Source organism: the organism of the source record quoted next, unplaced genomic scaffold, assembly GCF_019419815.1.
Source record: "Pyrus x bretschneideri cultivar Hongxiangsu unplaced genomic scaffold, Pyrus_bretschneideri_v1 Contig16, whole genome shotgun sequence".
NCBI lineage: Eukaryota > Viridiplantae > Streptophyta > Magnoliopsida > Rosales > Rosaceae > Pyrus > Pyrus x bretschneideri.
Genome location: NW_025999457.1, coordinates 4,310,614 through 4,381,423, shown reverse-complemented (window position 1 = coordinate 4,381,423; position 70,810 = coordinate 4,310,614). Strand labels below are relative to the sequence as shown.

Below are 70,810 nucleotides of genomic sequence, written 5' to 3'. Positions count from 1 at the left end.
GCTGTTTAATTATTAGATTTAACCAAACTTAACTGCTCTTATATAACAGAAACGTGCACTGTTGCTGTGCTTTGTGAGAGTTGTACGTACAAAACCGATGCATAAGGGAAGATAGAAAATAAAGATAGTAGGGCAGGAATGAAACTGGATTTGGCCGAGTAGTGAGCCGGCGTCTGGTGCCACAAGGGTCTCTCGCAGGACACGCGTCCATAAAGCTAAGATCAGCGGTGTACCTGCCACGCCCCACCCGACCCCACTGCTTTTAGCGGTGGTGAATTTCGTTGCCGCCCCAGCTTCATAGAAATTTTTCATGCTGTCTGGAATAAAGGTACGGAAAAATCCCTTCTAGCCAGGAAAAATTTTAGTGAAATACACACACACACACACACATATATATATATGATGATGACGTGTAGTGTGGCTTGTAAAACGAAGGTGCTTGCCGCTTTCTACCCCTGAAATTTCTCCCGGTTCTCGTTGTGCTTTTGGTGTGTAGCAGCCAACCGTATTTCTCGCTGCCTATATATTCTTGAGTTGAATATTACGCACTACCATTTTCATGTTTTCATCTACGAAGTTTCATATCTTTGACGCGGACCAACACGATCCACTACTTAATACATATATAATATATAATTACTTGCCAATTGCCATGCATGCATCTGTATCTGATGATGAAGACTGATATATATCTGGTTATTAATGAAAGACAGACATGAAGTCCTCCTCCTCTTCCTGTGCTTAGTAATAGTAAATGAATGCTAGCTAGATATCTCTCCTCTCTCCTCTCTCATCATTATCTGATCATGTTCTCTCTCGTATTCATTCCAGATTTCCAAAGCTTACTTTCTCCTTCCAAATGCACTTTTTCTTTCACAACTTAAAGTAACAGCAATTGCTCTCTCCCTCTCTCTCTCTCTCTCTCTCTCTCTCTCTTGTGTGTGTTCATTCCAAAACCTTTTTTTATAGCTGGCTATCCATTCGTCTATGTCTTACGTACTCAATTGAAAAGAAAACAAAAGAAAAAGGAAAAGATAGAGAAAAAGAGATTTGAAGCGGGGGGAAGGGAGGCATCATATTCATCATATTTTATACTTTTTTCCATGAATCCATACCGAAAAGCAGCCCAGTGTTGCATGGAGCCGCCACGTAGCACAATATGTTGTGGGCATTTCACTTTGACGTGGCAGTGCAGCCCAACCCTCCTCCTTCAGACCTCACCTTCCCCACCTTACCCAACTAAATAAATACCCTCTCTTGTGCTCCCCTGCACTCGATCTTTCTCGCTCTCTGGTATATTTCTCTCTCTCTCTCTCTCTCTCTCTCTATGTTCTAAGTTCTATATTTTCCAATATTATTGCTTTAAATAAATATTTATTAAAAGAAGAAACTATATATACAATGGCAGGGATGGATCGTAACGGTGGAAATCAAACTCCCCACGGTTCAGATCAATCACCGAATCATTTGCCCTCCTTAATCTCATCCATTAATTGCTTTCCTATCGCTCTCAAGGTAACAATCAACCGTATTCGGAACTGCATGTCTCAGTTGACCAAAACTTGAAATTTACTTGACTCTACCTATCTAGCTAGCTAGTTAAAATCAAATTATATCATATTCTATGATATGTATATATATACGTTCTTGATTCACATACAAATACATATGTACGCTGCTCATGATGATGCAGTTCGTGGACGTGTGTTACAAAGTGAAGATAGACAACAAATCAAAGTACAGAGGGTGTTTGTTTGGTCACAAGGACAAACCCGGACTAGAAGAACAAGAACGGACAATCCTGCATGGAATCACAGGGATGGTGTCCCCCGGAGAAATCCTAGCCATTCTCGGCCCATCAGGAAGCGGCAAATCAACGCTCCTCAACGCCCTGGCCGGGAGGCTCACCCACAAACATCAGGGCACCGTCCTCGCCAACGATCGAGCTTTCACCAAAGCCGTCCTCCGTAGAACCGGCTTCGTCCCTCAGGACGACGTTCTCTACCCTCACCTCACCGTCCGTGAAACCCTCGTCTTCTGCTCCCTCCTCCGCCTCCCTCGCACCCTCTCCAAGAAGGATAAAATCTCCGCCGCGGAGTCCGTCATTTCCGAGCTCGGATTGCACAAGTGCGAGAACACCATAATCGGCAACACCTTCGTACGTGGCGTGTCGGGAGGGGAGAGGAAGAGGGTGAGCATAGCGCACGAGATGTTGATGAATCCAAGCTTACTGATTCTGGACGAGCCGACATCGGGTCTAGACTCGACGGCGGCACACCGGCTGCTAAGCACGCTGGGGTCGCTGGCGCACAAGGGGAAGACGATCGTGACTTCGATGCACCAGCCGTCAAGCCGAGTGTATCAGATGTTGGACTCGGTGTTGGTGCTGTGCGACGGAAAGTGCTTGTATTTTGGGAAGGGGTGTGAGGCCATCAGCTACTTTGGATCTATTGGCTTCGCGCCGGCTTTCCCCATGAACCCTGCCGACTTCCTCCTTGATCTCGCCAATGGTATGTCATCTTTTCCTACCTTTATTGATTTATTTTTAATTTAATTACTTTGCTTCATCAGATATCACTAGCTTATACATCTACTTGCTGGTCTTAGTTCTGCCAAAATTAGTTCTTTTGTTCTTGATTCTTTCACTCAACCAAATGTTGGTGCATAAGACTTTAAAATCCTCTAACAAAACCGACACCAAAATATAAATGAGCCAAAGTTAATAAGGGCAACACAAATTGTATAAGTAGAACATGTATGGCCATTATACTTCACACGTAGATCAACCTGGTGTTAATACTATAAAAAAAGTTGAGATATTCCAGCATTAAAACAATTGGTTATACGAAAAATAGTCTTCTTATATGCACATGCAAAATTTAATTAACTTTAAATGTGAGACATTTCAGTTCATATCCTGACTTAATTGTCCAAAGCATACGGTCAAGTAATGGTCCAAAGCATACAGTCAAGTATGTGCGTGTGTGTGTGTGTGTGTGTGTGTGTGTATCCAAAGTCAGTCTCAGTCAGTAGTAGAGAGAGGGAGACCATACATATCTATGTGGGGCAATTATTTCTCCATACATAGGATGTGAGTTACTGCTGTGGATCGATAAACTGATCATATATGGTGATGGACTTGATCATGGTTATATGTTATATGGTATAGGTGATGGGTGACTCCATTCTCATGGTTGTGTCCTACTTATCGAGAGTGTAATGGTGCACTGATCATTATAACTGCCACAAGTCCACAACAATTATTAGGTCGAAAACATTATATAGATACCACTTATCTACCATTACTTCTTATTCTTAACCCTGATCATCAAGTGTCAAAAATTATTGCTCCTATTTATCATATTTATTGACATATTACAGAGGTATCAGTAAATATCCTATAGATATCACTATTGATCTACCATTACTTTTTTTCATAAAATAGATTTTAGCATTATCCTAGATATTAATTAATGGTGGTCAAATTAAAACGGTTTAGTGCTCTCCACGTGTCTCTGATGTTTTGCTAATGCTTTGACCTTGGAGTAGTGCCTGAAAAATACTCCTTGTTTATCCAAGGCCTCGCTGCTCGGATTGGAATTAATAACTGACATGCACAGTAGCAGCTAGTTGTAACTTGTGCTACAGCTTCAGTTTGATATATAATAATAACTTGAGAAGATTGGGTTGAGTTAATAGGCAAATGTCTGTAGCCTTGTAGGAAGTTAAATGTTATTTGGTTAGATAATTTAACATGTTACCGCGAAGTAATTGTATTTAGGTGGTCTAAATAATTGATAATCCACTTTATAAGCTAGGTGATGACAATTCGTGCAAGGAGTGGGAATCCTTTTTAAAAAAAATATTCTGGGAATTATATAAAGACTAGCTAGCTAGATGATTTCAATATTATTAATCATCAGTGTCATTAGTATTACGATTTAGTGGTTATAATAAGAAGTAGTCGGCTCCTCTAAATAAAGTTATTATTAGCAACGGCACGATAATTGTGAATTTGTTTCATGTCCTCCTCCTACTGCTACTAACTATCGTTAAAAAAAAATGAAGCAAAACACAAATGATTAGCAGGTGGGGATAGAAAATGCTTTATGCGGTACAGAACCACCCGAAAATGGTTTTCATTAGTGGATTTTGACTTCCAAGTTCCGATGTATTCCTAATTTAGTAGGAAGTAGATTAATGAGAGAGAGATCTGGTATGAGATAGTGTCATTTCAACAGGGGGTTCAATGCTCTATTTTATGGGCAATTGTATACCTCTTAATTTGGACCGTCCACTGAATCCCAGCCATCGCTTGAATTCCCAATCAAGTTGGAATTTTTTATTTTTTTAATTAATTGACGGATTGTGGATCGTGCATGTTATGTTGCTCCTCAACATGCAAGTTCATTACATGTGAGGAAGACTACCCTAGCTTGCACCAACTTTACAGTTATTTCTTAAGCTGGTCTTTCGGGAACTTGAAAAAATTTCTCTCTTCTCGACAACATTGAAATGGGAAGAGTTTTATTGGCTTCATATCATTTTAAACTTTTGAAATTCAGTAGACTTCATATCATTTTACACTTTTGAAATTCAGTAGTTGTCAAATATGATGTCAAAGTAACAATTACGATATTTGATGATTGTCATCTGAAACCTCTAATTTCAACGTCTTTAGCACTTATTTTAGGATTATCTTCGGTTCATTATTGAAGTTGCTATTATTATTGCTCGAAGAGAATATGGGTGGGGTTTGTCACTCACCTTTACAAAAGCTACAATTAAATAATACACTACAACCAAGTGTAGAACAAGTGCTCTTTGACCAGCTAGCTGGGGAATTTTATCATTTTTTTTCTTTTTTCAATAAACAAAATTATCCACATTAAGGAGGTAGGGAAATGGGTTAAAACCACACTGGCTAACTATAATAATGTGGTTTAAATTCATTTTTAACAAGAATCTAATCTAAAACCTCTCACTTACAAGTGAGATGAACAGACAGAATATGTTAATTAGACCATTGAACAAACTTAGAGGGCTTCATGTCCCTTATTTAACCTTTGCCTTTAATCTATTCATAGACAATATAATGAAATATACATGTTTGAGGTGGAGAAATTGGTGACGGAATTAGTGGCGTGAGAAACCATCATTTAGTTAAGGAAGCATAAACATTTGGAAGTTGGCCAAATTCATCATTGTCTCTTTGATGAGCCCTTCATATATATTAGACTCTTTAAATTTGTATATAAAACATTTTCTCGATTGCCTCCTAATATTAATAGTTAGATTATCCTATAGTTTCCGTCGTCCTAATTACTTTTGAGGTCGTTACATGCTATTAGTATTTAGTAGCACAATACTGGGACATATATATACCTATATGTTTTTTTAGGGTTGTGCTATCCACACACTATTTTTTACTTCTCACACACCTCTTGTTAATTATGTCTTTTGATCTTATTCAATTCATCTGATCTGACAGCCGAAAATTAAAAGGATGTGTGAGAAATAAAAAATGATGTGTGGAGATCGCATCTTTTTTTTATAGGGAGTAATACTTGCGCGCCACTCCCGGTGAAACCTCTTTGTTCTCATTTAATAGTTTTTTCCTATACATATGATGTAAACTGAACTTTTTTATAAGGAGTTTCTTTGGAACGATTTCTGAAATAATCTTATTTGAGGTGCAACTTTTAGGGCTAATTGTGTTTTGTAACGATTTTTTTTTTTTTTTTTGGAAACAGTTTTTTATAACAATTTTGGAGTGTGTCCTTAATGATGCAAAATCACACAAACTGAAAATTATTCGATCATTTGATTAAACAACAGTTTGTTTTACTGTTTTTGTAAATCACCGTGTCGGTCAATATACTATATGTATGTTTGACCAGGATATTTTTAACTTGAAATTATTGAGTTGGAATTTGGATAGTGGACTGGATAAAGAGTGAGGATTTTAGAGATTCTCAAATCAGATTCGTTCATCATACATCATGCGGTCAGAAATTATTATAAATTCTTTTATTTAAAATTGAATATAAACAGTACCTAACGAAAATTGACCGCATGATATACGATGAACGAATGTGATTGGAAAATTTCTTAGATCTTCACAAATTGAATCCGGCGAGAATCCTCACGAGGGTAAATAGTCCAATAGTGTAACATGATTACAACAATTTCACCTCAGCTTCACGTGAGTATTCATTTCGTTTGGCCACTTTGAATAATTTAAGTGGGTTTTCTTGGTCGAATCAAGATCTTCTTCGGATTCTTTTTGTGAGGATCTTGAAGATCCTTAAATTGTGTTCATTTATTGTATATTATGTGATCATAAATTATTTTAAATATTTTTATTTAAAATTAAATATAAATAGTATTTGATAAAAATTAACCACGCAATGTACAATATATGAACATGATATGAGGATTCCAGAATCCTTGCAAAGGGATCCTCATCTTCTTGGTCACCGTCTTTGCCTTTTTCGTCCTTGATTTATCATCAACTTTTTCTCGAATCTTAGGACACAGGATTATGGCCGGCTCAGGATTATACTGAGAATTAACGCGTGTTAATTGGTCCCGAGTCTTACCATTTTTTGTTCGTAAAATTAGTATAAACTTTTCCACGAAATACAATATGAGTAAGTGGTGGCCACACCTTTAGTGGCAGCACCAACATTAGTGGATGCTCTCACTTGTGCTAAATTCGTTCTGCAATTTATTTATTATTTGCTTACACATGATGACGCATACAGGCTATGTTTTTCAACCTTTAGATTATATAGACTATGTTTTCAACCGTTAGATTATACGTACGTAGTATAGTAATCAAATAATATTTCTTTAGTTATTGTGCATTTCCTATTCATGTCTTTTCTTAAAAGAAAAAATCTTTGTTTAGTTATGTATATGAGTACCACCAAAATGTGCTATTCGATTAAACGGACCGATGTGATGACTGATGACCTAAAATAAAATAAATAAATGGACCAATGTGGTCATCCGCATCATACTCGGTAGTGGCATATTCTTTTCAATGTTTTTAAACGAAATATTGAATCTATGCAGATAGTTATATCTTCTTTAATTAGATTATGTAAACAACACTTGGAACCTAACAAGTAAGGAAATTCTCATCCTTACATGAATAAATATCTCACATCGGAAAGTTTAGAATATTCCAAGGACTAATAAGGTGTTGAACTATTTATTTTACTGTCAAATGATTTTAGATCGAAACATCGTCTTCCTTTCATTGATATTATTGGACTATATAGCTAGGACTTGAGCATTGTTCATTGTTTTTACTATTACTATGAGAATATTACGTTCGGGTATCTATCTTTTGATAGATAGACCAATTAATTAATGGTTTCGATGAGGTTAATTTTCTAGATAATGAATGTTTAGATCAATATTGATTGTAAAAGACTAATGTTTTGAGTTAATTAGATAATGGTTGATGAATCATAGTGACCACAAATAAATGTATGATTACGTAGATTCATAAAAATAAAAAAATAAAAAATGTCTTTAGATACAATTTATGCACACTTTATTAAGCTTTGTGATGTTCTGCTATAAATTTGTGCAATTTCTTCAGCTGCAAAACATGGTCTTCAATTCTTGGGAAGATTGAAATTTTACTGTCTAAAATTTATCCATGTTTACTTTGGTGGGAGAACTATAGCTCCCAAAAGAATTGATCCATATTAGATAGTAACTCATTCATTAAATATATGCAGGAGTGTGCCAACTTAATGGTCTAAGCGAAAGGGATAAGCCCAAGATGAAAGAAATCCTTATTTCCTCATACAATACCTTGTTATCTCCCAAGGTCAAAGTTGAATGCTTGAAAACTACCAGTGCAACAACAAAAGAAATGACTTACGTCCAGAGCCATTGCTCGAAAGAGCGGAGAACAAGTATCGGTGATGTTGTTTCCACTTGGTTCAACCAATTCAGCATTTTGCTGCAAAGAAGCCTTAAGGAACGAAGGCATGAGTCTTTCAACTCACTGCGAATTTTCCAGGTAGTGGCCGCTGCATTGTTAGCTGGTTTAATGTGGTGGAAATCAGATTATTTAGATATCCAGGATCATTTGGGCCTTCTCTTCTTCATCTCTATTTTTTGGGGAGTCTTACCTTCTTTCAACTCGGTATTTGCATTTCCCCAAGAACGTGCCATTTTCATCAAGGAGCAGGCCTCGGGTATGTACACTCTCTCTTCATATTTCATGGCTCGAATGGTTGGAGACCTACCGATGGAGCTTATTCTTCCTACAATATTTCTCATCATGGTTTACTGGATGGCTGGATTAAAACCCGACTTGGGCGCTTTTCTAATAACATTGTTGGTACTACTCGGCTACGTGCTAGTGTCTCAAGGGCTTGGCCTTGCTTTAGGCGCGGCAATCATGGATGCCAAACGGGCCTCCACGATAGCAACAGTGACAATGCTAGCTTTTCTGCTGACCGGAGGATATTACGTGCATAAGGTTCCGTCTTGTTTGGCTTGGGTCAAATATATTTCTACTACCTTTTATAGTTATAGGCTGCTAATTAATGTCCAATATGGGGAAGGTAGTAAAATATCATCCCTCTTGGGTTGCTCATCTCATCATCATGATCATGCAGGTGATCACAAAGCAAGCTGCAATTTTGTTGAGCAAGATGTCGAAGGGCAGATTAGCCCTGCGACAAGCATTTGTGTCATGTTGTTTATGTTTTTTGCATATAGGTTACTGGCTTACCTTGCATTGAGGCGCAGCAAAGTTTGACATACTTCTACAATAATTACATGCACTTGGATTCCTTGTTCTTCAAAAGACCTCTTTGGCTGTATTTGTCCGAAGTGGATAAATTTATTTATCTCTGTGTTTGTTTGTACAAGTTGATAGATCGTATGTCGGCAACACTCTGTGTTGTATTGCAGTTCAATTCACACCAACTGTGACTATTGAGGCATCAAGAGCGATTTTGTTGAGTAAATGTAAATAATGCAAACATTAAATCGTTCAATAGTTTTGATGAAATGCAATAATAAAGCAATCTCTATATATTACGTTAATTAAAATGTCATATCCTAATGATGATAATTGGATGCATATATGAATCAATTCATATATGTTACTGTATTAATTTTTTGGTCATTACATATTGCACAAGCACCTAATGGATATTATGACGGAAAATACAAGATCGATCTCTAATTTGCCCATTGGCACTGTGAGAGCTGATGCTTCTTGTTGATTTTCAAGTGTATATTTGTAAATTCATTCATGAGAGATTGCTAAGGAGGGTTGGCAAGTAATCGAGATTGCTAAATATAAGGAGATTGACAACTGATTAGCAGCTACCTAGAAACCAAGCGGTGCACACTAAATATCCAGTGGAAGGATAACCGATAGTTGACCAAGCTCTAAATACCCAGAAACCCTAATTACCCAGTGAGAACTTCCAATACTCCCCCACAGGGTCCAGAAGATTGATGGAACCAAGGTTGGAAAGCAGTCGTTGAAACTGATTTGTGGCTAAGGGTTTTGTTAGGATGTCTGCTAGTTGATCAGTGCTCCTGGTGTAGTGAATATGAATCACTTGAGACTGAACTTGGGCACGAACATAATGGTAGTCCACTTTGATGTGTTTTCTTCTTTTGTGAAAAACTGGGTTTGATGCAATATGCATTGATACTGGTTGTTACACAAAAAAAAATAAAAAATAAAAAATAAAAAAAATAAGGGGATACGTTCATTTGTATGAAACCCTAAAAATTAGCATCACAGTACCCTAATTACCTGAGTGTTTGCAATTTTTCACATAATGAATCCACGCCACCTGACCCCTTGAGGTAGTGCAAAATTCTTTTGATAATATTGGAGTGCTCCGGTGTAGGGAACTGCATGAATTGACTAGCTATGCTAACAGCAAAGGTAATATCAGGTCTTGTGGTGGTAAGATTAACTTACCAACTAATAGTGACCAATATTTGGTAGAGGCTTGCCTTCCAAGCTAAGTTTATGCTTGCTGTCAAGAGGAGTATAGACTGGTTTACCATCACCCATGTTGGATTCCTTGAGAAGAGCCCTGACATTCCCTTGGTTCAAAAATAACCCTTTGTTGGATGTTGCCATTTCTATTCTGATAAAATATTTTAACTCTAAGGGCCCCTTTGTTTGGGTTTTCTAACTCTCCCTAGACTAACACTTAGTGTAGTCCAGTGTTTGTTTGGAGTTGAGACTACTTTTAATGGTACTACAAGGGACTCGCCTCGACTATCAACCTCCTTAGGTGGTCTTAGCGAGAAGCCCCCGAAAACAACAGGACTGCTAAGACCAACTTCATTTGTTTGCTTTGCTTGTCTTTTTCATTCATCTGCTTCGCTCGCCAACTCTTCCAATAGGTCTCAAATCGCTGGGCTCCAACTCGGAGAAGAGTCTTGGTCGGCCAGATCTGGAGCCTCGGAAGAGACAGTGGTTTGCTGTTTGATACAGGATCTGCCAGAACCCAGATCGCAACCCATATGACAAAACCCAGATGACAAAGTCTAAAATGAAAAAACAAACTTTTTGATGGTAATGTTAATTACCAATGAATACGATTTGGATTATAAGAAATTTGGTTGTGGGAAATGGATATGTTTGGATTTTCCGGTAATTATTTAGCAAAAATGGAATGTATACTAGAATTAGAGAGGAGTGGAAGGAGAATCAAACGTGCTTTTGGTCTGCAATTTCAGCATCCAAAATGCTCAAATTGCAAAACCCATATGACAATAAGCTCTGAGAAAACCCAGATGACAAAACGGTAACCAAAAACAATTTTGAATAATTTAGAGTGATCTGAAAGATTCTGGAAAAATGGATGTTGAAGATTGTGAAAAATGCCAAGGCTTTTTCTGAGAATGAGTTAAAAGAGTGGAATTTGCTGGTGAGGGAGAAAATAGATAGAGAAAGAGATTGACACAGAGATGGACGGGCAAGTAAGAGGACAGATTTGGGGAAGCAAACAAGAGAATTCTAGAAAAAGAAAAAGAAAACGAAAACGAAAATAAAAGAAAATGAGAGAATAAAATTTTATTATTTTTTATTCTAATCCTTATCCGACAATGCATCAAATGCTTCACTAAATCAGTCTAACTTAATCTATTCTAAACCAGTCCAATTTAGTCCCTAAAACTAGTTTAGTCTGATACAACAAACGCATCCCAAGATCCTTAATTGCAAATTTGTGTTGGAGTGAATGTTTGAGAGTGGAGATCTTATCAGCATTGTCACCTGCGATGGTGAGATCATCAACATATATAATTACCACAATATTGCCAACTGTCCCACTGCGAACAAACATGGATGAATTAACATTGCTCCTTTTGAATCTAGACTCTTTAAGGTCAGAACTTACCTTAGCATACCAAGCCCTTAGTGATTGCTTTAGTGCATAGATTGATTTGTGTAACTTACAAACCAATATGACTTGATGGCATCTTCATATACACTTTCACTTGGAGATCACCATGCAAAAATGCATTTTTCATATCCATGTGATACATAGACCACTGTTGATAGCCACTAACAATAGCACCCTAACAATATTCATCTTTGCCAGTGCACAAATTTTTTTTTTTTTGTAATCCACTGCATATGTTTGGGTGAATCCTCGAGCAACCAATCTTGTTTTATGCCTCTCAATGGATCCATCAGAGTGAAACTTAACCTTGTAGATCTATTTGCTACCAGCTGCCTTCTTTCATTTGAAGTTTGACTACACTCTATGTTTGGTGTTTGGTTAGAACTTGAAGCTCTTCTCACATGGCTTCTTTCCACACAACATGACAATTAGCCTCTTGAAAGTTTTGAGGCTCACAGTGACTGCTCATGGTGCTCAGGTAGGCAGCGTGAGAAGGTGTGACCTTCTGATATGAGAAGGTGTGATTTTTTTTTCGAAGTGCAACCGGCTCTGTAACTAAAAAAATTTCATATTTCAACTAAAAAATTTCAAATTTCAACAATTTTTAAACAAAAAGGACGCCCAGTCGAACGATTAAAGCGCCTCTTGACCATTTCTAGGCAAGTTTAAGCCTATTCCCGCTGGCAGAGATGTTTTCATTGTCGCCCCACTTTTGAAGCCGCCTAGGCATGTCTTAAAGCTCGTTTTCTAAAACACTACTCGCCATCACCACAAAACCAAAAACCAACGAACCAAGCCATAGCCTCCCAAGGCAAGGCCAGGAAAGCCCAAGCTATCTGAGAGGGAGTCGTAACAGCTTTAGATTTACACATTGAACTGCCGCAGACACTCTAACAACTGCTATTGTGAAACATGACTAACACACTAAATAGTTCAAGACCAACAAAACTAGGGCCACAATCATTAGGATAGATCATGGCCTGATAGGACCAAACTAGATATAGAAGTTGGATATGCTGTTATGGGAAGAGAAAAGGGAAGCAAGATGAGGGATCGGGGCAAGGTCGGTAAGATGTGTGTGATGGGAGGGAAAAAAAAAGTAGTGGATGAGGAATCGTTTAGACCAACCGATCGATGACGGGCGTCATTAGAATCGTCGGATTTCTATCGAAAAACTCAAACCCGAACTAAGCTCGTAGGTTACAGGAAGATGATGTTGATGTTGATGTGAACTTCAACATGTCAAAGGTGAAGGAAAAGAAATTCAATTGGAACGATTTGGAGATGAAATTTGGTGAGGGGAAGTCGAAGGTTTATTATCCGAATATAAGTCGACCAGAAGTGGGAGGAAAGTGATGAGTGTGGGGCACTTTCAAAGATGGTTTTTTTTTTTTTTTTTTTATTTGAACAAAAATGGCAGAGAGGTATTAACACAAACATAGCAGATACAAAATAGGATGAACAGTGTTCCAGTGCATTTTGAGTTTTAGTGTATTTGAAAAGAATTGTTATTAGCACTCTAAAAATCTCATCTGACACTCCAAATTTTCTATAATTAGAAAGAAAAAAAATATACTTATGAAGAATGTAGAATGAGATTTTTAGAATGTTAATAACAGTTCCTATTTAAATATCCGATTATTATTTACTACTATTGGGGTCATTTGTTAAAGTTTTGGATTGCTCCAATAAAATTTGAGGCTAATTTGTCTTTAGGTTTGAATGAAAGCCCAGTAAATTTTTAGGCCCCTCTTTTATTGGCCAACCCAAATAGATGAGAAGTCTGACGCTTTATAAACCTAAGAATCTTGTTCCTCTCCAGTGTTCATATTTATTCAGCCAACTTCTTGTCATTCTTATTTCCTCCAAAGTATCTTCACTATATGTGTTCCGTACGCACTCGAGTGATGACAATGCAAGGTTAGTAAACTTGAGGTGTAAAAGTTCTGAGAAAGAGGTGGTGATGTAGGGGAAGGTGGAGAGTCTATGGTACAGATGGATGATTTTGCTGATGTTGGAAGGATTTGTGAGCAATCTATACTGCTAAGAAATTTAGCAGGGATTGAAAATATTAATTAGTGAGTCATCTTGAATTTAACATGAGGTGGAACTCATAGCTTCAATGTAGCCATGTAGGTATCTAACTAAACTTATGTAAGTTTATTATCATAATAATATATATCAAAATAAAATTTAAACCGAAAAATGTATATAGTTTTCACATATTCTTTATATGTAGATTTCCACAAACATGAAGAAAATGATGAAAATTATTTGGGCACCATCATTGCGGTTGTAACTTGTAACCAAATAGTTGCTTGATTTTGTTATAGGTTTCGTAGTATTAAGTCATTAACAGAGTTAGCTGAAAATAAATGACAATACGTGGAAAGACATAAATTAAGTATATTTAACAGAAGAACGATATGTGGACTATTAGCTCAAAATGACAGATTTATTCTTCATGTATTGAGCATATATCACACTAGACCTTAATGGGCTAAGCATGTGCATGCCCTATAGGTCATGAGCCTTTGGATCATACACATATCAAGGTGTCCTTCGCGCCTATGATATCCCCACTCAAATCATCGAGCCTTCTCTGGCTCAAGGAGGCAAGGGTCAACTCTCTGCTTATGCGGATTAACCTACCAAACACTACTACCACCAGAGATTTCTCCAGTATTTTGTCGAGTGTGGTCTACACCACACTAGCAGAACATAACGGCCTACCTAGCATGGCCTACAAACTTGCTTCCAGGCTACATGTGAGGAGTCTACCCTATACATAACCAAGTCAAACTGGGAAATCAACAATCACAGTTTTACTCTTAAGAATTCTCTTTATGTTCAGTTTATCTCAAACTATTTTTGACTTAGTCATCTAAGGCCCTTTGGTGGACACCCTCCTTTTTTTTAAGTTTTCAAGGATGTTGGTCAATTAGGCTAACGGTGCTATTACATATGTGATTTTCATCAAACTATCATGTGATGAAACTTGTCTCTACAATATATAATTGGTTATTTAATGGAACTAAAATTGAGTGTATTGAATACCTTCGAGTTAACAAGCATATATGTGTTTTCAAAACTTCGTCAATCTTGAAAGAAATGGTAGGTTGCAAAGAGCAAGGCATGTATCAGTCAAAAAAGCAGTCGCAACATTTAAAAACATTCTTGGGCATAATTTAAATTATAGAGTCATCACACTTCAAAGAATATCTCTCCATGTAAACTACTATAGACAGTTTTATAATCTATCGTTCACCATAATTAGCAAAGAGTATTTTGTCGTACACCTACTAACAACTAATTATCAAACTCACTAATACTATCATTTTACCAAAAAATTTACTCTGTTGCGCACCGTAATTAAGAATATTTTGGATATTTTAAATGTGATCTTCAAGGTGCAAACTTAAACAGATGGGGACGTTTGAGGTACTAAAGATCAAAATTCATCTTCTTCTTTTCTTTTTTTTTCTTTTTTTTTTTGTTTGTTTTCTGGTTTATATTTGTAGGTGGGTGTGTTATTGTCAACTAACTAATTTACCTATATTTTAGAATTATCTTGGAGCCTTAGATGGAATTCACATCTCCGTAATTGTTGACTACATGAAGCTCAACATAAAAAAGTACGAAGGTTTAGCCTCTAGAAGAAAGCATCAAGAAAATAACCCATATATAGAGTTAAAAAATTTCACCAGAAGTTGCAAGAGCTGAGTTTCCCTTAGGAAGCACATCCGTATTAACTTCTTGACCCAAGTATATAGGAGCAGGATGCTAAATTACCAAGAGAAATTAAGTGTTTATCCAACTCAACACGGACATGACCAGGAGAGGAGGAGGCAGATTCTCTGCCCTCCCACTTTCCGTGTTCTCTTATTTGTATGGTCACAATTAAACCACGTCAACATTTTATATTAATATTCCTTTTTGTATCATTATCTATATAAAAAAAATAATATAAAATGTTAACATGACTTTACCGTGATCACACAAAACAGAAGGACACGGAAAATGAAAGGGTAGGAAAGGAAGCTCCAACGTGTCTAATCAAAGTCAAATGAAAACAACAAAGCCTTGAAATAAATGAGGTTTTCGAACTTCACTTTTTCACATATCTTTGATATAGTCATTAACTATAAAAACTCAATATAGCCTACCAAACGTTGTGAAGTTGCGGATCTATTAATTATCTTTTACTTTATTCGATCTAAATACCAAAAAGGTACAGAGATCCGCATGAAAAAAAAAAAAAAAAAAAATACTACGTAGAAATCATCTGCAGCATGAAACACACTCCTAAGGTAGTTTAAGATTTTACCGTCATACCCGAAGTAGGGGTGTAACTGAGTTGTCTTGCAAATATACAAAAAAGTAGTATCACACTTCTATTTATATTATGGTTGGTTGCTATATCACACCCATGAAGATGAATATATTGTACTTGTCGCTTATAAGTGTAAAAGGGATCTTGCGTACAGGAACAAGAACAGACAAAGGGTTTAAACCCCACAAGTAATCATCAAGACCTCTACGTCTGAGATACATTTAGGGCAAATATAAAAGGGACAACTTGGGTGTGTGAGGAGACATGTCATGATCACCCTTAGTTATTCTCTCTCTCTCTCTCTCTCTCTCTCTCTCTCTCTCCTGGAACATGTTGAAGTCATTTTCTTCAAGCTTGTTCAACATTTTATCATATAATCTATATAAGGAATTGTTATTAACACTTCAAAATTTTTATTTGGCATTCTAAACTTTCTATAATTAGAAAGACAAATACACTTACGAGGAGTGTAGAATGAGATTTTTGGAATGCTAATAACAATTCCCAATATATATATATATATTCTAGAATGTTTTTTGCAAGTAAGATATATAGATAGTGGATATTACGAGGAGGATTGAAAATGTGGCTAAAATCTATTGTCTATGGTAATTAAATACATTAATGTACGTGGGACGCGGCCACCCAGTCCCACAAACCGCCCAAGCATCCAACTAAATTGCTTCCTTTGCACTATTTCTTGTTTGGGAAAGCAACCCCACCAACCACTCTTGAGTCTAACCATTTACAAATTACAAACATGACGATGATCATCATCCATCAGCTACCCTATTTTTGCTGTGTATCAATCGTTCCAACAATTCCACAATATGTTGCAAGTTCGAGAACCATTTTATTAGTTCGTTTTACAGCTTGTTTTCCAGTCTCCGATCGGATTGTGACCAAAAAAAAATTAGAAATCAAATTATGTAGACCAACAGAAGGACAAGTTACAATCTGATTCTTCCCATATATAAATATGTGTGTGTGCGTGTGTGTATAGCAGTAATTTTTTATTGTTTTACCATAAAATCAGCAAAGAACTGGTTAGTTGTCAATTTTATAAGATGTGAGGTTAATGGCACCGACTTATCCTGTTAGAGGCCTGTCCGAAACCGGCCATGAAACAGACCTCTGCAAATTGATCAACTTTCGACTTAATGCGCGCAGTGTTTATACATACTGTATTAATGTGTTGGCTAATTATGATCTCCCACTAGCTAGCTAGTTCCACTTGTTTGCCATATGTTTCCATGTCCAAAGTATCAGACTATATATTGAAATTTGAGAAGCTACGTGAGGAAGCGTATTGAGAGTATATTTACTCTATGAAATTACAAGCCTTGCATTCACTGATCCCTATTATGTCTCTTATTTTATTACGGATTGTTATACCGTGCAGGCGATTGGGTAGACTTTTAAGACGTTTTCACATTTGTGTGCACAAAAATATTTGTGGCTTAATACACAGATAAAACATATATATAACTTGCTCTTAGCCCTCGTATATGGCTTAAGAATTCACAAAACTAACTAGGGATACTTATAATATTCAAAAGTTCAATTCTGTGATGAAATCCATCAAATGAGATCTGCCACCATGATTGTCATTCTTGTTTTGAAATCCTAAGGAATAATGAATGGTTCCTCCGTCAACCCTTGTTCACACAAAACAGAGGTCATGGAGGTTACATGAGCTATCCACATGCTTCTCTCTTGATTACAGTTTTCATGCATGCGTTTATATGCCAGCATGCATAAAACGAAAAATTATTGTGTGCACCGTAACAATGGATGACATTATTATTTCACATGTTATAATAATGTATATGTGACATTATATATTTTAAAGAATTATGTTTATTATTATTTTTTTCCTTTTATGCATGCTGGCACTAATGATTCACAACCAAAGAAGTACTGCATAGTAGTCCCTAGTCCTTACATTATGACAAATATTGTTTAGCTAAACCTCTATTTTTTAAAATAAAAAAATACATAATTAATTAACTTGAACTTCTTTCATGTTTTATAAAAACTTGATCAGAATGCTAAACAATAGCAAGAGTTTTAACATTAAATTCATTTAAACTATCGAGAGAGGAATTCAAGTTTTAGTGAAGATGATGGAGCACAATATTCTAGTTAGCTTGAGGTCATGTCTGCCAAGGAGAATTTAATTATATAGCAAAAGAGAGAAGAAAACAACTAGTGGTCAAGTACGTACGTAATACCCTAATAAAAAATGAGAAGGCTAAGTGCATGGTTGCCTGCTTAATTAGTGAAAATTAACTAACCTTAAGTTCATGGAGAACTCATGCACCCATATAAGCTCATTGCGCCAACAATCTCGTTTTTGTTTATCTTGGCCCGATTCATTTCAACTTTTTATACAGTAGTCATTAGAAGGGTCACCTTTAAATATTCAGTAATACAGCAGAATCTAGCATAAGATCATATGCACAAAGCTTTTCTTGATTCCACGCCATCCATCATAAACCCTAGCAACATTTATATGTTAACTTTTAGTAATTAATTAAAAAAAAAGGGTACCTGCAGCTAATACTGTACCATATATTAGTCTTAGTCTTTAAACCAAATGATTAAGGTATTAATTTAAGCAATTAATCCTGCTAGCTTGTACTAATCAAGATGAAAGCGATTTCTAATACCATGGTCGTTGAGTAATGTTATGTAAAATACAAAAATAAACACATATAGATTAATAAAGGAAAGTCGGTAGATCGCATCAGAATGTGATGATTTTAATAGATTAGGTTCATGATGATATCATATATCTAGATGATTCAACCTTGAATGGATCAAGGTTGTGGGATAATTAAATTTCAAGAATATGGATTGAAAACGACAGCTAGTAGGTAATAAAAGGGTGTTAGCGTTGGGTTGGGGCAATTGAGAAGTTAAAAGTTTATCAAGCTTTACTTGCTTACATTTTGATGGTTCAAGGTTCTTGCAAGATAGAGTTAAAAGTCTCTTTACTCTTGTGGTATGGGTCTGTAACACTAATTTTGATCCTTTAACTTTTAAGACTTATCAGAAAGAAAACATAATGTTACGAATCATTACATATTTTCCAACTTGAAGGAAACTGAATAAAGTCAATAAATTGGAAAAGTCATATATAGGACTGCACTCAACAATAGAACCAAAGTACTTCTTTCCTTTACCTCTGTGTTATTAGGGATGTTTGACATTGCTTGCATGAAGGGCTAAAACCGTTTCTGACTGCTTTTGCAAATAGATTAGAATAACAATTTCCAAATACTTTTTCAAGAAAGTATGTAATGTTTATCTCATTTTTCCTTGATTTCAAGTTGAAAGTCCTGACAAGATTTTTCAGAAGTTATTAACTTCTATAATTTGTAACCTATACTCTTGTACAACCTCTTTTTTTTTTTTTTTTTTTTTTTAATGTTTGATGAATATCATACATTTCACTCAAAAATAACTTGTTTATAATCAAAACAATTCGTGCATAAGCACTTATAAGCAAACAAGCCTAAACTTGTCTATAATTTTCCATTCATTCACGAAAAGGAAAGAACCTTTTTTTTTTTTTTTTTTTTTACTATGTTGCTCATTTTCGTAATTTTCTTCAACGATCCCAACTTTTTACTTTTTAGTATATTCATTCATAAATTATCTTTGCAAAAAAATTAGACAGATTCAAACCCATTAAGACAATCAATTGTAGTAAAGAAAATATACAAATACAGTTTTCAAAGAAACATAATATGATACCATTTAATTTAATAGTAAAATGGTTTTGAATTTGGGTGATTTTTTGTAAAGATGATCCTTGAGGGTACACCTAAAAGATGGATGGGTTAGTATGTTGAAATATGATGTGGAGTGAGCTCTACAAAGATGCTTATTTAAGGGATTACTCAACGATGGAATTGGTGACACACCCTGACCGAGATAGGAGCGTGCTGGCCGTCACACAAAGGCGACGTAGCCATGTGCACGTGCGGAAGCTAATAGAGTAGTAATATAAAAGTACGAATAATTAAAAACTAGCATTCTAGTACTAGAATAAGTGCTAGTTAGTGCGATACAAATTCAGAGCAGGTCTATAGCAGTCCAAATAAAACAACAACAGTAGTACGCCCGAAGGCGACCCTACAATGTGGAGTGTCTGTCAGAACGCCGAAAAGCTCGCAAGGGAAACCACCGCAACGGCTAAGCAACTAGAACCTGGAGGGGCGCAAAACAAAAGCGTGAGTGGGCAAAAACAAAGCTCTTTGAAAACCATTTAGCAAAACACAATCTAACCCCTCGCCGTAAAACCTGTATACTTCCCAGAAAAATAACATATGTACGTATGTATAGATATGCCCAAACATGCTCAAGGGTATGCCAATCATGCTCAATATATGCTATGTCAAAATCTCCTAATGGTATGCAAGTGCTCAGGTGTGAGTCGTATCAATCACACAATCCTCTGGCAGCCGGAGTCACCTAACGTGACCTGTACGGCTGTATATAGAGCTCAAATATCAATCTCACAAATAAACCTACCCACAAGTCGGAACCACCTAAAGGGGTCTGTACGACAGGCCTGGGTGTAACATGTATATACGCTCTAGTGCTACGATCACGTGAAGGCTGTGCGAATAATCACGGGTCACCTACGAGTCGGAACCACCTACTGTGGTCTGTACGACAGGCCTATGCACCTAACTTGGATCCAAGCTGAGCGTATGGTGCGGGAGGTGAACAACACGTGAAGGACTGTGCCCTACTCTGGGCGGGAGCACTAACACCGGGGGTGCAGGTTATGAGCTCTCTAAGCATCTCTAAACACTATGTAATGCAATCGTTAATTAACGCTTACCTGGCACTTACCTATGCCTCCACAGCACCCACACATAAATATATATGACATATGCATATGTATATGTATGCCACAAATAATGCATGCAACGATGCATAAACGATAAATAATAAAGTACATGGCATAAGGCAAATAACCCTTTTTAAATCAATTTCTGGGAATATAAATGTATATAGGTATATACGGAAAACAAAAGCCCACTCACTGGTATGTAGAAGGGTCGTAGCCCCCCTGTCTCGCATGTGCACGCTCGTCCTCTGGGTACGTGTCACCTAGATGCGAAACAACTATAAAAACGTTAACTTTAAAGCACATAACCCGTTTCTCGTAATAACTTCTCATACATTGCTCAAAATGGACAAATGAATATACCAACGTGCTCTACACAACCTCAGGATCACAACCATATTTTTAAAATAATTTTTGGACCCCGCACGCGCCCCCACGCGCCAGAACAGGCACGGACCCACGCGCCCCCACGCGCGGTCACGTGCCAAGCACACTGACGGTGTCAACAGACGCCGTCAGGAATATTCCGTTAACCTGACGGAATATTCCGTTAAACTTAACCCCTGCCGTTAGGAATATTCCGTTAAACTTAACGGAATATTCTCCTTTCTTCTCCGGCCGACCTTCGCCGGACTCCGGTCACCGGAAAACTGGCCGGAAAACTGGAAAACTTCAAACTCACTAATCTCCTTCGTTTCTCAACCATTTTCTATGATTCTTGGACCAAAAGAAAGCCCTAAACTAGTAGAATCACGTTGGACCACTTTTAAAGGCTAAAAGTTACGCAATCATACCTGTCCCCAAACTCAAAAACCGGCCAACTTCGAACCAGGCCTTCCCGACGTCCAACTTCGTCCAACGAGCTACTCCGATGCTCCTTAGGACTTCACCAACCCACCTACAAGCTTCAAATGTCCAAAAACTAAGTAAATTAATGTTGCATGAACAGTGTTCAAAACGGACATCGCGATATCGACGTGAAAACGTCGAAGTTCTTACCTGCAAGTGGTATATTCGTGCTCCCCTCGACCTCACGATCACAACTGCACTCTTGGTTTCCTCGATCTGCTACGGTTTAAAGGTCCTTGGTTTATGTCCGTACGTTTACAGGGGTAGTGGGAGCTCGGGGGAGAGAAAGAGAGACACGGGAGGGAGAGAGACAGAGGGAAAGGGAAGGGCAGAGAGTGTGCAGGTGTGTGTGTGGCCCAACACATGCCACAACACACAAAACAACCCCACTAAGTGACGAAAACACACTAGGGGCAAAATTGTAATTCCACACGTACGTGTTAATAATCCCGGGACGGGATGTCACAATTGGACTCTCTATACATATAGACGTCGAAATGTTCAAAGCAATGATCGAATGGCAAAATGATTTGGATTTGTGAAAATTTACAGGGATAATCTTTAAATGAAGTAGTTTTTTTTTCCCCCTCTTCGGAAAAATAATTTCTGCAGAATTGTAAAGCCAGGGGATTAGTGACTTTTTGTCACATTGCAAGGCGCAGAATAGCTTCCTATAGGCAACTTTTGGGGAAGCAATGTGTCTAATTCAATGGGTGTAACTGAAGAGTTACACATTATTTGAAGAGATACATTACTTATATATAGGGGCAAATCTCTGCAGATTTTAACATGAGTAAGATGTATGAAAACACACATATACATGCTTCTAGGATCTAACAAAGTGCGCATGTTCTCTCCTAGGAATCTTGAGTCACCTTGTAAACATTCTTTGAATATTAGGGTTAAGAGAATTAGGAGTGTGCAAAACTTTGACAAACACATAATTTTGTTACTACGTGCCTTAAAATAGTCTTTCATCCCTTACAATAACCATAATCTGTTTGAAGTATACCTTGAAAGCCACTCATTTATGTAACAGTTTTAGGAATGATTTTAGCATATATATAATATTAAAAAATAAAAAACAAAAAACAGAAATCTTTGTTCTCACTCCCACTCCCACATTCTCACTCTCCCTCTCCCTCTCTTCTTCCTATTTTAAAAACAAAAATAAAAAAATATTCACACATACAAAGTGTGTAGGCAATGCTAGTTTAGTTTAATGGAGGGGCAATGTTTGTTATAGTGTTCTTACATATTATGAATATAATCAATAATAGAGTCTAAGGAATGTAATTAACCTAAGGGACAAGTGATCTAAGATAGTTAAATCAATGAGACCTTTCTCTTATATTCATTCCTAAAATATTTCTAGCCATAAGATTGTCAATTGGGCATTAATAATATGCAAAGGTTAGTATGTGATATGTTAATCAAGAGTATGACTTGTCCCAAGTCATTAGTGTGAGACACTATGACAAACATATAGGTGCTCAAAAGGTTATGGAGTTCACTGAACTATGATCGACAAAGAGTCCTCATGTGGCAATAATGTAAAGTAGTCCTTTTTCTAAGACACCACGGTTGCCTTATGAATACGTCTTTGATCATATAACAATGTAACAAAGACCATGCTCAATCTTGGGTACGCTCCTAGCATTGTTGGGATCATTGATTTATTTACAGAGACATGTGAGTGTACAACAAAGGATCTCTAACCTTCAGTCCTAGAAGGAGAACACTTTGTAGTATGATTCGGGAGTCTTTTGGCAAAGCACGTGAATACGATTTAAGAAGAATGTTCCAAATCAATTCACATGAATCATATGGACTCATGGATAATAATCACATTGGACAATGGACATGGATAACTTCTTGTCTACAAGGAGCAAAGATCTTTGGTGTGGAGAGTTAGAGGTTCCATCCTTTTGGAACTCGGAGTTTCCATTCAACACATCTACAAGGAGCAAACATAGGGTCAAGGGTAGAAATTGAAGGCCTTTCACTCGGGTAATAACCTTGTGTAAACAAGGATGTGCTTTAAGGGCTTGAAGCTCAATCCTTTCTCTTTCCAATTTGTGGTGAGTCACTAGGCTTTTGAATTTTTCATGGGTTCAAGATTGAATTTTGAGGTCATGTTTTCCTTAGTTCCGCCTTTAATGTTAATTTTATTGTATGTGTTGCTCAAATAATCTTAATTGAACAAAGTTTCCCTTCATAACCCACATGTATTATAAAATTTCTCCGACATAGTCACCCAACTATAATCGAAGAAAGAGACAAACACAACATTTCATATAAATAAACAAAATTTTGATGATAACAATTGAATGGTATAAAACAATTTTTAAAATGGCTAATTTTATGCAATGATGATCTTTGAATGATTACTTAACAAAATAAACATTTCGGATTATGGGAGATATACGTGGAGTGGCCTCAAATAAATAGTTAACACCGTATTAACTAACGATCATGTTAGCACATGAGTGTTTTTGTTTTAAAAATTGTATGTTTTCAAATCTTTATATATAGATCATCCTTGCAAAAAAAAAAATATAGATGAATCTGAAATGGCTAAGCTAAGCTTAAGCAAAAAAGTAAATAAATACGATATAAACAATATTTTGAGAAAAGCTTGAAATGAGAACAATGGAAATAGGTGTTTTTTTTTTTTTTTTGGTAGTAATAATCTTTTAAAGATGAACTAAAATACATGGTTCAGATATTGAAATATATTCAATACAGTGTAGGATGAAAAACATTTAACTCAACTGAAGCTCTCCTGCTTTTAACTATGATCTTTCCGCAATGTGATCGTGATCTGCACCAAGAGCACAAGAAAGTGTAGCTCCCCACATACTGCCTGACAACCTTTCCACGTTGGAGGTATATAGGTTTACTGGCCCTTATATAAATCCGGGAAATTTAGTAGTGAAATCCAAGGAAACCTTTTCCAACAGAACTAAAACAATGTTAGTTTATAACCAAACATTAACAAGATAAAAAATAGATGTAAAGGGGACGACAGGGTTTTATCTAAATCAGAGAAAAATATTTTTTCTAGTTGTATTTATATATATTTAACCCACTGATAAGGACTGAATGGAATGAATAAGAAAGGTTGTTCTTGTTCCCGAGTGTATTAATTAACCAATAAGAAAGCTTAGCCCATTATATTATCCCAACCTTAATTTAGTGATCGAAGAGTGATGGATGACTTTGGCGAGACTCATCTGGCAGATACAAATTAAATAAAAATGAATACGATAAAACTCACTAGAAAATGAGCTATTTGACATGGGCAGGTTGGGAGTCTGCCACGGCTGTATATGTGGCAGCAGATGAATGGTACCAAATGGCAAAGGCCGGCACACCAAACAGAATCGACAGGGAGGAGTAGATGGATAGTGAAAGGAGAGAATGTGATGATGTGATATATATATATATATATATGTATGTATATTGGTATGTTAGTGATGTATTTTGAAAACTGATAACTCTTTTTCTCGAGGGGGATTTGAAAAACTATTTATATAAACAACAAAAAATGAGATGATAAATTCAAGGGATAGTATGGGAGTGAATGTTGTTAAATCTTAAAGCTTAAAACGTAGTTTAGTTAAAGGAATAGTATATGTATATACATATATAGATATATATATATATATATATATATATATGTGTGTGTGTGTGTGTGTGTGTGTGTGTGTGTGTGTGTGTGTGTTTGTGGGAAAATCTTAGAACACAAAATAGCGGTGGGCGGGGGTGGCGTGTAAACATGGTGTCACACTCACGCCGTCCAAACACAAGCTTTGCATCTCATTGTCTCAGCTGCCACCCCACGCGCGATGCCAATGCGCAATCAATACCATTACCATTCTTATCTACCCTCTCTTCTCCTCTCTCTTAATTCCATACCATACCTCTTGTTTTTAAACTAATTACAACTAGCCATTTTCTTCATCTAAATCTTCGTCATGATCACCATCGAGCAGCTGGCCCATGTATATAAATACATTTATTAGCCTCTCTTTCTCTTCACCAACAAATTAATATTCACTTCACAGAAACTGCAGAAGCTCTCTCTCTCTCTCTTACACACACAGAAGCTAGGGTTCCCCGGATCCAACTAATACATGCACCTTCAATATTTCCTTCTTTTTTTTACGTCTGCATATATCATCCTTGAGTATTTCCTTTCCTGATCTCTTACAAGTTCTCTTCCTAGAGCAAAGAAGGCAGCTGGAGCAACACATTTTATAGATTTCCTGTGAGTATTTTCCTGTGTGCATGATATATTATTCCGATCATGTATATGTACTCAATCACAATGCAGCATGCAGAACTATATACTATACAACATATATATTGCAATTTTTTTTTTTAATTTCTTAGTGCCTTTTTACTGATGAGCTTACTAACGCTTGTGTCATCCATCTACATTTACAGTTAATTAAAATTAACATTTTGTGTTATGGATGATCCATCGATCGATCAATGATTTGTTTGTACTATATAGATCAAATTGACAATCTCACGGTAATTAATGAAAATCTTAGATTGGTCTTAATTGATTAGTTTTGATTGTGTAGCTATGCCGTGGGTATGAAATGAAATGTTTAAAGGAATTTAATTCGCACCACCGTTTCTACCAGTAGAGATCGATCGAGCAGGAGGTAGGAAGCAGGGAGTGCACTGCACTCAAAGAAATATAACATGCTTGCGCCAGCAAAGTCAAGCTTTTCGGCCAACTTTTGTGTTCAATATACTTTTGCCTAATTACTCCATGCAACTAATGAAAAAAAATTACTTGAGCTTAATTATAAGATAATCCTATGTTTTAATGTTAGTGTCTGGTGGGTTCCAATCCACTGCTAGTCTGTCATGATTTCTTTTTCCGCAGTGTCATTTAGCTAAAAACACATGCAGGACCACTCACAGCTTCCACAAAGTGAAATCGCCATCATTACTACCTAGCAATTTAGCTCCTATAGTATAGGTTCTATAAAACTTATAGAATTCTTCTTCAGTATATCTCCAAATTAAGAGTAAATTGTTTGGTTGTCTTCTCTTTGATGTTAGCCAACGCCAATTACAAGAAGCTGGCGGCTATAAGTTTGAGTAAGGAATTTATAAGTCCTAAGAAATTGAAACTAAGTTATAAAGAAAGGGACTACAAAATGTTAGATATAGAAGATTAGGAATGACAACCATGACTGTTACATAGGCAATACGTTTGTGAGAAAAAAATGGCTCACATGACTCTTTTTATTTCACATGATGGATGAATATACATAGGAAAATTCTATGGTACCCTTTAATAAGAAGAGGGTTGTACCATTTTAAATGTTAGTAGTGTAATACAATCACGTTCAAATATAATATCTCATATATACTGTATAATATATGATAAGATTTTAGTTAATAACACATAATTACGTTGTTATTACTACAACAAGATTGGTAGTACTCTCTCTATAAACACTCATGCACATATATAGCTGGTCAAAAGTATAATAATTACTCTTCCTCATACTTCCTTGCCTGATATGCAGGTGCGTCTACATACTGAACATTAGTAATGGAGATGGAATCTTGTGTTCCACCAGGCTTCAGATTTCACCCGACAGAAGAAGAACTTGTGGGTTACTACCTGAAAAGAAAGATCAACTCACTACATATTGACTTAGATGTCATCGTTGACATTGACCTATACAAAATCGAACCATGGGACATACAAGGTACTTAAAACCAACTTAATTTTAACATTTGCAGCTTGACATCGAAATGGCATAAATAGATATGGTCCTAAGGGCGTTTTTGTGTTCATACTATATTTATATTTAAAATTTTTGGATATGGCAACGTGTAGAAAGAAAACAACATTGGAAAAATGCGCGGATGCTTGTTGGTAGCAAAATCAAAACAAAACAGATACAAACAACATAAACACAAATGCTACTCTCTGTCATCACTCATCAATGGCTAAACAAAAGAGTTTTTATTGACATCTCATAAGATTATGAGCATATTCAGGCATTCTGAGAACTATGTATATGTATTGTGTGGTACAGCGAGATGCAGGTTAGGTTACAGTGAACAGAACGAGTGGTACTTCTTCAGTCACAAAGATAAGAAGTACCCGACTGGAACTCGGACAAATAGAGCCACAGCTGCTGGATTCTGGAAGGCAACAGGAAGAGACAAGGCAGTGCTTTCAAAGGACAACATTATAGGAATGAGGAAGACCCTGGTGTTCTACAAGGGACGGGCACCTAACGGCAACAAAACCGACTGGATCATGCATGAATATCGACTCCAAACTTCTGAACATGCACCCCCTCAGGCAAGTTCTTCAACATCGTCTATCCATTAACTAGTTATTTAATTTTCCTCAATTGATCCCAGCATTTGACAATATTAATACTCATTAATAATTCTCTGAAAACTTTATTGTTAAAGAGAAATGCCGTCATTAAACCCTAAACCAGTAAATAACATGCATTTGTACGTAGTTGGAATTTTAATATTAAGTTTTCTACGCACACATACAATTGATAATTCTGTAAACAAGCCATTAATTCGGCCTGGGGGTGATCATGCAGGAAGAAGGATGGGTTGTATGCCGGGCATTCAAGAAGCCAAGTCCCAGTCACAGGCAAGGTTTTGAAGCATGGAAGCATGCCTATGTCAGAGATCATCCTTCATCTTCAAACTTCTCGAGCGAAATTCCTATGGTGATCAACCCGAATCAAGGTTTTCATCAATCTTTTGGTTCAGAGGAAGATCATTTCGTTTCGAACAACATTTTCTTGGGTAACCAACTCATGGAACTTCCTCAACTAGAAAGCCCAACCATTTCAACAAGCTTTGTCACAAAAGAAAATGTATTGCGTAGCAATAATATAAGCACGGACGACTATGAGGCGGAAAGGAGCAACAATAATAGCAGCAATCAACACATAGATTGGAGAAATTTGGACAACTTACTCGAAGTGCAATTGACTGATCGGGCATCCTTTTCTCATCCAAGTTTGTCGTCGGCATCTCAAAATTATGAGCAAGAAACTCAGAACAATCATCTTCTTGGATGCTTCCAAGACTTGTGACAGCAGCAGATCCATATATATGGTCTCAATGATTTATTCTTGTTATGCTTGTGGCTCTTAAAAAAAGAAAAGAAAAAGAAATAATAGTCCAGTCCATGTCTAATTGTGTGGTCGGGACAAGGTTATATATTAAGTTGTTGAGAGAGATTGCATCCTTAAGATTTTTAAGACAGAACCCAAAATAAAATGAAGATTATTTAGACAGTTACTAAGAGTTTAGGCTCAAATGTGCACGCGGCCAAATATATCTAGTAGTCCAATCATTTGGTTACGCCCATGCTCGGTTGCCTGGTTACGGATGTTGGGCTGAGAGGCTCTGTTTGATTAGTTTAAATACTTGTTGCCAGTAAAGTTTTATATCATAAAAATATCGCATTATATGTCCATTACCAATAAAAGTAAAATTCTTTTTTTTTTTTATGTAAATAACCATGATATCACTCAACTATTGGTCTTCAATTTTGGCAGTGATGTTTTCACAATATTCATTGAAGCGAGCATTCGATTCTTTATTTGCATATCAAGGACTTGAAAATAGAGATTCATACGATAATAATGAAAGTTTACGAGTCTTTGAGCTTTACGTTTTGATATTCCAGATACGAAATGCAAATCCTTCATGTTAGGAACATTAATATCTTTTTTTTTACATAATTTTTGTACATCATAAAACAAGTCCTCAAAATTATCGTCTACCAAGAATTGTAGTGTTTGCTTGGATACTTCCACCAATATTGTTGCATTCACAATATGTTGGTGTTTCTTTTGTAATGCCAATAACTCGTTTTGGCCTGGGTTTAAAAAAAAAAAAAAAAAAAAAAAAATTTGGCCCTGCGTGCAAGGTGCGGAGCAGTAGTGACAACAATGACAGCATACTTGAGTTTTTATTCAAGCATTTTGTTGAACACCTTTCGTGCAGGTTGATAGGGGCGATTTCCTACTCTTCATAGGGTTATCCAGCGACCGGAGGGGCGCCCTCCTTGATCTTATGTGACTTTGTCACTGCAAGCACAAATCATATTATTTCATAAACAAATCTTCTGTCAAGAAGCTGTGTGCAATATTTTGCTCGTGAGGAGGATCTGTTGTGTGTGTTGTGTTCATCTAAAAAAAGAGCAAGGGAAGAATGGCGTGCTACAAGGAGAAAAATACATGAAGAGACGAGTGTAGTAAGTGTTTATCTCGTCGAGTCTTGTAAAAATCCTTATTTAGTAGTGAATTCTTTAATTGATTTTGTGCTCGTAGATTTTTCCATTGTGTGAGGCTTTTTCACCTAAAAGAAATATCTTGTTTGTCACTATTACAAAGTAGGATTAAAATACGACTTCAATCCTATCATGTTTGGATTTTAAATACGGATGTTTATTTGTTGGATTTGGATTCCTCTATCCATCTGCGATTTTAGAAAGACTACCAAGGAAGATTGACGCCATATGATTTTTGTTAAACGACCATGACTTTTTATTGAAAGCAACAAAGGTTTTTTTTCTTCTTGCACTCATCTTTTTTTTTTTTTTAATAAATAAATAAATCACTACGATCTCTATCATTATCAAACTGATCATCCACAAAGATCTACTTTAACAAGTGACGACAAATATAACCAAAACAAACAAGTGGCAAACTGTCTCTACTTTATGGTCTTTAAATTTTAAAATTTATGCAATAAATAGATACAAATATCAAAATTTAAAATTATAAACGGTAAAAATTAGGAAAAACAGTGTTTAATATATTACACAACCTCTTTTTTGCATATATTTTCGGTTCGGTGTCCTTTCATCTCTCTTTTTTCATTCGCTTCCATCTTTCTTGTTCCTTTTTCCACATAAATTGAATCTGATTGTTACGCACCAACAAAAAGGAATTGAATCTCAATTTTCACACTCAAAACCGAAACCAAATTCAATTCCCAAATTTGAATCCAAGAATTTGATCCACAACATGTGTCTGTCTCAGATTTTGAATCTTTGATCGATGTGGGTCGCATTCTAAAAACCACACTTTGAAGCTTCGACCTTGACAACGAAACCAAGGACGCAAATTTGTCGATGAATGAGTGTTACTATTGACGTGGGCCCTCATCATCTTCGTGTCGGTGCTGGTGCAATCCGTACATGGCGGCTCCGAGAAATCTGGCGGGGGACGCGGGGAGGCTGCCGAGGGACGAGGAGAATGCCAAGGAGGACGATTGGTCCACCGGCAAGAAGCTCAAGTCCGAAAGGTTTCCGCTTTCGCGGTGGGAGCTCGCGGCGGCTCTCGCCGTTGTCTTGGTCTTCTCTACCGGCCTCTCCTGCGTCTACTTGACCATGCCCGCCGCCGAGTACGGTAAACTCAAGCTGCCCCGCACCATTGTCGATCTTCGCCTTCTCAAGTACGTCCCTTTCGCGATTCAATCAATTTCTAATTTGGATTTGTTGTTCAAATTTTTCGAATACATGACATTGTAGTTGTGTTGTTGAAGGGTTATTGAGATTTTGTTTACACTAATTTGATGATTGCGGAAAATTTTATTATCTGAGTTGCTTGTTTTTTCTTTCTCTTTCTCTGATTTGCACAAGAGGTCCGATATTTGTTCAAACATGGCGTTTAATTTGCGGTTTCTCCAACGATATTGTCACAAATGTTGGGTTGATTTGAAATTCGAATAAAAATTATGAAACAAGTAGAAATCCTACGTTGATAGGGCTTCTTTTTAGTCACTACACCTTCGAATTCACCTCTGCAAGGTATTGCATATTGTTTCATAGGCATATTTGAAGACTTTGGTAGAATGAGAATGTAGAAGGAACTTGTGTAACGTTTAGACTGCATTTACATCTGAGACTTGATAGAAAGAATATATCTGTTGCCAGCTTTCAGATGGTAACAAATAGGCATTCAGCACCACCCGGCCACACACCCCCCCCCCCCCCCCCCCCCCAACAAAAAAAACAACCACTCTCTCCCCTTTTTCTCAGCGTGTAAAAAAAGGGAAAATCTGTTCTTCAATCTTTGGCAATATGGAAGCCTGAGAAGAATCGCAAAGTCAATATTAGAACAAACTCGCCTTTCTTTCCATTCATAGGGAACCTATATATGACCATGAGACCACATCTCCAAAATGTTCGTCTCAGTTACTAAGACCATACCTCATGACTTAAGTTTTCAACAATTGGAGGAAAACTGAAGGTAACTCGTTCATTTCAAACAGTCATTTTCAAATTCAAGAAGTCACTGGGGGATGCACCTGTAAATGGATACTTACATTTCACGTCCCTTTTGCACGTTACACACCACTGAGAGAGACAGATGCAGTTTTGGTCTATGCCTTGGAGTCATGTCATGTTTTCACTTTTGGCTGTCTATTTATCCAGTTCTGTGGCCTTTATGGTCCCATTTAACACTAGTGACTTCCACTGAATGCTTGTTCTGATTTTTAATATTTTTTATATCTTCTGCAGAGACAATCTGGCAACATATGCCAATGATTATCCAGCACAATTTATTCTGGGTTACTGCTCTACTTACATCTTCATGCAGACTTTTATGATTCCTGGGACAATTTTTATGTCATTGCTAGCTGGAGCTCTTTTTGGTGTAATCAGAGGACTTATTTTGGTTGTCTGCAACGCTACAGCTGGAGCGTCATCTTGCTTCTTTTTGTCTAAGTTAATTGGAAGGCCTTTTGTTAGTTGGTTTTGGCCAGAAAAGTTGAGATTTTTTCAGGCAGAGGTACTTCTTATTACTTCGTTAAAATTGATCATTCTGCTACCATCTTCCACTACTTTAACCTTAACTTTTGTGCTCCAGATTGCAAAGCGTAGGGAAAAGCTGCTAAATTACATGCTTTTTCTTAGGATAACTCCAACCTTGCCGAACCTTTTCATCAACTTGGCATCTCCAATTGTTGATATACCGTTTCATATTTTCTTTCTGGCGACTTTTATTGGACTTATTCCAGCATCTTATATCACAGTCAGAGTAAGTTCTTTCTACTAATTAAATGCTAACTTTATTTTCTGTAAAATAAATGGAACTTTCTCATCTTACTATTTTGTGGTTAGTTATTGTCTTCTATATATTCCTGTTTTGGTGTTTGCATCTGGTGCTCGCTATACTTTTTAATAACAAATTTGCTTAAACAGTCCACACTGCTTCGATTAGCTCTGGGCAGCATTTTACTTCATTGTTTTGTTATGCTTTTGGAGGTTTTGGACTTTAAGGCCTTGAAGTATGCCGTATTTAGAGGTGGTAATCCATAAGCATTGATGCTGTGGTGGGGCTTGGTCGGAGAAGCATGGTTCAATTAGGTTATTATTTGTTGGTCACGTTTTCAAACATTTTTTTTTTTTGTCAAAAGCATGTCTTGCGTAATTTGGTTGGTCAGAAATAGAAGAACTTGAGTGGAGTTTGGCTGCGGCGGGTATGTGCTATGTATTATTGCTTTCTTGGGTAATGACATGAGCTTAACTTCCTTGTGGTGTGTGTACTATGGTTTCTTGCTTTCTCCAACCTTTAGAGATTTTGCATTTTCTGTAATTTTATTAGATTGGGGAGCTGCTGTAGGATAGTTATTAGAGTTGTATTGCAATGTTAGAGGTGTGTTTTTGGATTTTGTTCTAGGGTTGTATCGTATAGTGGGTGGACCTCTGGTTCACTAAGTTTTTCATCTCAATTTTAACTCTTTAATAAAATTCCATTTCTCAGATATGTAGAGTCTGGAAAACACAAGGTAACACCGGTGGATTGCAGAAACTTAGTGGATATGTGTTTTGTTGTCTTATCTTCAATCTGAAGTGTGATTGGCGGTTGCATGAGATATTTAAATTGTAAAGGTCTTCAGCCAACTGCTGGCAAAGGTAGCCTGCTGGGAGGTCAGGCGATTGAGCCAAAGAAGAAGTCAACCAACTATGTTAACTGACCTTCCATCCAGAAAACCTTCTGGTTTTGGTTCCTCTCTTTTGACAATGTGTCTAGTCAAGATCCCATTTACTTGGAGTCCCATACTCCTAGGGTCCAAGAGTGAACTAATTTTGGTCAGAGTACTTAGACTGTGGTAAACTCTAGTATTAGCATGTTCTTGGCATAATTCGATATTATAATCAAATTTGGTCGAGGCCTTCAAGCTCTTCTATGAATACCTAAATCTAGAACAAAGTCTCATGAAATTTGCAAATTTTTGAATGTTAGTTTATGGTTGAAATAGTTCTATACCTCGTAGTGTCAAATTTGTCTTTTTACAATGCAATAAATCATAAAGAAATCATAGAAAAAATATATATTTTGAGGATGAATTAAGGGGTCTCGGTAAGGCTGTCATTGTCACGCTTCCTGTGCTGTGTATAGGTGCAGAAGGACTTTCTATGTTTGATGATTGATTTGTCCATGTGAGATAGGCCATGATAATTAAAGCTTTCTTAGTTAGATTGCAGGTATAGAATTTAATAACTGCACTAGCAATATTACTAAGAATTGCTTTCTTACATGCATTTTACACGTTGTCCCTGTCCAAATAAAAATACGACAGATTAAATTGATTTTCATCATGTTAACTTGCGTACCGTGTTGTATGGCCACTTTATTTACTGCACTTATTAATAATATTAAAAATATAAAATAGAGCTCCGTTGCATATAGAGAAGGCATCACGATTGTGACCAAAATAATCAAGATACACATAAACGGAACATCTGATCCCATTGGTTTAACATCTTTAATTAGTTTTCTCTGAGGACCTGTTATTCCTAGAATTCATCTCACTTTAATGCAGGGGCTATTCTTTAACTGTTTGCTTACATCCGAACATCTTAGACCGTCTGAAATCTGTTTTTCAAGTTTACATATCACAGTTTCTTTTCTTGAAATGTTTTCATCGTAGTCGTTAATACCTGCTGATTTTGTTTTGCTAGGCTGGCCTTGCTCTGGGGGATCTCAATTCAGTCAAGGATCTCTATGACTTTAAAACTTTGTTTGTGCTTTTCCTCATTGGCTCGTTGATTATATTTCCAACCGTTTTGAAGAGGAAGCGAATCTACGAATGAAAGTTCTGGTGGTGAGGAACCCCCATTCCTGTGCTTCTGTCCAAAAGGCGACTTATGTAGTCTCAACGCTAAGTAGTGCAAATGTTACAAAATGGCGAAGCTTAAGAATTCCAGTACCAAAAGGGAGTGTCTGTTTTTCAATATAGGCTTCTCAAAGCATTCTTTACTAGGTAATGTATTATTGCGGAGTTCAAATGATGTTCCGGAAAGCTGCTGTGCAATATTGGTTATGAATTTGTCATTGCTTTGGGCTCATGTAACATTGATAGTCCTTGTAAAATAACAGAGTATTCAGAAAGTTGTGGAGCTATATTTTTTTTTCCGATGGTGTTTTCCCTTTCGTTTTTGTTACTTGGAACCGTTGTAGCTGAGTGGAAGTTTGAAAAAGTGTCGAGTTATATGTTGTAGCTGAGTGCAATGAGGCTCAAAATGTGAATGGAGAAATTTTTGTGTACGGCACACGTATTTTCCAGGATTTCTTTGAATCGTTGGCTAATTATGTTAGATCAAAGAATAGGGTAAAATAACAATGTTATCTGTACCACATTTACCGTCGGACATTGTTGTCCTCCTACCCAAGTCACGTATGTAGGAAGGATCGCTAGAGAATGTGGCTCAAATAACAGCACTTTAAGATGAAATAACATTTTCGTTTTCAAAACTCTAGGACAACATCAATCTTCAGAAAATACCAAGGAATGTGGTAGTGAGTCTATTCAAAGAAAGGGGCAGTGAGGTTTCCGGAACCGCAAGGAATGGAAGGGAAATTGGGAGAGAGAGGACAATTGAGTAGGAAATTTACTAGAAAGAAAGAGGAGTACATTCAATCGTTAACTAACATGGCATTTACACATCACATGGTATTCAAATGTTATACGAAAATACAGTATGACTACCATTAGATAACGAAAATACATTGTTTGTTACAAATCAAAATTAATATGGTCACGGTGAGAGTCAAATGGCTACTCTTCATGCCAAGTTTTCTGTCTTCAGTTCCTTTTAGAAATTGCATGTTTACAAGAAATTGCAGTTTCTTTGGTACTATCTCATTGTCCGGTAGACGTAGACTGATCTTTTATTCCGAAAGCGTCAGCCAAGTTAAAGTTCAAATTGTTTCTCATGGTTCTGCTCCTCCCAATTCCTCCATCACCCCCCTTCCTCATCATTGCAGCAAACTCCCCATAATCGATACATCCATCCTGCAAAATTTACGTAATTAGGCTTCTGAAACTTCATTAATATTATTTCTAATCGAAATAAAAATGAAAAGAAACGCTTACGTTGTCTTCATCAATCTCTTTGACAATTTCATCCAGATGAACGTCACCTAGACCAAACTCCTTGCAAGCCTGTTGAAGCTCATCAACGGTAATATATCCACTACCATCTTTGTCGAAAAAGGAAAAGGCTGCAATCAAATTCTCCTCTCTTTCCATCTTGTTTAAGTGCAAGGTAGCAGCAAGAAATTCACCGTAGTCTATTGTTCCGCTGTTGTCTATATCAGCCTGCCAACATTGCCGAAGCAAAAAGATCTTGTGAGGGTCATTCATGTTAATAACGTTGGAGATCTATTAAGATCATAAACAGAAGAATATTGAAAACTTCGTAATATGCAGCCAGTTTATGGGGATCAATCTATTAACTGCTTCCATAAGGGACTTGATTTCAGACTCCATTAGCTCTGAGCCCACTTTTTTCAATCCCTCTTTAAGTTCCTCAAATGTTATTGTCCCGCTATTATCTGTGTCGATCATTTTGAACAATTCTTTTAATCCACCAATCTCTTCTTCTGACAGTCTTTCTGCTATAACCTGGGCAAAGAAAACAAGAACACCGCAGTGATCTACATTACACCATCACCGAAACAAAGAACTGGTCACAGTATAAGTAGAAACAAATTGCTGACATAAAGAATAACAGAGGTAGTTGGTCCAATACTGAACAATAACGTACATATGGCTTCTCACTGCTGATTGAGTGAAAACTCAGGTATTCTTACTTAACCATAACTAATCATATATATAACAAATCAGTGTTGTCTGCCTACTTCACTATGGCCTTACATATTTATCGATTAGAGAATTAAACAGAAAATGAGAGGTCTTCCCCTAGTCTCACATCTATTTAACCACTATTACAACGGCAAACACTATCACAACATACACCCATCTTGTGAAGTTGATACAAACAATTTATGATAACACATGTATTATAAGGAAAGTGAAAAGTTTTTTAATTAGTCAAAAATGCTATTTCTGCTCAGACCGGCCTTTATATAATACAATGTGCACTGCAAGGAACACTTCTTGATCATTGTCAAACAAAAACTGTATTGGTTGCATAAGATTTCTTTGGTGGAAAAATTGGATATCCTATAGATGTTTCTACAACTCCAGTTGATGTTGAATGCAGTGTATAAATGGAGTTTTGATCTGGAAACTATAAACTGTGTCTACGTTACAGTAACCCGATGTTTTTCAGGTGAAATGAAATCCCAAGTCCATCCCATATCATGTTACTACCATTTTAAAAATACTTGTTACACAAGTTATTATATTATTTGTTATCTTAAACTTATGATGCCTTGACAGAATGAATTGTAACTCTCACATTGGGTGATAAATGAATTTAACAATTGACTGCAAGGTTACCGTGGAAAATGTATTAGAATGATAGATATATAAAAAGATGATATATGGTAAGACATTAATAAGACATACTCGAAGAGCCATCTTCTTAAGCTTATTCATGGCTGAGAACTGCTTGAGGCGGGACAAAACCGCAGAATCTAGTGGTTTATCAGGGGCAACTCTGTCGTCCACAATCCAGGGGTGACCTGAAAAGATCCATTTTAGATTTCAACACAGCTACCATTTGGATATAACCTTATCTATGCAACAATCTCATAAAAATTTATCAGCACAGCAGTAGGTATTAAACCACTCACATAGGACTTCATGGGCGGATATTCTTTTCTTTGGGTTCCTCTCAAGCATCTTACACATGAGATCTTTCGCACTTTTGGAAATATTAGGCCAAGGCTCCGATTCAAAATCGATTTTGCCATGTAAAATCTGTCTGAAGATCCCTGCTTCAGTTTCTGTAGATACATATTGAAACGTTAAACAGCTCACGATACAACAAAAGAACCAAACATGTTAATAAAGGTCAAGCCTCACTGATAAGGGTTTATTAACTGTTGAGGATCGGTACCTGCCCAAAAAGGAGGAACCCCGCTTAAGAGGATGTAAAGTATCACACCAGCACTCCATACATCCGCTTCAGGTCCATAAATCTTGTTCAACACCTCAGGTGCAACATAATAGGGACTCCCAACGACGTCCTGGAAAACTTGTCCTGGAACAAGAAAAGGTATAGCAGAGCACATAACCAACCATCTTTATGCATGACAAAAACACCGTTCAAGCTTCAACGGGGAGGAAGAGAAAAACAGAAGGGAGAGCCGCATTTGATACAGGATAGTGATGGCGTCAATTGTATACTGGCTTGGAAACCAAAAAAAAAAAAAAGCATTGTTCTGGCAAAGCAATACATTTGGAATTATGTTTATGCAGACGGACTGTCGTGGACATAGAGATTGATGAGTAATTTCGCTCATGGGAATGACCGAATGTATTGGCATACTGAATAAAACGTAGATTCCTTCTTATGATATCAATACCATGACAGATGAGCCATCCATCCCCAACCAAAAGGACGTTAATATTGTTGAATCTAGTGATGTAATATATAGCATAGAGAAAGAAAAAAAAGAAAAAAGCAATATCCGGGAAATAGCTCCTTCGTCCTCCCTCGTAGGTGGAGCCGCGGAGTTTATGTTTGTTCATCATATCCAAGACTAAGTAGAGAAACCTATGTACGTGTAAATCAAGCAACCCTAAAGATTGAGTACACAACAAGGCACAAGAAATTCAATTCAGCAAAATTAAATAGTTGAAGAAATAATCAGAAATATTTTCAAAAGCTATAGCAGACCAACATTTCCATTTCCCGGTTTAATAAAAAGAAAGAAAGAACCAAGTAAAAGTGGATCGGATTGGAAAGGAAGCTGAACCTGGTTTGTAGAAGACGGACAAGCCGAAATCGGTGGCTTTGAGCGTGGCGTCATCCGAAGGCGTGTCGAACAAGAAATTCTCGGGCTTGAGATCGCGGTGCATGACGCCGAGGGAGTGGCAGCCCTCCACCACCCCGACGATGGTCTTGATGAGCTTGGCCGCCTCCCTCTCGCTGTAATGCCCCTTGCGGACGATCCTATCAAAGAGCTCCCCGCCGGCGCAGAGCTCCATGACGAGGTGCACGAAGACGGAGTCCTCGTAGGTGCCCTTGATCTGGACGACGCTGGGGTGCTCGGAGAGGTGGTGCATGATCTGAATCTCCCTCCAGACGTCGTCGTAGTCCTCCTGGCAGAGAAGCTTGCGCTTGGGGATGGACTTGCAGGCGAACTGGGCGCCGGTGGGCTTGTGGGTGCAGAGGTAGGTGGTGCCGAATTGGCCTTGGCCCAATTTCTTGCCCATGAGGTAATGGTCTCTGAGTCGCGGCGTTTCGTACGGCAGTACTGTGTGAAGCTTCCCTGCTTGGGAATGCAATCCTTTCTTCATTCTTTCGATTCGATTCTCTTCTCCGATAACGATGAATTTCTTCTGATTTTTTTTTTTTTTTTTTAGTTGTGATTTGTGATTCGATCCTTTCCATCATCCTCCTTCGCTCTCTGAAACTGTTATTTCTGTTTCTCTCCTCCTTCTCTCCCTTTGTGGATTTTGATTGGTAACTATCAGACCCCCTGAATCTGCCTCAATTATTATCTAGTATTTTTTTTATTGGGTGAAAGTGAGATTGGAGGGAGGGAGAGAGGATGTGAGTTTGTCTGTTTGTGGTGTGACACGTGGACATGGGGTTCTGTAACTGTATGCTGCTTCCAAAGAAATTTTTCATTGTCACAAAAACATAGATAGTAAAAAATTTTATTTTTTAAATTATTAATATTTTAATACATAAATATCACGTAGCAGTTTCTGCTTTGTTGCGCTCGCGCGCGCCCTCCGTCTATCTTCTCATCTCTACCCGACATTCCCTCCACGTCAGCAAATTATAATTACGACAAAGACGACAAGCAACCTAAATTATTCCCCTTTACTTTCTCACGTGTGTAGTCATGTGGAGACATGTTATTAACCGCAATAAATCAAAACATGTCTTGCGGGTTTAATGTAACTAAAAACACAATTTTTAGAAGTACTTTTAAAATAACTGAAAATGTTTTAGTTGAAAATATTTTTAAAACCAAACATTAGTAAAAATCAAAATGAATCTTGAAAAAGCATCAAGTGTTTTCTGCAAGAAACACATATCTAGTGTTTCATGTAAGAAGCACATATCTAATATTTCTTATAAAAAAAATTACTTAAATGCTTTCAAAGTTCAAAATTACTTTTATCAAATAGTCATTTTAAAAATATTTCTAAACGAGTCATAAGTTATATTAAGTACACATGCTTTAAGTTGAATCTCTCGTTTATAAATAACGAGAAACATCAATGGACCATAATACAAGTAAAGATTACTCTCTTCCTTTTGAGTAGATTAAAAAAAGGAGTAAATGCAATTTAGCCTATGAACTATGACGAAATTATGAGTTTACTTCTCAACTAATTTGCCAATTTACCAAGTTTTACATTCATTCTATTTCTTATTAAACAATGTTGCATGCCAATCACATGTCCACTTTTTAACGAGCTTTTCAATTTTGACTCACATGCATCGCAGGTTCAAAATCAATTTCTTACTTGTCTATTGTGTGGTTCAAGCCAACCTACTACTCCCAATACATTTTCTACTGTCTAGAATTCTCTTTTGGTCACTGATATTACGCAAATGATATTATTCTCCACTTATAAATGAAATATCTTAAGTTGAGCTCTCAATGATTTCAACACCAAACTACAAATAGCTTACAGTGTAGCTCAAACCCCGCCACCCCCGACATGATTCCCTCTCCATGAGCTTCTTTCCGTCGAATAATGACACATTGGCAAGTCTTCGTGTTGAATGATGACGCCATCACCTAGGCTAAACCTCCTCTTAATACGTAGAGCAACTTAGATGGACTGGCTACCCATGGCGTCGCAGTCCAAACAATATTACATGTTCCTCTCACTCCACATAACATTGTGTTATTAAAGAACAAGACCCCACCGCGGCGGTGTACCCAGTCCATCTAACTCCATTTCCCGAATCCAATGATCCATCCTCTCACTATGAGGTGCTTTTCGTTCACTCTTTTAATTTTTCCATCACCTCATCTGAATCCTACCCTTCCCATCACGTTGATTGACCCAAGGCCTTCCCAAATTAAACTAAAAACCTATAGCCTGGGCCCGAATGTTTGACATTCGCAATGCACCCTTACAAGTCATCTTTGGAACATAAGCATAGTCATCCATCTTATATTTCCTAAGGAACCAGACGAATGCTCAAATTACTACATCTGCAACTTAACTAGGAATTAAGTAATCTACGAAAACTATATATACAACGTATCATAGTTACATAAGTAGGAGCGGCACTCTTAAAACATATATTATCAACCTTATTATGGAAAAAGTAGACAGCATGCCAAGAGTAAACAAGTTAATTGTCTTATACAGCACGGTGGATACTTAAGTTTAAAACATGTTTCTTACTATGGAATTCAGTTCCTCTACTGCAGCTTTCCAGGTCCTGAATGCAGCTGGAGTGTCCTGCTTGGTACAACCTGAAGAACCCCAGGAAGCTCTGCCAATATCGAGTAGACAACAAAACAATGAGTATTTATTTCTATAATCTGAAACCGGCTGGTTTACCGGGCTCATAGCTTGCATAAAAGAAGTATAGCTGTAATTCAACAATCCGTAAAAGTGTGCATCATTGAGAAACTTCGTATAAAATGGATTTTTCTCTTTTGTTTGGCGTTTATTTTTGGAAGAAGAAACGATTAAACTCACTTTCGCAATGCACATGCCTTAAAGTTTTCCTAGCATAAAAAAATGAATTACTCATATATGTTCTTCATCTGTCATAGCAAATAGATGAAACGCTGAAATTGACCCAAAATGTGAAAAGCGAAACACTTGAGCAATTAATCATGGACGTAATTATCATATAACACCAGTACTTCATATCAATGCCAGCCTAGAGACACAAACAAATGCCATGATACTGGTAATTAATTTACTATATGAAAGATTATGCAACATTTGCCATGTGCTTAAGAGTAGTCATACACAACAACAAGAAAAACAATGACAAAAAAAGAAGAAGGAATACAGTTTCAGGCTGTCAGCCATCGGTATTAAGCATGAGCAATTGTATATCCTAAGTTAAACAAAAGTAATCTATTATAATGTGAATCAACAAGGAAACAGTAGATGTTCTACCACTAAGATACTCATTGGAGCAACAATAGTAGCATAAAAGTTTTTTTTTTAAATAATTACATCAGGTAACTTTGATTTGTTTAGAAGTTAGAACTGCAAAGACTCTGAATCAACAACAGGATAAGAGAATTACAAAGATTATGCAACCAATGATAAATAGTAAAAACATCATTTGCTATTTTATTTATTTTTGTTTTTCCCACATTTGGGTATGCCAAAAATAGCATCTTATGAATTTCAAGGCATGAAACTTGAGAGTGCGTGAGGGACTTTGAAGTTTCATGGAACTCAGGCTAAATTTGTTACGAATGCACTACAAAAATAAGAGGAGGGCCTTAAAGATGACTAAAGACAACACATTTGAGAGATTGCAAATGACTCCTTCAAAGGTGTCTTTTTGAAAGCCCAGTGTTAAATGTCCCTTTAGCGCAATTGTAGTGTTTGAGTAGTAGCTTTGTAGTGTTTGAGTAGTTCACAAGTAATATTCTCGTAGTTCATTTTTAACAAATGAGTCAACGCTCCTTGGGACTTTGATCCAAACATAGGGATAAAGTTCACGTCAAATAGGACCTGGTAGTGGGAGCAAAACTGAAACTCTAAGGCCTCATTTGGTGTAGACAATTGAATTCGAGTGGATAAGATACTATTCTCAAGAAGAAACCTTATCCATTATAATCCTCCTCAAATGGTAGGATTAGAACTTAGAAGGGAGAAGTTTCCTTGATATCTAATCCCCTCGAAATGAAAATCATTCTCCTCTACCTTCAATATGCCTTGAATTTAGAGGGTTTCCGTTCCAATCCCCCATACCAAATTAGTCCGACGCATTCTGAACATGCCAGAAAGTGATAACAATGAACAAGCAAAGAATAGCCACAATTGTTGAAACAGATGGGATATGGGGTCCGAAACAAAACTAAGACAAGCCCACAAAGGCCAACCTATATCAATCAGTACACACCTAATTCCCCAATAGAAAGAATCAATACGCTACCGGAAATTTAAAGATCAACTTTACAATTACAGTCGCCTCATGAAGCTTGAAACATTGACATACATCAACATTACAATCGCCTCATAAAGCTTGAAGCAGTCATATTAACCATGTCAAAGAGGAGTACAAGGGATCGGATAAATAAATAACATTTGCTAAGAACCAGAAGAATAATCATCATCAACACTATAAAAAAACGAGAGAGAGAGAGAGAGAGAGAGAGGGAGGACTAACTTGAAATTTGTTCAACCTGCTGAGGAGTGAGCTTAGCAGAGAATCCACTGGCAGCCGTCTTGTAACTGTATAGCAGCGCCTCCTTGGCAGCCTCCTCACTGTACGTATATATGTATGTATGCATATCACAAGTTCACAAAATTCACAAATTCACAAATTCATTTTTCTTTCGTTTTCCCAGGAAACAAACAGAAGAGAGACCTGCCGAGGACGGAGGCTAGGGTTCGGATGTGATAGGACTCGGGCTCTTCATTTTCGAGGGGGCGTTCGGTGTAAACGATGTGGACCGCCGTTTCGGAGGAAGCAGCGACGGATTTGGGAGCAGATTGGTCGGCCATGGCGAACACAGAGAAGATGATGAGATTCAGAAGCAAAATTGAAGACAGGAAAGCCTTGGTGATTCTTACCATTCCTTTTTATACAATTAAATCACAATTTCAATTTGTGTTTGTTTGGTAACTCCGTCTCTCTCTTTACTCTTCTGCCCTTGCCTTTGCCTTTGCCTTTTCCTTTTGCCTTTTCCTTTTGCCTCTTAGGCCTGCACTTTGGAATGGCACCTTCTTCCTTATCCTGTCTTTCCTTTATTTTCTATTTTTATTTTCTATTTTATTTTCCTTTGTTTTCTATTTTATTTTAATTTTTTCTTTGAGAGTACCAATATTGAACTGTCCGGAAAATATGAGAATAATATTTGGATACTCAAAAGATGAGTAGGGAGTTCTTAGTTAAAATTGTTTGTTGTTAATTTATAAAATTTCGTATTTATAATTAGAACCATTCATATCGTAAATAACTTTATAAAAATCGTCTCTGTAAAAAATCAATTAAAATTAAGATCATTGAGTTATTGAACTATGTAAAAACAAATGAACGGGAATAGATAAAAGTATTACGAACTGTCTATGTCTTTGCTACAATAGATTATCTAAACAACCCTTGTTTTAATTTATTTTTCGCAAAGGTGATATTTAGATAATGATTCATAATATGAACGATTCTGTTCATAAGCCCAAAGCTCTGTTATTCGAACACAAAGAATTTTGGGTAAGAGTTTCTTATCATTCTTTAGTAGCAAAGCTTTGTTCAAAATATAAGTGCATTAAGCATAGGCGCTTAACATGTCGATTCGAAATATAACTAGGGTAGGAGCTCGTAAACTCTGTCGAATATTTTAGCAGTGTGCCGATTTGGTGTAAATGTCAATAGACGCCTTTAAAGAGTGTCTAATGATCAAGACGCCTTTAAAGAATGTCTAATGATCAATAGACGCCCTTAAAGAGTGTCAAAAGGGCAATAGTCGACCCTTTTTAAAGAGGGTGTGCATTGCCAAGATTTCTAGCAGAGTACTTGATAGTCGTGGAGTTAGGCCTTTCGCTTCAGTCCTCACTATGTTGAGGGTTTAAGTTGCCTAAGCAACAAGAGAAAGATGGGATTCAAACCCAACTAGACCATTTCCCCCAAATCACACGAGTAACCGTATCTTTCAAACCCCTATTACAATTAGTTTTGTTGGTTAGAGCAGCCCTTCCCGGTCTTATACTCAAAAGTTCTATTTGGTGTAGTTGAGAATTTAACAAACATAACCCTTCATCCGAAAATTAAATAATCAAAATTTGAACTTATTATATATACTTAAGCAAGAGAGAGCAACAACTTTCATCAAGTCAAGCTTTTAGGAGGAGTTAGGTCTAACTAAAACAAAAGGCCTACACGAAGGGAACAAAGAGAAAAAAAAAGACTCACACTTTCACTTTTGTCTCTGTAAACAGAACATGACGATTTACCACAGGGTCAAATTTTCGGATTTCAAGCTTTTCCCTCACCTTAAGAGGCTTCTTCTTGGTGTAGAAAAATCCAGTGCCAGCGGATGAGACAAGTCGAATGACCATCGTAGTCTTCTTCTTCTTCTCACCAGCCATTCTTTAACTACTTCAAACAACACAGACAGAGAGCAAATCATCAGCCACAGAAAACAGAAAACACATGTTACTGCATACGTATTGGCTATCAATATCCCACCCCCCCCCCCCAAAAACAAAAAGGAAAAACTGCATACATGTTGTTGTACAATGTGGCCCGAAAGGAAACACTTAGGCCTGGTTGGTGTCTATGATTAGGATTGGATTACATAACTCACTAGATTCAATGTACGTTGAATGAAGAAATTGATGTCAACTTTCATATTTTGTCTAATTTGAAGGTAGAGGATGGACTAGTCGTGAATGAAACACATTTCTTCCTTCAACAGACAATGTTTCTTGTGAGTTATGCAATCCAATTCAATCTTTGACACCAAACGAGGGTAAAACTCAATTAAGAATGAAATCAAGAAAGCTCTTTGCACCAAAAATTTAAAATGACAGTGGCCCATAATTTCATACCCACAAAATATTAAGGTTGTACTTCTCTAATTGACGATATCCACCTCTAAACAAACAAGTCATATGCACTACTACCAACTCTACACTCAGAAACAGAGCACATGCAAAGGAAACATATTTCGTCATTACAATGACACTAGATCAAAACGAGGTATAAAACTCATCACAAATATATTTCGTCATTACAACAATCAATGTGCGTCAAACATGAAACCTATGAACCACGTGGAGACAAAAACCACGGAACCAAAGGCAAAGGCTATTTCAAGAACAAAAGCTTCTGTTTTTTCATATTTACGATGATATTCTACTCTTCAGGGGATGACGCTAAGTCACACAATGGGAGAACCATACTCTCTCCCTATGTTAATAGGGTCACACAGTGAGAGTAATACTACTAAATCGTAACGTCAGTGACAAGGAAGAACATAAACTGATACAGAACCACCCTATCACCTATTGGAAAAACGAGCCTGTGAATCTGCGACCATTCCCAATTCAAAAGATTTAAAACAAACAAGCAGTGCAGCAGAACTACTACAACAACAAAAACGCATAAAGAAAAAAGATAGGGGTAGAAATTGGTTGAAAGAGTTTTGCACTTACTGTTGTAAAATTTAATTTGTAAGAGAGAGGACGACGAGGAGGAAGCCGAAGAGACGACGAGGAGGAATCCGAAGAGACGGATTCAGTTCAGAGTTGAGAGCTTGAAGTTGAAGCCCTAATAACACGATGCCATAACGCTCGCGTTGTAACTGACATCATATTTGTTTAAAAGGACTGAAATGCCCTTAGTTTCTTTCTTTTTGTTTATTTGGTAAATAAAAGAAAGACCCCTAAATTTCGCTTCTTGGTCCCCATAGTTTGGTTGAGGTTTGTTCTTCGTGTTGCATTTTGCATTGTGCCAATTTTACAATTTTTCTTCGGTGTAACTCGGCTTTCATGCCCTATTGGCCAATTCGGCAAAATTTTTAATATTGCCCATAGTTTGGTGCATTTTGGATTTTATCAAATTTTGGAATTAAAAAAGAATAAAACTTGTCTGCTGAACATTTCAGAAGGAGATCATGCTTACATCCAATCTCAGATGAACACGTGTTCAAGTTTTGATTTTTTTTAATTAACACTTGGACACGTGTCCACCCAAAATTTGGTGTAAACAAGATTTTCTGTTGAAATGTACAACAGCGAACCAGCATCTATTAAAAAATTATAATAAAAAGTTAAAAAGGATCCAAAATTATTTACCACCAGGATGGAATATATACTCTTGAGTCGTCGTGGCTGCTTGATCTTTATCTCTACCTCTGTTAGAGTTTTACTTTGAGATTTGTGTGAAGTAGACCATTCTGTCATAATTGATTTAAACATATAACAATTCTTACTCGCGGATTACAATTTTTAGTTCTTATTGGTCTGATGATTTGGTTTTTTTTTTTTAGAATATTAAATGACTAAAATATCCCTCTATGTGAGATTCCCATGTTGCTTCCTTGAAAATAGACATAAATTGTAATTTTATTTATTATCTTGATTATACTGTTTTTCTTAAAATATACTCTCATAATTCTATTAAAATTTATCAGAATTCTAATTAAATACATCCCTAAATCAGGATACAGAGGTGTTTGAGGTCTGAACCTTTGAAACTTCACCTAACGGCAAAAAATTATTATAACTTTTAAGGGATCAAAACAAGTGAGTCATTGGAAGAAATTTTAAAAATCCGGATCACTTGATTCGGTGACCTTAATAAAAGAGATTCAAAGATGATTTCTTTCCATGTTTGAGCTCAGAATATAGCTGTTGAAAAAAATAATAAACTATATCCGCCAAAAAAATGCATCAATTATAAGTCGTGATAAATTTTTGAATTCCAACAATATAAACTAATTGGCACAATTGAAACTATAGAAATTATAAGGGTCAAAAATGAAAAATGAAATTTGGCCTTTGGAGGGTTATGTTTTGTTCCTCCACCATAACCTAACACTCAGTTTCAGGTGAGAAAAACTCATTCCACTGCAGAACCCAACAGAAACGACAAGTAAAGGTGCGGACTTTACCAATTCTACTCTCTCTTTTCCAATTCAATTTCTGAAAATTTACATTTTTATGTATTAATTTTAATTTTTTATTTACCAGAATCGATCGGGGGAAGTGGGAAATGGCAAGCGCAGTGGACCCAGCAGGAGATCCGATCCCAACATCGGCGGTTCTGACGGCGGCGGCGAAGCACATTCAGTACAACTGCCAAGCGGAGAACGTGGCTTTTCTCAAGTGCAAGAAGAAGGACCCGAACCCTGAGAAATGTCTCGAAAAAGGTCGCCAAGTCACTCGATGCGTTCTTACCCTGTAAGCCATTTCTAATTCTCTCCCCCTTTTTATTTCCCTTTGGAATCGGAAAGTTTGAGTGGTCTGTGATTTATTGATTAGAGACTGCAGTTAGGTTGCTCGATTGGGCTCATATGTTATAGACAATTTGATACTTGGATTACTCACACGAGCTCAATGTGGCTCATGGGTTATGTAGAATTTGAGACTTGGATTACTCAAATGAGCTCCATTAGGATTACTGAAATGACATCAATGTGGCTCATGGGTTATAGACAATTCGATTGCTCGAGTGAGCTCCATTAGGATTACTGAAATGAGATCAATGTGGCCCATGTGTTATGTAGAATTTGAGACTTGGATTACTCAAATGAGCTCCGTTAGAATAACTGAAATGACATCAATGTGGCTCATGGGTTATAGACAATTTGACACTTTGATTGCTCAAATGAGCTCGATTAGGATTACTGAAATGAGAACAATGTGGCTCATGGGTTATAGACAGTTTGACACTTTGATTGCTCAAATGAGCTCCATTAGGATTACTGAGATGAGATCAATGTGGCTCATGGGTTATAGACAGTTTGACACTTTGATTGCTCAAATGAGCTCCATTAGAATTACTGAGATGAGATCAATGTGGATCATGGGTAATAGACAGTTTGACACTTCGATTGCTCAAATGAGCTCCATTAGGATTACTGAAATGAGATCAATGTGGCTCATGGGTTATAAACAGTTTGACACTTCAATTGCTCAAATGAGCTCAATGCGGCTCATGGTATTGGGAACCGTCCCTCCTTAGTGGAGTTGCATGGCTTTTGGAATTCCCATGAATTTACACATGGTAAATGCTTGTTGTATTACATAATTTACATGCATTGATAATGGAAGACAGGCATTGTATTTTCCTTAATTGGCTCTTGGCATTGTAGTGTAATTAATACAATGGTTATTTTGTGACCAAAAAAATATTCAACGGTTATTTGGCTGATTAATTGGTGTATTGGCAGATAACTATGGGTAGCTTTAGAGAATTCCATTAGTGGGACAACTAGGTTAAATTTCATGTATTAATGCAAGTCAGTGCATTGGTGCAAGGAAGTGGCTAGTGATTTCTAGAGGCCTTGGTCATTTGAAGCATGGCTTAGAAGGAGTTTATCTAAGTGCATCCGGTACAAGAGATGGAATACCTCTTTGGCGAGAGCTACAAGTGTGGGTTGGCTCTTGGGTTACTAGAGAGGGTATTGCTCTAGGGTGAGAGTGTGGTCTTCATGGGTTTGAGAGAACACCACAAGGGGCGTATCCTATTGGATAGGGGCTTGGCCTCGGGTTTGGGTGTATCCTGTTAGATATCCTGAAGTTGCCATTGTTTACCAACTTACACAAATTATTCAATGGCCTAAAACCACTAGAGAAAGCGCGTAACCAATTAATTAGGTTCCATTGACTTTAAGTTCAGAGGAGTGTTTGCCCAAACATGAAAAAGAAAAATCCCACTGATCCCTGGATACTCACGAACAGCTTTTGAATTGGACGAATTTTCATGGATCATCATTCCTTTTTCTCTCTCCTCTCGAAATGTTTTGAATTCTGTATCACATTCTTGTATTTTCACTATTTAAGATTTGGACTTTTTTTTTCGGTGATTTGATAATCCAGTTAGTTGCGTGATGTCCATGAAAACTTGAGATGCAACGGTATTGGAAACAATTTATCAAAGAGTTCCCAGAATTCATCAAGAAACTTGCATAAAATGTTTTAGTTCTCCCATCTTACGGACTGATGAACATGTTAGCACATGCTTCTTTTATTTTTCGTGGAGCAAGGAGAGGCAGGCCTTGTTCCATTTCTAAATATGACATTCGTCCTTGCAGGCTGAAAGATCTTCATCAGAAGTGCACGAAAGAGATGGATGCTTATGTTGGATGCATGTATTACAATACAAATGAATTCGAGTTATGTCGCAAAGAGCAAGAGGAATTCGAGAAAAAATGCCCATTGGCTTAAGAACATGCCTCTTGTCCCGCCATTACCACAATAATAGGGGCAGCGTGCAATGAGAAAATAGTATAATTTGAATTTCAATGGACCTTGTTTATAGATCTTGAGCTATTTTCTTCCTATTTTCATGTCGAATTTTCGCTTGGGTAAGCTCCCTTGAAGGAAAATATTTTGCAATGTTGAAGAGTGATTGACTAGTGTTGCAGTTGGAATTGTTGTACCTTACATCCTATTGCAAAAGGCCTAATGGAAAATGAGTTTTATTATCTAGGCTGTGAAGTGAAGCCTCTTATATTGTAACAAATTTAGAAAGCTAAGTCCATTTTTTGCATGGAAGAAAGCACCTAATGCCAAGTTTAAACTCATGTTATCCAACAACAAAGCGTTATCCCACTAAATAACGCTATTGTTTTTGGTTTTGCGTCAAGTTTTCAGTTAGCTCCAAGTACTAAATGTATTTTCTTAAAGTCTCTTTCCAAGTATTTGTAGGTTTTCATTTACCTCTTTTGCTCTGAGCCTCTTCTTAAACCGCATTTTGTAACCTTAGCATCCATAGGTCATCGTTTAGCATGTGAAAATTCATGTTATCCAAAGCATTTAAATTTCCAAGGCCACTAAACATTGAATTCTAGTCCACTGAACATCCACAAAGTTTGCACGGACTTGAATTCATAAAAAATTCTGAGACGGGAGCGTTGGTTAACTCAAAACGAGCAAAGCATACATGCATACATATTACTTACATAAATCCATACATCCACGCGTGCATACATGCATACATACATACAATACATATAATACAAGTAGCAGAATATCAAAGCCTTCAATTCGTGAAGCAGTGCTTTGGTATTACGATATGCAGTCCAGAACCCAAGCTCTCTGTCTCCAATCTGTTATCGACATGTATAATTACGATGGGGTTGTTGCACCGAAACGACTTCCAGACACCTGTTGGAGGCTGAAGCTGGCTGAGAAACCCAAGATTTTCTTGCGCGTGGAGAAAGTGCCACACCCAGCATCTTCTTCAGAATCATCTGCAACTGATTCCAAAATTTGGCATGTAACTCGGGGTGATCGGTTTTCCAAGAGTCCTCTTATATTGTAACAAATTTAGAAACCTAGATCCTTTTTTTTTTTTGCATGGAAGAAAGCACCTAATCCCGAGTTTAAAATCTTTGCACGGAAAATGAGATTGGCTATATGAGTTCTCGGGTTTGAACCGAGTCTTTTGTTAGATGTAGGTACTCCATGTCTTCTACCCTCCAGTCTCATAATCATTTTTTCTAACCAGACCGTCAACCAGCAAAGCATACTTGCATACATATTACTTACATAAATCCATACATACACGCGTGCATACATGCATACATACATACAATACAAGTAACAGAATATCAAAGATTCAACACTCTCTCCCTTCAATTCCTGAAGCAATGCTTTGGTATTATGATATGCAGAGCAGAACCCAAGCTCTCTCTCTCCAATCTGTTATCGACGTATTATTACGATAGGGTTTGTTGCGCAGAAACGACTTCCAGATTAAGATTATGATGTCCACAGGGAGTGCATAGCATCCAATTGATTTAACTTTGTGGATTTGAGAGAGAGTTTGTAAAGCTCCCTCAATTTTTCAGTATCCCCACACCGGCTGGATCCTGAAGCTGGCTGAGAAACAGAAGATTTGCTTGTGCGTGAAGAAAGTGCCACACCCAGCATCTTCTTCAAAATCATCTGCAACTGATTCCAAAACTTGGCGTGTACCTCGGGGTGATCGGTTTTCCAAGAGTCCGAGTCTGTTTCTGACACATACCGTCCTTCAAGCATGCAAGACAGAGCTGATTCCAACATCTGGAGCACAAGCAATGTTTTAGCTTCTTTGAGTATTTTACATGTAACAGAAACAATAACAGTAAGACAAGATTATATAAACTGTGTCTGGAACTACCTCACAAAATTATATAAAGTCATAATCCTAGTTACGATGAACTCTTCAAATAAAGAATAGCATAACGTTCAATACGTGCTAAGTCTACTTACCTATGTTAATTAATTGCAGTATAACAAATGAAATGCATAAATGGCCTCTACATTGTCACTCATGATGTGAAGACTACGGAAGACTGATGCAGCAGAACAGATAGCCAACAAATGAAAGAGAGGAGACCACAAGGAATTTGATCAACTTCCATTAGTATGAATACATATCATATCCCATTTTTTTTATAGGGCCAGTCCGAAAATCAAGATTAAATCCCTTGATCAACTCCCTAATCAAATACAATCCTAACCAACTTAGTGTGATGTTACATGGCGATAAACAGGACAAGTTAGAGAGTCATCAAGATGAATAAAATCTCTTCTTAGGATTCAATTCCCCTGTATAATTCCTAAAATAGTACAAAATCTCAAATTAAAAAAAAAAGAAGGGAGCATTATCACTTCATCAAATAAATAGCAGAAACAATCTTCTCATTTAAAATACATATTATAATTTGATTTCAAGTACAGCTAAATGTGGTGCCATTTGTGCATGCAAATGTGTATAACCTATACTTTCAAGTCCCTGAATTTGAAAAAAGGGTGGATAGACATTAGTTGCAAGCAAAATTCAATGCATTATGTATGAAGCAAGTTCAAGAGCTTACTGCATTTGAGTGTAAAGGGCTTGAAAGGCTCAATGAAAGAGCTGATCTCTCTATAAGAATAGTTAGGTACATGGTAGGATGCGTTTTTGGGCTGTAGAAATCCATGGCCTTTTGCATGTTCCTCTCTGCCAAGGATGCATACTGCTTGACTCGTTGGAGAATTGTGTTTTCGCCTTTGGGTAAGTTGTTTTTCTTATGATCTGGCTCTAAGAATTTCAAACAACAATCCCTTTGGTAGCAAGCCAACTGAAAATAGGAATATGCAGCCTCCTGTTTCCGCAATTCACCTAATGATTCATACACAGACAGTGCCTCTCTAATGGCATCATTGGCTGAAATCTCATGCTTTCGTGATTGTTTTCTTGATTTTCTGCCACTAGGACTAGTGGAACCAACATGCACGTCAACCATCATTCCAGTTTCATAGACATCAACAGTTGTATCTTCTCTTGCCAAGAACATTCCGAGCCTCAGATACGTATGAGCAAACTGTGTGTATACCTCAGTCCTCAAATTGTTTAATTCAGGGCCAGACTCTTCAACAAAAGCATTGAGTTCAGCTTTTGCTGCCCCATAATACTTAAGAGATTCAGTATATTCTAACTTTGTGGTCTCCAATGCATGGTTGTATGCGTTATGAAAGATCGGATGCCCCTTGAGACCATCAATCTTTGATACCATCTCTTCTGCCAATGCCCGTCTTCCATGCCCCAAGTTACAGTTTATCAATATGATGTTGGTATGATCAGAGACTTCTCTGAATGCTTTTATAGCATCTACAAAAGCAAATTCAGCCTTTTTTAGTTCTTTCCTTTCAAGTCTGTTTCGACCCAGTTCATTGCATACCCACCCTTTCTTTTTCATTATAGATTGTAGTTCAGCGGAACCAGATGGAAGACCACCTAATGCCTTTGTAGCAGCTTCGTAACAGCAACAGGCTTCCGAAAGATTGTTTTCAGCATCTCCAACTGCAGGACCTCCAAGGAACTTGAATATCCCACCATTTTTCACTTTCGTTGTTTCTCTCACAGAAGCATTAGATTGAGAGGCCAGTATCGGCCCCATGTCATGCACTCCTAAAGTGCCTTCTAAATTGTCAGAATTATCAGATGACACATGTTTCACTGTTAGCTTATCCATATTTGAAGACTGTTCTATGGCTTCACCATTTCTCTTTTGGTGCAGATATCCACAACCAGAAACCTTGCCACTCTCGGTTTTCAAACAAGGATTATCAACTTCAGTCTCTCTTGCAAGCGAGAAGGCATTGCTCTTAGCATATGGTCTTTTACTGTATTTCCTGCCAGAATTTACCAAGCGCATATCGCCACTACTACTACTTGCACTGCTACCACTGCTTGCCCTATCACTCTGGCAGCTGCAATTTACTAGAGAACATGAACTGCAGTTTTGTGTATTGTGCCCCAACTTCTTCTTGAGCCTTTTAACTTCTTTGACAACCTCAGATGAAACTTTCAACTCTCTAATAGAATATTTTCTCTCTGCTAGTGGAGAGGTGATACTATCCTTAGCCAAATGGAATTCAACATAAACATCTCCAACCAGTGTCCATGCCTTGGCCCAGAAGAGGTAGATGGATGAGAACTGCTCGAATGAAAGACAACCATGAGTGGAGCTGGAGCTCAGATCTTCCTGATCACTATTAGATGATGTAATCTTTTTATTTGTATAACTGAATTTTGTTGGTGATGGAAAACAACTATTCATGGAAGAAATGAATTTTGTGTCTTCAAGATGCTGAGGCATTGATCCATATACAGAGCAGGCCAATTCTACAACCTTCAAAGCTTGATGCAACTGACCATCCTCCTTGTATGCTTGTCCAAGTGCCAAATACGACTCTCCAAGCAAAAGAACAAGTTTCCACAACTTGTGATCCAATGTTGATGTTGGAAGCCATTCTCTAATGTCGCAAACTTCAATACAGTCGGCATCACCACATGCACAAACAGAAAGATTAACAGATGAAGGTGGCCTATCATGGGATTCACTCTCCTGGTCCATCAACTTTGATTCAGTAGTTTGCAGTTGGCGCATCCATCTGAGAGATTTAATAGCTTGAGAAACATGATGTATTGCAGCTAGCTTAGAAGAGATTGGTTCAGCAACAGTTTGAACTACATGTCCGGTTGTTGCAGGCAATTTGCAAACTGCAGAGCTTTCAATACCAGAGGAATTTGGTACAGCTTCTGTCAAATCTCCGTAGTCTGTGCTACCTTCTGCTATCAAATTTCTGGGAGAATATGCATTTGCTTCTAAAGTCATCTTTACAGAAGCTTCAGTTACTAAATCTTCAACATTTTGACAATCGTCATATGATTTTTCCTGTCCCACCAGTTGAGGTTCTTCATGTACCGTCGATTCAGAATTGCTACTTAAATCCAAAGAATCTTCTTCAGCATCAGTGACTGTAAGTTCACATTCTACAGGCAGATCATCAGGCTCTAATTCCAGCTCTTCATCGTGGTTCAAAATAAGCCTTGCAAATTGTTCATGTGCAGATGCCCGCACAACCTGTTAAGCAGTACATCAATTATAGTCATCATTTTCTTTCTGTGATTTTGACAAAAATGCTGAATTAGTAACCAAACAAATATAAAAAGGTAAAAACGTCAGTTCATTATACAGTACCAGATGATCTGGCGCATCTAGGAATTCCAAACATTTTTTGAAAAACCTTGCACACTTTGCCATATTATTTGGAGCCTGCAGGAATTCCAAATAAATTAGTAATCACTAAAAGAAGGAACAAAGGAAGCTAGCGAGTAAAATAGTCAAATTTCTTCCATACCACTGAAAGTGAAAGCCTGTGAGCAATTCGATACAAGAGAGTCCCCAATGAATACAGAGAATCACTTCTTCCTCGATGCAATAGAGAAGGAAGGGGGCTTGAGCTATCATCACAATCATCAGGAGAACAGTTCTTGGGAATCACAGAAAGATCGAAGAGTTGAATGACATCTTCCCCAGCATTTTTATACAGCTGAAATTTTTAAGATATAATGAATATTATTATGGGAATTGCAAAAAATCAAACTGCAAAAAGAAAAGGCAAATGAAAAATCAGTTTCAAATAAAATCAAATCACATCAGTACCCAATAAGCTCCAGGATCTTGCTTGCAGTTTTCTTGAAGGAACCTCAAAACAGAAAGGCCGTTTTGTTGCACCACATAAGGATGAAAAGCAGGAGCGCCATCCTCAGAGATCCCTTTTAGTAGAAATATATCATCTGTTTTCAAAAGCTCGTATCCCTGCACAACACCGTTTTCATGATAACAAATGGCCATCTCAGGCACACTTGCCATGACATTGTCAAGCCAGGCTTCAAGCCAAGTTAATGGTGTAACCTGCCAGTAAGATTAATAAAAAGGAAGAAAACAGACAAAGAAACAAAAAGAGGAAAATAGTTAATACGTAAAAAAAGAAATGGAGGAAAAAGAATAGGACAAAAATTTAGTACACCACATCAACCTGTCGTGACACATCCCAGAGATGCAAGCTAACAGCAACATATTTTTCATTACTAAACAGAAGCAAGTCACTCCCTATGAGCATGCGGAAATTGTGAAATTGCCAAAACAAAACCCTTAGAAACCCGTCGTTACCAACTCTTCTATGTTTTTCAGACTCTTGTATTGAGCTCCTGGACTTCTCACCAACTTGTGAAGCCTTTTTGACAGGATTGCGCCCCTTATTTTTCTTATCCTTCTTATTTGCTAAAAAGAAATCATCCCTTTTAACCTGTGTGTACTCTGGACTATTTGATTTTCCACCCGGAGCAACATCATCATGCTGTCCCACGAACTGAGTATTTGCCCCAGGAAGAACGGAGGATTTTGATTGCTCTTGTGATGGAACATGATGAGTTGGCGGGCAATCACAAGCTTCCATCCGAACAGAATGCATAGCAAAATTCAAAAATAAAGACTGATCTCCACATTTTGATTGATTTTTACGTCTTCTTATTAACTTTTCCCCCTCTTCGATGTCAGGCCTACACTTGAGAAAAGGATCAGATAAGTTTTTATTCTCTTTCTAAATTTTATAAAATAGTGGACAAAATAGAATAGCACATTAACAGGCTCATACACACCCAGTATTGAGAACAAGCGTCTGTCCAACACGCTGAACTGCAATTGATAATCGAGCCTTGGAATACGGCATTTTGAAGATCTGCTTCAGAATGTCAGCTGGAGCAATGACGTCGATCTCATCCCCATAATCAACCAATCCAGACACCGCAAGGGCCTCACATTTTCTAGTGAGATTTGATGAAACAGTACCACCATCCCAAGCTATATCTGCCAACTCAAATAATACCATATCCATACCATGCTTGTTACAGAAGCCAAAAATAATTCTAAAAAAAACCCTCGAATTATTTCAATATTACTACCACCCACATACTCTACAAAATTATAGCATCAAAAACTGAAAACGGAAAATATTATTAGACTAAAATTGAAAGAGAAGTGAGCATACCTCCGGCGGCCTTGGGGTGCACAGCAGCAATGGGAAGAACATTGTTCAGCGATGGCGGGCTCTTCAGGTCCGTCTCCGTCGGTAGCATTCGATACCGCGGAGCACTCACTCTGAAAAATTCACAAACAAAATCAATGAAAACTGAAACAACTCTAGAGCGAGAGAGAGAGAAAGGCGTACGGACGTTTGGCGGGAGGGAATGAGAGCGGAATCGCAAGAGTGGAAGGCTTTGTCGGTGGGAACAGGGATGGAGCCGCAGAGGAAGCCGACGGGGTTCGGCCTTTCAATTTCTAGCTTGCCGATGCACTGAAGCTCTCGGGAGCCATCGGAGCTCGACGGTGCCGACGATGACCATGATTTCTCCATTGCTGTTCACTTTGCTAAGCTAGGGTTTCAGTTTCAATTTGTGATTTGCTTTCCTTCTCAAAATTTGGCGGAATAAGCTTTGCTTCTCTTTCTTCTGGAAACTTCACTCAAATAAACCGCTACACCTGGTGGACGCAACAGCTCCTCATTTATGGTTCCGGGTTATATTTGACCCAAAAGTAGATGGGTCTTATATTTTTGGCACACTTTTTAGCTTTTTGCATATGAACTTTTTATTTCTTTTATCTAATTAAATAAAAATAATAATTACAATAAACATATTTTAGCATTGAGTTTGTAAAAGTGGTAAATTTCAATAACATGAGATATTGCGTATGTATCAACAACACAATGATAATATAATGACAATACAATAATAATATATTGACCATATAATAAACATTAATTATTTCTACAGCAAAATTTCAAAATATTTTTATTGTAGTTAATTGTCCTTAAATAAATCAAACAAAAATAATAACAGAACTAAATGGGCATGCGTGTGGCAGGAGACATTGAGAGGATAAATTAGAGTATCTATTTATAGGCTTATAATTTATATAGAAAATGTCCTAGCTGACTACATATTGCATATTAACCCTGAAGTAAGCTGTCATATGATGATGATGAATGTTAATTACAATACTCCCCCCTCAAATGTTCACGAATCAATAACAGTTGCCCAATAAAACTTTGCAAGAAAACCCAACGGGATAAAAACAAAACAAAAGAGAAAAATCGATCACAACTTAGGAAACTTTGATTTCATTAGTTTTCTTTTTTTATTATTATTTTTTTTAATAAACAATATTATATACACTAAAAGCAACTCCACCCCTAAAAAGTGAGCTAACCCAAAGTCTATTTAATCCATCCAAATAAATCGTAATTGACCCCAATGAACAGTAATTGACCAAATGCATCTCCATCCCTAAAAACTGAGTTGACCCAAAGTCTAGTCAATTCGTATTAAAATATTATTAATATTTTTATAAAATAATAAAAAAAATATTTTTATTTTTAATTTTGGATAGAAATTTTAATTAATCTTGTCACGCCACGAGTCATTTTCCAAAAGTACAATTTTTGTAGAAGATGGTTAGGTATTTATATATATATATATATATATAATCGTTTAATTTTTTTTCCGTATTTTTTATCATTTTTTTATTAAATTAATTAATCTGGACCGTTGGATTTCAAAAAGGTTGAAATCCAACAGCCCAAAAGTGGACACGTGGCCCACATTGAGATTCTAATATATATATATTATCTTTTTTTTTTTTTAAGTCTGGAACGCATGTGTGTATCCCACACGCTAGCGCAAAAAAAGAATTAGTCGTGGCTGACATCAGGATGACGTCAGATTGGCCAATTCTTCACTCAGCCTATTCTAGGCCGCCCTAGAGACTGGGGTGGACTTTGGGCCAGTCTATTTTGTGGGGTGGAGTGGGTTTTTGGGGTGCTAGCCTATTTTTTTAAGCTTTGGGCCATCCTCTTAAAGAGGGCTGAAGTTGCTCTAAGGGGGAGGGGTGGGCTTAGCCTCACAATGGGTTAACAATAATGTGATTCAATCAGTTGTTTATTAAATATTGTTTTCTCTATTTTATGTCAATTCAATAAAATGTAGATGGAAATAGAAATGTCTATTTTATTATGTGGATTCAGCTGTTTATGAAAGGTTTTTTCTAGCATGGTCTAATATTATTCATTTAGTCCAAATATTTGACTTTCCTTTTGTCATAGAAAAAAATATTGAAGCAATTCACGCATATAAATACATTTAAAATGTGTAAGTCGTACGTAGCACGTCGTATTTCAAAAAATACCTTTTGCATGGGCATAAGCATGTACATGAAGGCTAATTTATTAAATTTGGTATTTAGTTGCATGAATTATTTCTTATTTTCCTATATAATTAAAATATAGCAATTAGACTCTATTTTTTCAACAATGCATAGTTGTGTTGATGCAAGATGTAAACTAATCCACATGCCTAAGAGGACACGACAATGTCTTTGGCCCTACAACTTTAATTTCTTCAACTTCTTCAATGTATTAAAGTTGAACTTCTTTCCTCACTTTCTTGTTGTGTATTGTTTCTTCTTACTTTTTGGAGCTTTTAATACGGTTTTACATTTGACGCTATCCTCATCCGAAGACCTTGGACACCAAATACATTTATCTTTATGTGGGCTACCTATTTCTAGGGATGGCAACAGTTCGGTTTGAGGACAGAAATGTTATATCTATCCCCATAACCATGAAAATTAATCATACCCATAACGGCAAAATAACCATTGGGGATTATCCATAACCATATCCACCGGGTAACGGATTTTCAATCGATTATCGATTATATCCATCTTCGTCAAAAAAAAATAAAATTATATTCATCCAATTGACGCACTATAAATTTTAGTTGATACTAATTTTGCCATTAAATAGCCACATCCAATTACAAAAAACATAACAATATATATTTGAAGTTGTTCATGATAAGCCAATATGATAAATTGGTCCAATAAAAAAGAAAAAGAGGACAAAAACAAATACAAAGGGAAGATAAAACATGTAAACTAAATATATGACAACAGACAAGAAGACAATTATTGATTTAATTTTGCATAATTCTATGTGCTCATAACATATGTAATAAACTGAAAAACTGACGCTAATTGATAATTTGCATGAATCAAATAACATGAAAAAGAATGAAAGATTACCTATTGAGCTTACAACATGCACCAATTTCTTGATAGTGAGACTCTTGAAGAGAGATGACTCTGATAAACTTGGAACATTTGATGATTGATATATAAAATGATTTAATGAATTAATTTGGTTGAGTATAACAATAAGAGTATTGAATTGATGAGGCTGTTGGTATGTCCCATGTATGATGTTTGGTGCATAATAAAGATAGTATAGGGTTTAATGCATGCAGAATGAATTAGTACTATAAGGAAATGAATAATTAAATACGTTGTGAGCATGATTTCAAGACTTCAAAAGGCATAATTGAATATAATATAATATATATATATATATATAATATTCGAATCAGATTCGGGTACGGATATGGATTGGGTACCCCTATAACCATATCTAAAACCATAACCGAATAAAGTTAACGGTTTTTCCCCATATCCATACCCGAATGTTCATATCCAAATCCACTCCATTTGGGCGATTATCCACGGTTAACAGGTTTAACGGTTAGACTTGCCATCCCTACCTATTTCTTAATTCTATTTACTCCACCAACTACTTCCCCACTCTTTCCCACTCAACTTACACTTTCCCTGATCCATCACACAAAGCTACTAAAATTATCAAGAAAATTGCTACCCTCAACTTCGAAAATTATAGCTGCCCAGCCCCACAAAATTACCACAATCATCTATAATATCTATATAACAGTAATCGAATTTGAAACTAAATTTCATCACCAACAACAATCCCAAATTTATCAATAATTAGGAGTTCGAAATTTACCTTGACATGAGAAAGGATAAGGTTCATCTAGAAAGGACATTGACACGAGAGTAGGGAGACTAAAACTTTTAAACTAAATGATGTGGTGATTGATCATTGAATTATTACTTAAATATTGATTAATTTGTTTATTTTCTATTAGTGTGTCACAACCTGTCCCAAATTTTTATGATTTTACAAATTTTAAAAACGTGATTTTACGAAATCACCCTAGAGGTAGAGGGCTTTTGGTTTTCGTTGATCAGTGTATAGTAAGAAATACAGAATTCTTTTAGCGTATTGCTAAAGTATTTGACGATACGGGCTCGTAGGAGCAAGCAGAAGAGGATTTGAAATTGTGGTTAAAGTTTTACGGAACAGTAAACCAAGAAGCATTTTTAGTTTAATTACTATTTATACTTTATATATATATATATATATATATATATTATAACCTTATTATTATTTTAAGAGTTGTTAGAAATTTGGTGAAAGAAGAAGAAAAGGACTCAGGGAGGAAAAACAGGATTGGGTGAGCTGCCCAATCGGGAAAGATGAGAGGAGAGAGTTCTGGCGAATCAAGAGAAGAGAGAAGAGGAGACTAACCAACCAAAGGAGAGAACATGAGGGAAAGGAGGGAGAAGGAGAAGGAGGGGAAGTCGGGTTCCCTTGACCCGCAACCCGTTTTCAACCCGATCGGCGAACACCTCCCTTTTCGACGATTTTCACCCATTTTTCCGACGAATTGCTTCCAGAAAGCTCTTGAGAACTCCTCCACAACCTTCCCGCTGTCCATTCCATCTCAAATTTGGAGAGATTTGGCCTTGAAAATGGAGAAATTCGCAAGGAGGGGTGCGGCGGCTTTGGCTTCGAATCACCCAATCCCGAAGCAATTTCTTTCAATTTCCACCACCCATGGCATCCTCTTGAGGCCTAGAACAAAGCCCAATCAATGGTTGGGACGACGGAGTTGTTTTGGAGTCGGATTGAACACACCCAAAACCTAGGGTTCCGCATGGTTTTGGTGAAATTGAGGTGCTTCCAAGCCAATTTGGCCTTGGCCATAGGTATAAAGTTTACTCTACTCATTGAGATCTTCATTTCTGTAAATTTTGTTAATTTTTGAAAATAGTTTGATTTTCCGACGAGCCGGGCTGCCGACCGCCACCCGCTGCGACACGTGGCCAGGGGGCTATCAATGTTATTCTTAGGCTAAATGAATTGCCTTGATTTCATTTTTGGAGATTGTGTAATGTAGATTGATTGTTTGGATCTAAATTCTTTACGTTACGTTACTTGGTGAAAATGTGAATTGACGATCCGACCGTTGGATCGTCACCAAATTTTGATACGTTGTAATACGTAATATTTGATGATTATAGGAACTTACGGATCGGGAATCCGATTTACGGGTTTCGGAGTTGTAAGTTCATATAATAGAATGTTAACCGTCACTTGGTTTTGGCAATTGACAGAGATCCGACCGTTGGATGGTAATGACATTTTAGGATGTTGTTCTAGAAGTATATTGTGAACCTCTGGAAGTTACATTTCGAAAATCTGAGTTGCAGATCTTCTGGATCGATCTACGTAGTGACGTGTTTTATATAATTTATATTCTATCGATATGATTTCTGAGGCATGATTTGATGATTGTTCTAGGCGCTGATCGTCATGACACCTTGATGTGTTGTGCTAGGGAGTTGTAGGGTGAACTCCAGGTGAGTGGGCTTTTGTTTTCCGTATATACCTATATAAATGAGATTTTTCCCAGAAAATCAATTTAAGTGAAAGTATGTTATAAAATGCCTTGCAATGTATATGCCATTTTATTTATGCCTGAGTAGTTTCATATAATTATGAATTGGTAAATATGTATAATTGTGATTCAGCGCTGTGGTGTTGGAAATGTGCCCTAAAACCAATCATATGATGATACTTTATGGACATTTCACATGTTAAACTAATCTAGTTTAATATTAAGGGCAAAGATTATTGTTTGAGCCGTCTCATATAAATGTTATATGCTTAAACGATAAGTCCAAGGAATATGTGATTGGAAGAATGCGATCTAAAGAAGTTAGATTCATGAGACCATTCTTTCGTTGACACATCCTAAACGTTCCTGATCATAGGATTGTCAATTGGGCATTGACAGTCCGTTAAGATCAGTACGTGCTATGTCTTCTCTCAGGGAGGGTGACTAGTCTCGAGTCATTGGTGTGTGTGACATCAAGACAAGTACGTAGGTGCTCAATAGAGAATGAGTTCACTAAACACGATCAACGAAGAGTTCTCATATTCATGTCACATGAGAACTCATGGTTGGGATAATGCAAATTAGTCTTTTGACCTGAGGCATCGCAGTTGTCTTGTGGTTAGGTCCTTAATCTTTGATTATGTCAAAGTCACTCCATCATGAGGGTGTCCATGGCATCGTTGGGGTTAAGCCACTTAGCCATGGAAGCAAGTGAATGCGCAACAAGGGATCTCTAACCTTCAAACTGTTTGAGGGAGAATACTCTATGATATGATTTTGAATCTTTGGCCAAAGTATGAATGAGATTTAGGAATGTGTTCCAAATCACGTTCAAGGTAATCATATAAGCACAAGACTCACATTGGATAGTAGACATGAATAAACTATCAAACCAAACAATGTGGTCAAGAGTATTGTATTAGAGAAAGACCGTATTGCATTTGTAATCCTAAAACTGAATAGGTTCTCCACCTCTTCTGATTAGCTTGGGTAACCATGACATGCTGCTAGGCGTCAACCATGGTTTGTGGAAGCCCTAAAAGTGTATTATCACTAACGGGAGAATTGAAAGTAAGTTTCAATTCACAATCGATTAGAAAGAGTTTTAATCGCCCACTGCCTCGCTAAAAGGAACCTAATGGATCGTTCACCGAGTAAGGTAGAGTTTGAAGAAACAACGGAGATGAGTAAGAATAATTAAATGGTTTAATTATTTATCTAAGGCTAGGATTAATTAATATGTTAATTAATCAAACGAATAAGTTCGTTAAAGACCTCGGGTTAGTTTTGGGCCGCAAGGCCCAATGGGATTTGAATGTCAAGCCCATTAACTCAAGTTGTATGACAACTTGAATAAACAAAGGGCTTGAAAGCCCAATAAACCCTATAGGCTTGCCATGTTAGAAGAATAGGGCTTTTGGTCCATTAGGTCACTTATTTGAAGGGACTATATAAAGGACTTTATAGCCTAAAATTTAAATATGGTAATTTTTGGGGAAAGGATGAGAACACAAGCTCTCCTTTCTCTCTAAAATTTAGGCCACCTTGGAGGGATCATCTAGCAATCAAACTCCTCCAAGGTCACTCATTTCTTCTTCATTATGCCTTGGTGATGAATAATTAGAGGTTCTCAATTTTGGGAACTTGGAGAAACCTTTTCATCCATCCAAATCCATGGATCTAAGATGCAAGGAATGAAGGCCCTCTCTTTGGGTGATTAGCCTTTGCTTATGCAAAGAGGAATCTACAAAGGTATTGATTTCTCAACTCACTTTGTTTTGAGTTGAGTCTTGGTTCACCTATCTACTAGGCTTTGAATTTCATGGGTAAATGTTTTGTTTTTAAGTGCATACAAGCATGATTCCACCTTTAATTGTTAATTGCATGCAATTGATGTTGCTTAAATGAACATGTTTTTCACAAATCTTCCTTCATGTGGACGCCCAAGTAAGTATCAGGTAAGTTTAGATGCTAAGTTTGAGATGTGGAAATTTGATGATGAATATGTTGAGATGTATCGATAGCTCATAAACCTGCACCTGGTGTTAGTGCTCTCGCCCAGAGTTAAGGCACAATCTTTCACATGTTGTTCGCCTCCCGCACCATATGCTCACCTTGGATCCAAGTTAGGTGCACAAGCTTGTCGTACAGACCACCACAGGTGGTTCCGACTCGTAGGTGACCCGCATTTAATTACACAGTCTTCACGTGATTGTAGCACTAGAGCATATTTATTTTACACCCAGGCTTGTCGTACAGACCACTAGAGTTGGTTCCGACTCGTGGGCATGATTTGATATGAATTGATATGATGTGAGATTAGTCATAAGCTATAGTTTCAGCCGTGCTGATCACACGGTTGACATGTTATTATTTATGATGAACTATAATCAATCGTACAGGCTACTAAGGTGGATTCGGCTTATGTGATTTGATTTGAGATGCATCACCTGTTATTACTTTTCTATCATATTCGGAGTATGAGCTTGGCATACACTCAGTGCCATATTGATAACATGACTTGAGATATGATTTATGATGAGTATATATGTATATATGCTATTTTTCTGGGAAATTATACAGGTTTTATGTCGAGGGGTTAGAACATTTGAAAAGAGAAAAGGTTTTGAAAAGATTTGTTTTTGCCCACTCACGCGTTTTGTTTTTCGCCCCTCCAGGTTCTAGGTAGCAGAGCTTTGGTTGCCACGAGGAATCCAACGGAGTTCTGACAGAATTCACAAAAGTAGGATTCACCTTCGGTGTTATATCTTAGTAATTGTCCTACTTGATTGCAATTAGACGTTCTTATTGCTCTGAATGTGTATTTATACACTTAGACTCACACTAGCATCATTTCTTACCTAGTATTGCTAGTGATTCGGTTTTTATTTATTCGTAATTTGATTTATCTTCTTAGTTTCCGTACTGTGCACATGGTTACGTCACTCTCACGTGACGGCCAGCACGCCCTCCTTAGGACGGGGTGTGTCATAGTGACACATCATCAAATTTTGTTTAAAAATTTGGTCTTCGTACCATTATCCGAGAGAATTTCCAGGCTTCATTTTGCATGAGACTCGGCAAGCAAAATAGTTTATTTTTTGTGTCATCATTTCACCATTAGCATTTACATGGTTTTCCAAAGGCTCAAGAAAAGCATTTTCTACGTTCGAATCGAGGCATTAAAGACTGAGATTTGAATGGGCTTTGAGAATGCGCAAGGTCGAAAACAACTAACTTAGAAAATGGAGTATTTGGTTGACGGCAATGGAGGTTATGAAAATGTGGAGGATTTGGTTGACTGCAATGGAGGTTATGGTTGGAAAAGTGTCTACCAAATTGTGTTTCTCACTCCTCTTAATGATATAGAAAATAAAATAAAATAAAATAAAATTTAACCATGATTATGTTAGTGGACAGATGTCAGGCTTTTAAAGTGATGGTAAGCAAAAATGCTCTCTTACATATTACCCGTATGGTGTTATAATATGACGTTAACATTCAACGTCTAAATAATAAAAAATATAAAAATGCACTACAATCATTCAGATTTACACTCTAAAGTTACATTATCTTAAAGTTATAACTAATTACACTGAATGACGTTGGTATTACGATAACAAGATTTCCCTTTACAATGTCGATGCTAGATTACAATCTTTAAGCTATGTATGATGTTATACTTGGATGCTAATGCATTTCATTATTAATGATAAAGTTGAATGTACCAAAACCCAAAACCCCACAAGGCAGCGTGGGTATTGAACGTCATAGGCAAGTGCTGCAGAATAAAAGGGAGAAGGATAAACAAAGCCAATAAGAAATTAAGTGAATAGAAACCAGCTTGAAGCAACTGAACAAGGAGCATAATATTGGCTATAGGAGTAGCAATATCTCTCAAGTTATAAATTGAGATCTTAAAACACAAACTACCGGTAAGTCCAAACACTACAAAAGATAAAAAGCTCAGTGCTAATATGCAGCGAGTGTAATCAACTCAAGAAAGAGGATCATCCTTCGGAATGCGAGGCTCCAAAGTTGTTATGCGAACGCTCCAAATTTGCTTCCATACCATTAACTTGCTCGACGAATCATTAGTACGCTTTTGCATATACGTATATAAGTCATCGAGCTGAGCTATGAGCAACTACATCAATGACTGAGAAGAAAAAGCACATGGATAATCGATATGTGTAACTAACAAGACGAACGAAAAAAATGAGTACTCAGACACTGAAAAGCATCACAAAAGTGAGCAAAAAGATGGATCTGCTAAAACGATGGAGGCATTTAGATGTAACCAAACCAAGAATAACTTGGAAACTGAGATAGTTTTTTGGGCAAAAGAAGCATGACATGTCAGACATGAAGCTAAAAGGACATATCACCATAAAAATGATAAAATAAAATATAGTGTAATAAACAGATTAATCGAAAGCTTTGTAATTAAAACCTACCTCTGTAACCCGTCAAACTTCAAGCTTGAACTCAACCTCTTGCTTTTGGCATTGAGCTTCTTTTTTTGAACCAGCTACATCCTATACGAACACGAAGCAACCACAGACTTGCTAAACAAGTTACTCAATGAACAATCAGACATAGATACCTATATGCATTTGTTTTTACACATGATATATGACATATGTGTATATATGTACAACTATCTATATCTATGATTTAAACAAACTGGAAGAAGAACTACTTAAGTAACCTATACTACAAGAAATGTGAGAACAAAACAATTTCTGACATTTACATCACTTGATACAACTAAATGTGAGAACAAAACAATTTATGCGCTCTTACCAACAAGGACCTTCAAAACTGCTAGCTAGCGGCAGGATTGCAAAGACTGACTCGCATTTGCAGCCTCCCCTTCTAGCTGTCTACTAGGTTTCTTCCCTATAAATTGCCAAATCAGTCAAAGGATACATTAATTGCCGCTTACTACTCAGAACACTCTCAAGTTCTATGTTTCTTTCTACTGTTTTGTTTACTTAAGCATCAGAGGACCTTTGACGGACACCTTCCCCTTTTTCTTGGTTAGTCAATTAAGCTAACGGTGTTTATTTTCTTGTAGGTGGAATTTCATCAAATTTGACATATATGAAATTTGCATCTACAATATCATTAATACATTTTACTAGACGCTCTACATGATATACAATTTTTTATTAAACACTATATCATGATTAGTGATTACTATGGGACACTATATTAAAAAGATTTGATGTGGTAGTCAACTCTTTAGCCTAAACCCTTTCATGATATTGCAAAGTTTTTTACACAACCGAACCGACTGACCATAAGCTTGAAACAGTTTGAGCCTAGTATCGGGCTCGAATTTGTTAAGCACGCTCAAGCTCGGCCCGTTAAAGAATCAAGCCAAATCTAGCTTTAGCTCGGAAATAATTAAACAAGCCACACTGCAGCATAATATTTTTCGGTTTGGCTTTACAACCATAGCTATACTCGCAGACACTGATGTAATTTCCGTCAGTAATCAAGGGCCCAAAACAACAATTTGATAATAGTTCAAGAACTAGTGAACCAATTATTTATTGAAAGAATGGAAAATTGAACTAGTGATGCAATTATTAAGGTTTTGAAAGAAAGTCAAATGGTGGCCAGTTTGATCCAAGGAAAGTAAAACAACCAAGACATCAAACACAACAGCTGGTCAGTCAATGCAGGCCCGGTTTGAAGCAGAAAAGTCAGTGGCAGGCCCAAAAGTCAGTGGCAGGCCGGTTCGCTGCATGACCGCCAAGGTCGCGAGGACTACGTTAACGAATCCAATTAAAACCATCCTGACACATTTTCCAGGAACAAACGATTTTTAGGGGAATCAATCCGCACCTTCCCATTCTCATCTATATTTTTAACTTCTTCTTTCTCCGTTTACGCGTTTTTGAACAACCTAGTTTTCTAGTCAAGCATGGCTCCACACGATAGAAACTTTTATCGGACCATATGAATTGAAGAATTTTTTTAGGTCAAATTTTTTTCGTGATCTTTGTAGTGACACGTTATTTTCAATGTGACCTTTATGATGAAAAACTTTTAATTAAACCTTTTTGGTGAGCCTTATTAGCAATTGAGATCCAAATCCAAATTTATGTTAGTCTTCCGTTAAATAAACTCACGTGACTATCATATGAAGGGTCAAATTCGTCATTTCAATCCAAAATACATCTTATTCAACAGATATCTAGTATAATGTAAGGTTTAATTGAAATTAGATTTTACAAAAAAAAAAAAAAAAAAAAAAAAAAACTTGAACGTGAAGACTGAAACTAAACCTGTAAAACCATGTCAATGGCTAGGAGAAGAGGTGAAGGAAGTCGCGCCTAATTTCTTAGGTATGATTTAATTTCGTTTGGAAATCCTAATACTTCTAATAACCATTGTTTTTTTTTTTTTCAATGCCAACACGTCTTTGATCATGAGTTAGAGTCTTAGTCTTACTTGAATTTTCATTCTTGTATCAATTTGTACCAGTTTGAATGCATAAATGCCTTTCAGTTTTGTCTTTAATTGGTAATGTGGTTTTATCGAGGCCCTAGTTGGCCAGTACACAACCTTTCTATTTTTTTCTTAATCTTCTTTGAATTTTAATTCTTTAACTTTCTTATGGTCATGAAGTTCATATGCGGAGGGCGGACTTGAAGATTGAATTTTCTGCAATGTCTTTCACCTATTGTCTTTAATTCTACAATGCTTTTCACCTGTCTGAGTGCATATATATACTACATTTCACCCATTGTCTTTAACTCTTTAAGTTATTCTTGTGCATATGTGATTTTTATGGATTATATAGGTTGAGAACTTGAGATACATGTGCTATCAAATTGGGGTGATGGTAGTGACTATGGATGAGGTCCACTTGTGGCTATGGCGGTGGCTGGGAGCCTGAGATGAGATACGGGAACTGCTAGGTTTTTTTATCTTTTCAAATTTCTTTTATTTGTAATTTTATTTTAATTCAATCATGTTTTTGTCTTGGGTATTTTTATTAGTACCCATATACTGTTGAACACCCCACATATAAATATATTATTAAATGATATATAGTTTTATATGAAATGACTATCTAGCCCACGAATACCAAATTAGTTGAAGTAAAACAATCAAATTAGTTGAGTCAATAAATTTCAAGAACTAAGCTGGCAGAAGCTCATCAAATTTGAGTGGTTTAGCAGGCGAAGCATTTCTCTCATCCGTCTGCCGGCGACGGAGCAAACATGAAGTTTAACATTACCATTCCCACCATAGGGTGCTAGAAGAAGCTGGAGATCGACGACGACACCAAACCACATGCATTATGGGATAAAAGGATCTCTCAAGAAGTCAATGGTGATGCATTGAGCAATGATGTTAGGAGGTATGTCAAAAACCCACCGCAGAACATTCACAAACAAAAATAAATAAATAAATAAATAAATTTCAGCTTTAAAAAGTAATACTTTCACATTGAATGCAGGCAGTGACGAATCTAGGAAATAATATTAGGGGGTCAGTAAGAATAGTGCGCAATTTTTGTTTACCAGATATAGCATGCATATCGCCAATTCATTAAGTCTTGGTAGGCCTGAAGTCATTTGGAAAGACATACTGCACACTTGTTAATGCTTTATTTGCGAGGGTAACTAACATGTTCCAAGGCTGCTCCCATATGAATGTTTAACAAAGAAACACACTTATCTTGAACACACTAACGATGTTTGATATCATTGCATCCCATTAATATGTTTGTCCAAGAATGATGATGCTTTGTTATTCCTTGAGATCACCATTTCATTCACTATTCTTTCAGACATTTTATCAAACAATTGGTGGGTATGTATGAAGTCAACTCTAATATTCAAAAGGGCAGCACCCAAGGTATCCAAGGACATTCATCGAAGTTCAGAGGGTCAACACCCAAGGTATCCATGAATGTTCACCGAAGTTTGGGGGGTCAGCTGACCCCCCTTGCCCCTCAATGCATCCGCCACTGAATGCAAGAATGCCTTTTAGTTAAAGTCGTTGAAATGTCTGTAGAAAATGAACATTTGATGTTTACTTTTAGTTTGGGT

The 70,810-nt window shown here is 37.0% G+C and overlaps 8 protein-coding genes across 9 annotated transcripts; 4 read left to right on the top strand and 4 right to left on the bottom strand.

The window, feature by feature from the left end:
- Positions 1-1,714: 1,714 nt before the first annotated feature.
- LOC103964121 (ABC transporter G family member 25-like) lies at positions 1,715-9,004 on the top strand. The gene is made up of 2 exons (XM_048581215.1): positions 1,715-2,510; positions 7,758-9,004. The coding sequence occupies exons 1-2, from the start codon at positions 1,820-1,822 to the stop codon at positions 8,789-8,791; spliced, it is 1,725 nt and encodes a 574-aa protein (XP_048437172.1). The 5' UTR covers positions 1,715-1,819; the 3' UTR covers positions 8,792-9,004.
- Positions 9,005-25,258: 16,254 nt separating this feature from the next.
- Positions 25,259-28,721, top strand: LOC103964117 (NAC domain-containing protein 30-like). Its single transcript, XM_018651607.2, has 4 exons — positions 25,259-25,739; positions 27,025-27,210; positions 27,544-27,815; positions 28,075-28,721. Exons 2-4 carry the CDS (start codon positions 27,051-27,053, stop codon positions 28,576-28,578), a joined length of 936 nt encoding a protein of 311 aa, XP_018507123.2. The 5' UTR covers positions 25,259-25,739; positions 27,025-27,050; the 3' UTR covers positions 28,579-28,721.
- Positions 28,722-30,563: 1,842 nt separating this feature from the next.
- On the top strand, positions 30,564-34,923 carry LOC103964116 (uncharacterized membrane protein At4g09580). The gene is made up of 4 exons (XM_009377011.3): positions 30,564-30,952; positions 32,022-32,292; positions 32,371-32,541; positions 34,470-34,923. The coding sequence occupies exons 1-4, from the start codon at positions 30,696-30,698 to the stop codon at positions 34,599-34,601; spliced, it is 831 nt and encodes a 276-aa protein (XP_009375286.1). The 5' UTR covers positions 30,564-30,695; the 3' UTR covers positions 34,602-34,923.
- Positions 34,924-35,386: 463 nt separating this feature from the next.
- On the bottom strand, positions 35,387-39,390 carry LOC103964115 (calcium-dependent protein kinase 11). The gene is made up of 7 exons (XM_009377010.3): positions 38,680-39,390; positions 37,818-37,961; positions 37,552-37,704; positions 37,325-37,440; positions 36,248-36,415; positions 35,885-36,109; positions 35,387-35,803 (listed from the first exon to the last, which is right to left on the bottom strand). Exons 1-7 carry the CDS (start codon positions 39,221-39,223, stop codon positions 35,651-35,653), a joined length of 1,503 nt encoding a protein of 500 aa, XP_009375285.2. The 5' UTR covers positions 39,224-39,390; the 3' UTR covers positions 35,387-35,650.
- Positions 39,391-41,167: 1,777 nt separating this feature from the next.
- LOC103937720 (subtilisin-like protease SBT3.9) lies at positions 41,168-43,818 on the bottom strand. Its single transcript, XM_048581019.1, has 3 exons — positions 43,467-43,818; positions 43,266-43,363; positions 41,168-41,396 (listed from the first exon to the last, which is right to left on the bottom strand). Exons 1-3 carry the CDS (start codon positions 43,673-43,675, stop codon positions 41,323-41,325), a joined length of 381 nt encoding a protein of 126 aa, XP_048436976.1. The 5' UTR covers positions 43,676-43,818; the 3' UTR covers positions 41,168-41,322.
- Positions 43,819-44,863: 1,045 nt separating this feature from the next.
- LOC103964113 (50S ribosomal protein L33) lies at positions 44,864-46,308 on the bottom strand. 2 transcript variants are annotated; one of them, XM_009377008.3, is made up of 2 exons: positions 46,253-46,308; positions 44,864-45,194 (listed from the first exon to the last, which is right to left on the bottom strand). In XM_009377008.3, the coding sequence occupies exon 2, from the start codon at positions 45,182-45,184 to the stop codon at positions 45,005-45,007; it is 180 nt and encodes a 59-aa protein (XP_009375283.1). In that variant the 5' UTR covers positions 45,185-45,194; positions 46,253-46,308; the 3' UTR covers positions 44,864-45,004. The 2 variants fall into 2 exon arrangements, with proteins under 2 accessions (XP_009375283.1, XP_009375282.1); XM_009377007.3 differs by having other exon boundaries at positions 44,864-45,191.
- Positions 46,309-47,553: 1,245 nt separating this feature from the next.
- On the top strand, positions 47,554-50,248 carry LOC103964114 (NADH dehydrogenase [ubiquinone] 1 alpha subcomplex subunit 8-B-like). Its single transcript, XM_009377009.3, has 3 exons — positions 47,554-47,699; positions 47,792-48,001; positions 49,858-50,248. Exons 2-3 carry the CDS (start codon positions 47,814-47,816, stop codon positions 49,988-49,990), a joined length of 321 nt encoding a protein of 106 aa, XP_009375284.1. The 5' UTR covers positions 47,554-47,699; positions 47,792-47,813; the 3' UTR covers positions 49,991-50,248.
- A 1,031-nt stretch (positions 50,249-51,279) lies between these two features.
- LOC103937717 lies at positions 51,280-58,250 on the bottom strand. Its single transcript, XM_009347663.2, has 9 exons — positions 57,318-58,250; positions 57,134-57,243; positions 56,745-56,952; positions 56,123-56,645; positions 55,747-55,998; positions 55,442-55,633; positions 55,282-55,356; positions 52,630-55,164; positions 51,280-51,832 (listed from the first exon to the last, which is right to left on the bottom strand). The coding sequence occupies exons 1-9, from the start codon at positions 57,497-57,499 to the stop codon at positions 51,530-51,532; spliced, it is 4,380 nt and encodes a 1,459-aa protein (XP_009345938.2). The 5' UTR covers positions 57,500-58,250; the 3' UTR covers positions 51,280-51,529.
- Positions 58,251-70,810: the final 12,560 nt, after the last annotated feature.

Bases quoted from the DNA above. Each gene is read 5' to 3' on its own strand.
- LOC103964121 (XM_048581215.1), top strand. From the start codon at position 1,820: ATGGTGTCCCCCGGAGAAATCCTAGCCATTCTCGGCCCATCAGGAAGC. The intron at 2,511-7,757 runs GTATGTCATCTT...AAATATATGCAG, and splicing joins CCTCCTTGATCTCGCCAATG to GAGTGTGCCAACTTAATGGT.
- LOC103964117 (XM_018651607.2), top strand. From the start codon at position 27,051: ATGGAGATGGAATCTTGTGTTCCACCAGGCTTCAGATTTCACCCGACA. The intron at 27,211-27,543 runs GTACTTAAAACC...TGTGTGGTACAG, and splicing joins CGAACCATGGGACATACAAG to CGAGATGCAGGTTAGGTTAC. The intron at 27,816-28,074 runs GCAAGTTCTTCA...GTGATCATGCAG, and splicing joins CTGAACATGCACCCCCTCAG to GAAGAAGGATGGGTTGTATG.
- LOC103964116 (XM_009377011.3), top strand. From the start codon at position 30,696: ATGGCGGCTCCGAGAAATCTGGCGGGGGACGCGGGGAGGCTGCCGAGG. The intron at 32,293-32,370 runs GTACTTCTTATT...TTTGTGCTCCAG, and splicing joins TGAGATTTTTTCAGGCAGAG to ATTGCAAAGCGTAGGGAAAA. The intron at 32,542-34,469 runs GTAAGTTCTTTC...TTGTTTTGCTAG, and splicing joins CATCTTATATCACAGTCAGA to GCTGGCCTTGCTCTGGGGGA.
- LOC103964115 (XM_009377010.3), bottom strand. From the start codon at position 39,223: ATGAAGAAAGGATTGCATTCCCAAGCAGGGAAGCTTCACACAGTACTG. The intron at 37,441-37,551 runs GTGAGTGGTTTA...GGATCTTTTCAG, and splicing joins ATCCGCCCATGAAGTCCTAT to GTCACCCCTGGATTGTGGAC. The intron at 36,110-36,247 runs GTTAATAGATTG...CAATGTTGGCAG, and splicing joins TCAAGTCCCTTATGGAAGCA to GCTGATATAGACAACAGCGG.
- LOC103937720 (XM_048581019.1), bottom strand. From the start codon at position 43,675: ATGGTAAGAATCACCAAGGCTTTCCTGTCTTCAATTTTGCTTCTGAAT. The intron at 43,364-43,466 runs GTCTCTCTTCTG...ATATACGTACAG, and splicing joins CTAGCCTCCGTCCTCGGCAG to TGAGGAGGCTGCCAAGGAGG. The intron at 41,397-43,265 runs GTTAGTCCTCCC...CGATATTGGCAG, and splicing joins GCAGGTTGAACAAATTTCAA to AGCTTCCTGGGGTTCTTCAG.
- LOC103964113 (XM_009377008.3), bottom strand. From the start codon at position 45,184: ATGGCTGGTGAGAAGAAGAAGAAGACTACGATGGTCATTCGACTTGTC.
- LOC103964114 (XM_009377009.3), top strand. From the start codon at position 47,814: ATGGCAAGCGCAGTGGACCCAGCAGGAGATCCGATCCCAACATCGGCG. The intron at 48,002-49,857 runs GTAAGCCATTTC...TCGTCCTTGCAG, and splicing joins ACTCGATGCGTTCTTACCCT to GCTGAAAGATCTTCATCAGA.
- LOC103937717 (XM_009347663.2), bottom strand. From the start codon at position 57,499: ATGGAGAAATCATGGTCATCGTCGGCACCGTCGAGCTCCGATGGCTCC. The intron at 55,357-55,441 runs GTATGGAAGAAA...GAATTCCTGCAG, and splicing joins ACAGGCTTTCACTTTCAGTG to GCTCCAAATAATATGGCAAA. The intron at 51,833-52,629 runs GTAAGCTCTTGA...CTTGTGCTCCAG, and splicing joins GCCCTTTACACTCAAATGCA to ATGTTGGAATCAGCTCTGTC.